Raw genomic sequence first — 72,089 nt, forward strand, 5'->3', positions numbered from 1 at the left:
TTTGACTGTGTTTAATCTATAGATACTGATTATCTGTAGTTTTTCTAATGTGTACCCTTTTTTCGACTTATATTTTACTATTGATAATTTTATTTAGGTTTTTTTATCATTTTATTTCGTATAAGGGTTGTTTAAAATTTCAATAAAAAATTGGTATTGGATAGTTTTTATGATCAGCATTTTTCAAATCAACATAGACAAACGGATATATACGAAATTCCCTGAACCATATAATTATTGAACAAATTACAGCATGGGCCGCACTATATCATTGTATTGAGCCTTATGTATCAGTTCTATCAAATTTTTAACTTGTCAAAATTATTACGGTAATTGCTTCAGGTAGCTGTATATTGCCTTTTATGACAAGAATAGCATACTTTAAAATATTAATGTGATAATAACATTTTCTGATTTATTTAATGTTTTAGGCTCTAATTAACTTTATTTATTATTAACAATTTCATTTATAACGAAAATAATTGTTTACTGTTTGAAAAATGCTATTTTTGAAAGATTTTAAAATAATCGCTATTTTTGAAATATTGTATTCTAAAGCTGTTATTTTAATGATTTTCCCAAATTTATTCAAAAAATAACTCGAGCTATCATTTTAATTTTTTTGACATAATATTGTTGTTCTCATTTTATTCCGCGTATTTCCCATGTGTTGAGTTTATACCTTGTTTATAGTTTCATTTGACTTATTTGTATAAAACTTTTGTAACATTTAATATTTTTTAGTTGTTTACAATTTTACTTAAAATAAAAACTGATATGAAAATTAAAAAATGAACTATTTATAGAATACTTAAAAATTGAGGTATTCAGAAATAATAACATCTACAAATGGGATAGATGTGGAATTTTACTCTTCAAAATAATTGATCGAGGCCTACACGTTTGCTGCGAATGGTATGTACAATAATATTGACTATGTTTTTAAGTTAGTTTGGATTAATGACATTTTTGTCCTGAATTATGGTGTCTTTAACAAGTGACTTCTGATATTTTAAAAACTCTTCTTTTTCTCCTTCACGTTAGACTGCAATTTTGTTTTAATACTTCTTTTCATGGATTCTGCTGATTTGTACAGAGAGAAAAAATGATATTTTTTCTCTCGAGACAAACATCGTTGTAATTTCAATCCCAAAAAAACCCCAAAATATGTGGAACAATTGATTGACTATGTGATAAACCAACGAGCTTAGTTTTTTGTGTTACATATGTTAATTGATCTAGGGTTAAGAAAAGATTTAACGCTTCGAGTGTTGGAATTGATCTAGGATTTAAGAAAAAGATTAAACGCTTCGGGAAACGGCGGAATTTTAAAAAAATTATTTACAAGTAAAAACAGTTTTTACTAACCTAGACAAAGAGCAAGTACATGTAATTAAAAACTAATATGAGTATAGAAGTTTACTAACCTTTCTTGAAGCTTGAACTTTGTAGAAGCTTTTGGAAAGTTTGCAATGCTTGTCTCTTCGCAGCTCGTCTCTCTTTCTTTCCTCGGCACCTCGAGCAACCACGATAGTTTCTATCACTAAATCACTCGAAATAAAAGGAATCAGTGAGTGGGCACTTTTAAACACCACGACTTAAGAACGAGTCTCGAAGTCGCAGAGCTAAACTCTAGGTCAAGTGAGGACCTAGGTGCCAAAGCAAAAAATCGAAAATAAACTAGAGAGAGAGAGAGAGGATTTCGGCCACAAGTTCTAGAGAGAGAGTCTCTCAAATCTCTTAAACTTGGATGAATGAAATGTGAGGAAATGAGGCTCCTATTTATAGGAGAGGTCTCACCTTCTATAAGGTAGTTTCCTCTTCTATAGAATATCACATATTCATGAGCTAATTTCCCTATTTCCTTTATTGAGTCACACGGCCAAACTAGGCTTCAATAAGCCTTGAATTTGTTTCCTATTTTGTTCCATGCCTTTGACTCTCTCTTGGCCGAAATTCCTAATGCATGCATATGCAAATTTGTTTCCTCTTTTTCTTTTGGCAAGTATCTAAATACATTTATGCACAAAATAAACTCTCCTATTTCTCTATAGGGTAGGCGCCCAACATGTCTCTAGAAGGAGCTTCTAGAAGCTTCTTCATTTATTCATGAGAACATGAAAAAGGCCCATTAAGAATTTTCAATAAAACTCTTATGAAATGAAATTAATTCACGAGGCCCAATGATCAAGTCATGGCCGAGTGACATTAAGTCATCAAATGAACTTGTCAAAAAATTTATTGACATTCATTTCATCCTTTGTCTCAAAAGACAAAAATACCCTTTTAACTATTTTCGTTCTTGTTTTGACTTAGCTTCCAGTTTAACTATTCCTATCGATGTGATTCGTGACAGTGACCTCATGGACCCAAATGAACAAAGCTTGAGCTAAACACTTGGACTCAAAAGTCACAAACCTTTTCCAAGTTTAGCTTAATGCCAACTGACTCCACTAAAGAGCTGACACTGAAAATCTCTCGGTTCAAATGAATTTATTTTCTACTCAAGAATTCACCTAATTATAATGAGCGGATCCACTGAATATTATCTATGCTACCCTTCATGAATGTCATCAGCTAGTCGGGATTTACTAAATTACCATTTTACCCTTCTAGCTGTTATTTCCTCAACTCCTTTGTCGCTTGTGAATAAGTTAGAAACAATGTATTGACGAGGAGCTAACAAGTCACATTGTTTCATCCAAAAGAGTCAGGACTCAATTTGGACACTGGCCAGTTCATTTATTCACACTCCAAGGAACAAAGCATGATGTGACATACATTGCATTTCAGCAATCTTGTACATGAATTCCATATCTATGAGAACTTCACAAAGTTACTCATGACATTCTCACAACTTAGTACTTCACCAATAGGCCCTGTTCGGAATCACATAGTGAGTCCGAACTCTGACTTTCTCAAATGAGAATACTAACCTGTGAAATGGCATGTCTCATTTCAAGATTAAGGTAAGCATGATGCAATTCATACATAGTGACTTCGAGACATAAGAGGTTAAATGGTTTGTTCTTATCTTGTCTCTAGAAGTGCACTGGTCAATTCAGTACCTTCGGAAGATACCTAGAAGAACTATAGAGTCTCCAACTCTCAATGCCCCATAACCAGACATCATAGATTCTCCTAACAATCATACCGAGGTCAATAGTCCTTTGACCCTTAGATTGCGAATATATCGTTTTAAGCAAACTACGAAGAGTTTGTTCATGCAAATTTACATTTGTCTCTTCGTAAGTTGTTAAGTTTGTTTATGGACTAAAAGACTAAGGTTTTATCATAAAGCTTCAAACAAAGAAAGAATGAATGAACGTTTCAACTTTATTATTAAATGAATAGGCAATTACAAGCAAGAGTCTTCATGAGACTTTATTACATCAAATGTACAAAATAAAGATTACAACTCTTCTTGTGGGCACCATTGACAACAAACTCCCACTTGACTCAAAGAAGATGTGTGTAGTCTTTCATGCCTAATCCCTCACGATGTTGGTCGAAGACCTTGTTCGCTAGGGCCTTGGTGAATGGATCTGCGAGGTTGTCCACCGTTGAGATCTTCTTCACTTCCACGTCTCCGCGTTGCACGATCTCTCGAATCAAATGGTATTTCCTCTCAATATGCTTAGAGCGCTTATGGCTTCTAGGTTCCTTTGAGTTAGCGACAGCCCCACTATTATCACAATAAAGGGTCATGGGCTCGTCGACGTTTGGAACAACTTCCAAATACTTAAGGAATTTTCTAAGCCATACAGCCTCTTTGGATGCTTCACAAGCAGCCACATATTCTGCTTCCATTGTGGAGTCAGCAATGCAAGATTGCTTAATACTTCTCCACACAACAGCTCCACCATTAAGGATGAACACAGATCCCGAAGTGGATTTCCTGGAATCCTGATCCGCTTGAAAATCGGAGTCGGTATATCCCGTCATAGTCAGGTCAGTACCTGAGTATGTAAGCATCAAGTTCCTAGTTCTTCGAAAATACTTAAGAACATGCTTAACAGCAATCCAGTGCTCGGGTCCAGGGTTGGATTGGAAACGGCTAACTACGCCAACGGCGAAACATATATCAGGTCTAGTGCAAAGCATAGCATACATGAGGCTTCCTACGGCAGAGGCGTAAGGAATTTTCCTCATGTCTTCAATCTCTTGTGCAGTCTTGGGAGACTGGTCCTTAGAGAGTGAAACTCCATGCCTAAAGGGTGTTTGGCCCTTCTTGGAGTCTTGCATCGAGAAGCGATCCATTACCTTATCAATATAAGATGCTTGAGAGAGCGACAGGGTCCGGTTTTTCCTATCTCGAAAGATTTGGATCCCCAGAATATACGCGGCTTCTCCTAGATCCTTCATATCGAATTGCTTTGCCAGCCAGACCTTAACCTCAGATAACTTACCCACGTCATTACCAATGAGTAGTATATCATCGACATATAGTACCAGAAACACAACTTTGCCTTCGTGTATTAACTTGTAAACACAAGGCTCATCTATTGACTGTTCAAAGCCAAAGCTCTTTACAGTTTCATCGAATCTAATATTCCATGACCTAGATGCTTGCTTTAATCCATAAATGGACTTAAGCAACTCACAAACCTTGGTATCTTGACCTTCTTCCACGAAACCGTCTGGTTGAGCCATGTAAATGCGCTCGTCAAGATTGCCATTCAGAAAGGCTGTCTTGACATCCATTTGCCAGATCTCATAGTCGAGAGCTGCAGCTATGGATAGGAGTATGCAGATGGATTTAAGCATCGCGACTGGCGAGAAGGTTTCTTCATAGTCAATCCCTTCTTGTTGGGTATAACCCTTCGCCACAAGTCGTGCTTTGAACGTCTCGACGTTCCCATCAGGACCCCTTTTCTTCTTGTATATCCACTTACACCCTACGGGTTTAATCCCTTCAGGAAGGTCTACAAGTTTCCAGACATTGTTGACATACATCGAGTGCATTTCAACTTTCATGGCGTCAAGCCAAAGGTTTGATTCAGAACAAGCCATCGCTAGGCTATAGGAAACAGGATCATCCATGTCAGAGACGGCTACAAGAGAGTCTCCATAAGACATGTACCTGTCAGGCTTTTAAGTAGCCCTCCCACTACGTCTAAGTACTACTTGACGAGATTCTGATGAGTTAGGTTGTGTTTCAGTTGGGGTAAGAACAGTTCTTACAGATGAGGTAGAAGCTTCCTCACCCAACTTTTCTTCAAGCACAATTTTGCTTCTAGGTTTTGCATCTTTCATAAAGTCCTCCTCAAGGAAACGAGCATTCGTGCTAACGAAAGTCTTATCGTCCTCGGGACTATAGAAAGTAAAACCTTTGGTTTCCTTTGGATATCCCACAAACAGGCACAATTCTGACCTACTAGCCAACTTGCTAGTCTTTTGCCTCAACACGTGTGCAGGGCAACCCCAAATTCGGATGTGGCCAAGATTCACTTTACGGCCAGTCCATCGTTCATAAGGAGTACCAAGAACCGTTTTGGACGGAACTTGGTTCAGAATATAGGCGGCTGTTTCAAGGGCATATCCCCAAAAGGAAAGAGGGAGTGATGAGTAACTCATCATTGATCTAACCATCTCCATAAGAGTTCGGTTTCTTCTCTCTGACACTCCGTTTTGTTGAGGTGTGCCAGGTGCGGTAGGCTGAGAAGCGATACCTTCTTCTTTAAGAAAGTCATCGAACTCTCCAGATGCATACTCACCACCTCGATCGATCGAAGGGTTTTGATCACTTTGCCAGTTTGCTTTTCCACTAAAGCCCTAAAGACCTTAAATACGTTAAAGGTCTCGGATTTGTGTTTCAGCAAATAGACAAACCCATATCTTGAGTAATCATCAGTGAAGGTAACGAAGTATTCGTATCCTCCACGTGCCTGTTGGTTGAGCGGACCACATACATCAGAATGTATTAGTTCTAGCAACTCAGTGGCTCTTCGACCTTTATCGGAGAAAGGTCGCTTAGTCATTTTTCCTTCTATGCAGGATTCACAAGTAGGTAGTGAACCTATTGCAGAGGCTTGGAGTGGACCATCCCTCACAAGTCTCTTAATCCTATCTAGACTGATATGACCAAGTCTTAAGTGCCAGAGGTATGTTGATTTTGTTAGATCGGAGGATTCAGAAAGTTTGATCCTCTTTGGCTCCCTAATTAGATCATTATCTATTTCGGTGTCTAAAAGAGAAGGTTTAGTGGGATAGATGTAGAAAAGAGCATTCTTCATACATGCATCAGTGACAAAAGAATTATCAGGAAACGAAATACGAATTCCATTCTTTATGAACTTTAAACAATAATCTTGCTCACGAAGACGAGCAACGGATATTAAGTTCTTCCCAAAGGTAGGAACAAAATAAACATTATTCAAGTTTAAAGTGCGGTCTTCAAAAGACAGCGTCACGGATCCCACAGCCTTCACGGACACCAGGCTCCCATCACCCCATTTGAAACAGAACTCACCTTCCTCTAAGCTTTTGGTTTTCTTGAAACCATTCAAGGAACAACAAATATGGTTAGTAGCAGCGGAGTGAAGAATCCACGTTGATACATTATCAGCTACTAAGCATGCTTCGGTAACTAGTACAATACTATGTTCCTTTGCTTTGAGATAGGCAGGACAGTTCTTTTTATCGGCTTTGTGAGGTCTCTTCTTAGTTCCAGAGGCGGAGGCCTTTTGCTCAGTAGCATGTGCCTCTCCTTGATTCCTCTTTCTCTTAGTGAGACCTACAGCAGTGTGAAGTTCCTTCATAAGCTTGGTAACAGTGTACTCTAGCTTGTTTATGGAGTAGTTCATCTTGGAGGTATCAAGAGATGCGGGGAGAGTTTCTAAGATCATATCTATGATATTCTTCCCATCAATCTCAGATCCTAGGATTTCCATTTTATTCAGAAAACTAATGATCAGTATCATGAAGTCTCCAACAGGAGTCCTAGCCTGCATATGACAGTGACAGTTCATAAACTGTCGGACTGCTTGTAGCCTTGTTTGACGCCTTTGCCCTCCAAACATCTCAAGGAGATTGTAGAGCATGTCAGCGGCAGTCTCGATGTCACGATGTTGCTCTTTCAGCATATTGTTCATAGATGCCAAGATATAGCACCTCACAATCTCATCGGATCGAAGCCAGGCCGCTAAGGCGTCATTGTCCTCTTGAGTTGAATCATCATTCGTCAGAGGAGGACACGGGGTGGTGAGTACCCATTTGTGCTTGTTAACGGTAGGTATTATGTCGAGGTTACGTTTCGAATCTACGTAGTTTTCATTTTCGAGTTTGATCGAGGAAAGAAAAATTGAGAGATGGTTGAGAGACATATTGCCTATATAAGTTGAAACAAGTTTATGATTAGTCTTTGGTTTAGGATTTAAGTTTTATTAAGACTTTTATAAAATCCAAAGGTGTTATAAACCAAACGATAATTTACTCCCTCAAGAGAAGGCCGCAAAAAATCTCCCTTTATAAGTAAATGACACATCATTAATGCTTAGCCAAGATGTCAATACATCAACTTTGACTAGCCACCTTGTAAATTGGTTTGATCACTCACATCCTTTCGCAGGGCCTCGAGGGAGGATTACTAGGGATTGAGTCTAAGTGTGCAACCAACCACTTAGTCCAAAAGGTCAACTTTGAAAAACAATCCCCCAAGGGGAGGCCTTGTCATCATCGTCTCACTCTCGGACGTAGCTCATTGAGCAATGATCAGAGCAAAGCGCCCTTGAGTACTCTCATTTAAGAGAGGGCCACGAGGGTGACTCTTAGTCCGGCAACACTTGCACTTTTCATTAGTGTTGGGGATCATGGGTTACAAACAACAAGTATAACCCTCCCACTTAGTTTTTGGAGTTGGTTCATCGACTCTTATAAGTTCGGAAACAGATTTCCTAGTTAGAGAGCGACAGAGCGGACAACTAGAAGAGAATCCTAGATCGACATGTTCAGAGCAGTATTAGTGCATAAAGGCACAAGGTACATACTCGATCTTTTCCTATTTTCTATTTCGGGAAAGTGCGTGAGGGAAGTGTGAACTTTAACTCACTCGAACACTTGAAAGTTTGAGATTACACATCTTTTTATTTTTCGGCTTGTCTACAAGGAGACCTCCCACTCAAATTTTTCAAGAGCATATAGATTTTGAACATATGTGATATAGATATAGTTTTGAAAACAGTTTGAAAACTTATTTGATTTGGATGACAAAATATTTTCAAGTTTGAAAGTGAAAACGGTTTTTCAAAATTCAAACTAGTTTTGTAAAAATTCAATTTCAATTAAACTTTCAAAAATCAAAACATTTTAATCTTACACATCATGTTTATAATCATATGAAAAACATTTTTGCTCAAGAAAATTTTCTCATTAGAGTTCTATAACTCATGGTAGTGGGGTTTGAAAACCCGGAATTCTAAAAAACTGGAGTTTCGGAACAGCCGCGCACCTCGGAGTAAAATCGCCATATCTGGCGGCTCCGATGTCCTTTTGAGCCGAAACCGGTGGCATTGGACAGAGGACAGACAGAGCTTTAATTTGATTCAAGAATAATTAAATTTAGATTTCTGAGCAGATAGTTATGCCACTTTTAATGCGGGTTTACTCCAGCTCGAAGAAAAAGAAATAATTAAAGCTTGGTCCTTTTTAGGTGTGAAAATGAAACGAGTGTAACGGAACGTTTTATGAAGTTGTTTAAATCTTTTATTTGTGTTTTATTAGCAAGGTAATAACATGATATAAAAGGAAAAACAACACGCATAAAACGATTCAAGTAAAAACAAGAAACTAGTAAAGCAAGAAAACTAGTCACAAAATTTTACTCGAAATTTCTCAAACCTTTAAAACATGTTTTTCAATATAAAAAAATTAAAAACTTTTAGAACTGATTCTAATGTGTTTTAAAAACATCCCAAACTCATAGAAAATCAACATGATTTTTAATTTAAAGGCATGAGCAATAAATTAAAAAAAAAAATCTAAGATAACAATTCTATCTTGTCACAAAATTAGCAAACTTTCGAAAACGATTTTCAAGCTCATAATTTTAAATACATGTACATGCTAATCTTTGACCATAGCTCTGATACCATTTGTTGGAATTGATCTAGGGTTTAAGAAAAAGATTAAACGCTTCGGGAAGCGGCGGAATTTTAAAAAAATTCTTTAAAAGTAAAAACAGTTTTTACTAACCTAGACAAAGAGCAAGTACATGTAATTAAAAACTAATATGAGTATAGAAGTTTACTAACCTTTCTTGAAGCTTGAACTTTGTAGAAGCTTTTGGAAAGTTTGCAATGCTTGTCTCTTCGCAGCTCGTCTCTCTTTCTTTCCTCGGCACCTCGAGCAACCACGATAGTTTCTATCACTAAATCACTCGAAATAAAAGGAATCAGTGAGTGGGCACTTTTAAACACCACGACTTAAGAACGAGTCTCGAAGTCGCAGAGCTAAACTCTAGGTCAAGTGAGGACCTAGGTGCCAAAGCAAAAAATCGAAAATAAACTAGAGAGAGAGAGAGAGGATTTCGGCCACAAGTTCTAGAGAGAGAGTCTCTCAAATCTCTTAAACTTGGATGAATGAAATGTGAGGAAATGAGGCTCCTATTTATAGGAGAGGTCTCACCTTCTATAAGGTAGTTTCCTCTTCTATAGAATATCACATATTCATGAGCTAATTTCCCTATTTCCTTTATTGAGTCACACGGCCAAACTAGGCTTCAATAAGCCTTGGATTTGTTTCCTATTTTGTTCCATGCCTTTGACTCTCTCTTGGCCGAAATTCCTAATGCATGCATATGCAAATTTGTTTCCTCTTTTTCTTTTGGCAAGTATCTAAATACATTTATGCACAAAATAAACTCTCCTATTTCTCTATAGGGTAGGCGCCCAACATGTCTCTAGAAGGAGCTTCTAGAAGCTTCTTCATTTATTCATGAGAACATGAAAAAGGCCCATTAAGAATTTTCAATAAAACTCTTATGAAATGAAATTAATTCACGAGGCCCAATGATCAAGTCATGGCCGAGTGACATTAAGTCATCAAATGAACTTGTCAAAAAATTTATTGACATTCATTTCATCCTTTGTCTCAAAAGACAAAAATACCCTTTTAACTATTTTCGTTCTTGTTTTGACTTAGCTTCCAGTTTAACTATTCCTATCGATGTGATTCGTGACAGTGACCTCATGGACCCAAATGAACAAAGCTTGAGCTAAACACTTGGACTCAAAAGTTCACAAACCTTTTCCAAGTTTAGCTTAATGCCAACTGACTCCACTAAAGAGCTGACACTGAAAATCTCTCGGTTCAAATGAATTTATTTTCTACTCAAGAATTCACCTAATTATAATGAGCGGATCCACTGAATATTATCTATGCTACCCTTCATGAATGTCATCAGCTAGTCGGGATTTACTAAATTACCATTTTACCCTTCTAGCTGTTATTTCCTCAACTCCTTTGTCGCTTGTGAATAAGTTAGAAACAATGTATTGACGAGGAGCTAACAAGTCACATTGTTTCATCCAAAAGAGTCAGGACTCAATTTGGACACTGGCCAGTTCATTTACTCACACTCCAAGGAACAAAGCATGATGTGACATACATTGCATTTCAGCAATCTTGTACATGAATTCCATATCTATGAGAACTTCACAAAGTTACTCATGACATTCTCACAACTTAGTACTTCACCAATAGGCCCAGTTCGGAATCACATAGTGAGTCCGAACTCTGACTTTCTCAAATGAGAATACTAAGCTGTGAAATGGCATGTCTCATTTCAGGATTAAGGTAAGCACGATGCAATTCATACATAGTGACTTCGAGACATAAGAGGTTAAATGGTTTGTTCTTACCTTGTCTCTAGAAGTGCACTGGTCAATTCAGTACCTTCGGAAGATACCTAGAAGAACTATAGAGTCTCCAACTCTCAATGCCTCATAACCAGACATCATAGATTCTTCTAACAATCATACTGAGGTCAATAGTCCTTTGACCCTTAGATTGCGCATATATCGTTTTAAGCAAACTACGAAGAGTTTGTTCATGTAAATCTACATTTGTCTCTTCGTAAGTTGTTTAGTTTGTTCATAAAGCTTCAAACAGACACGGAAGAATGAATGAATGTTTCAACTTTTTATTAATGAATAAGCAATTACAAGCAAGAGTCTTCATGAGACTTTATTACATCAAATGTACAATATAAAGATTACAACTCTTCTTGTGGGCACCATTGACAACACATTGTCCCATAACCAGACATCATAGATTCTCCTAACAATCGTACTGAGATCAATAGTCCTTTAATCCTTATATTGCGAATGTATTGTTTTAAGCAAACCATGAAGAGTTTGTTAATGAAAATCTACATTTGTCTCTTCATGTGTTGTTAGGTTTGTTTATGGACTAAAGACTAAGGTTTTATCATAAAGCTTCAGACAAGGAAGAATGAATGAACGTTTCAACTTTTATTAATAAATAAGCAATTACAAGGAAGAGTCTTCGTGAGACTTTATTACATCAAATGTACATAAGTAAAGACTACAACTCTTGTTGTGGGCACCATTGACAACATCATCACCTTTGTTGCCGTCCGGTCTGCCACGCCCTGAATCCTCGACTTCATCGCCATCGAAGCCATTGAGTTTCGCCTCCGGGTTTATCTTGAGATTGTCGGGAATTCTTTATGCAATCATTGAAAAATCGACAATCAAACCCAAGGAAAAAAAATAATGGATTTGAATACGAAAACTTCGTACAAGATTAAAAGAAGAGAGAAAGAGAGGGAGAGATAGAGAGAGAGAGAAGAAAGAGAGAGAGAGAGAGAGAGAATTAGAGAGGGGAAAAAAAAGCCAATAAGGGCGGGTCCAAAGCCGCTCGAGGTGTCGGAAAAAGAGTTGTCGAAGCACGAGGGGAGGGGCTAATAGCAGCCGAGCTGGCAAAGAATTAGGCTCTTCGCGACGGTGTCACGAAACACAAGACCGTCCTCAGGAAGAAGAAGAAAAAAAAAACATAATAAAGAATGGTTTATTTTAAAGAATTTTTCTAAACAAATATATGAATAATGGTGTTTAATAAAACAAAAGATATATTAATAATGATTAGAAATTAATAATTTCATGTATATGGTGTATATATATGTGTTTGTGGGTGTTGTGTGTGTATGTGTTTATATATATATATATATATATATATATATATATATATATATATATATATATATATATATAGCTAGATAAAAAAGAAGCAAAATAAGGACCCCAATGAATAAGAAGTCCTCAAATTTAACAAATCGGTGTTTAATAAAACAAAAGATATATTAATAATGATTAGAAATTAATAATTTCATGTATATGGTGTATATATATGTGTTTGTGGGTGTTGTGTGTGTATGTGTTTATATATATGTATATAACAAAAGATCTATTATTTGTGTATTTTGGGATTCTTAGAATCACACACCATGAATCTGTACGCATTACTATGGTGAGCGTACCTAATGAAGATACAATCAACTGTTTTGGGTCCTATCTTCATTTTCTTTGGAATGGGTGTCATTACTTTTGCTAGGCACCCCCACACTTGCAAGTATTTATAGGAAGGTCTCCTTCCTTTAAATAATTCAGATGGAGACTTATCCATCTTCTTACGAGGTATCTTATTCAATAGGTAATTAGCTGACAAGATGGCTTCCCCCCACATTTCTTGTGGTAACCCTGAAGTAAGCAACATTGCATTCATTATCTTTTTGAGAGTGCAGTTCTTTCGTTCGGCCACGCCATTTGATTGAGGAGAATAAGGAGGAGTTACCTCATGAACAATTCCATGTTGTGCATAGAAGGCACCAAATGGTTCAACATATTCACCTCCTCGGTCACTTCGTACCACTTTTATTTTCTTATTGAGTTGATTCTCAACTTCTAGTTTGTACATGGCAAACTTCTCAATTGCTTCATCTTTACTTTTAAGCAAGTATACATAACAATATTTTGTACTATCGTCAATGAAAGTCACAAAGTATTTGTTTCCACCTCTCGTTGGCATGAATTTTAAATCACATAAATCGGTATGGATTAATTCAAGTGATTCGTTTTGTCTTTCAACACTATGAAAGGATGTTCTCGTTAGTTTTGCTTCAACACATATTTCACATTTGCGTTTTGAGTCAATATTAAATTTGGGTATACAATCCAAATTAATTAATTTACGCAAACTATCAAAATTCACATGACCAAGTCTAGCATGCCATAAATTAGGTGACTCAAACATGTAAGTGGAAGTAGATGCATTCTCATTAACTTTGTCTTTGCCATGAATGGCGATTATATTCATTTTCCACATGTTGTTTTGAGCATAGCCCTTGCCAACATACATTCCATTCTTACTAACAACAATCCTTTGTCCCTCAAACACAAGCATAAAACCATGATTACAAGCAAAAAACCAGAGATTAAATTCTTCCTCAAGTCGGGCGCATAGATAACATTTGTCAGCTTCATCTCTTTCCCCGAAGTTAGCTTGAGGATCACATGTCCAACTCCCAAGATGTCGTAGGTGGAAGAGTTTCCCATGTATAATTTCTCCCCAGTTGGAGTCTCGTCGAGTGAACAAAACGCACTCTTCTCGTGACAAACGTAGCGGGTAGCACCAGAATCTAGGCACCAAGACTTAGGGTTACTTCCCACCATATTCACCTCGATGACCATGGCGACGAGGAACTTGTCGTCACCTTCGACTTTCACAACATTGATCTCCTTCTTGTTCTTCTTTGGCTTTCGACAATCCGCGGCGCGGTGACCTTCCTTGTCACAATTGAAGCACCTGCCAACAAATTTGTATTAGCTCTTCTTCTTGAAAGAAGTCCCCTTAGGTCCAAACTTGTTGGTGGCCTTTTTTCCCTTCGAGCTTTCACCATGCTCGACCACGTTGGCTCTCTCAGAAGTGATCTTGAATCTCTTGTCGGAGCCACGGTTGTCTTCCTCGATTCGGAGGCGAACCACTAGGTCTTCAAGACTCATCTCCTTTCGCTTGTGCTTGAGGTAGTTCTTGAAGTCTTTACATCCTGACGGTAGCTTTTCAATGACGGAGGTGACTTGGAACAACTCGCTAATGGTCATTCATTCGGCTTGAATCTCGTGAAAGATAAGCTGTAGCTCTTTACTTCAGAATAAAAGAGATGTTACAAGCCTGAAGGAAGAAGCTCAACGGACAAACGTTTTGTTTCCTGATGCAAAGTGGTATCCACGTGCATGCATGTGGCGCGCAGGCCCAAGCCCAATACGAAATGAAATTCGCAATAAAAAGATAAGAAACAAGCCCAAGCCCAAGCCCGAGACGGAGACATTCCCGAAATCCGAAACCCGAAACCCGGCCCGGCTCGACTCAGCGGCGGCGCGCGCGCGCGCGTGTGTGTGCGTGAGGGGTTAAGTTAACCCACTCACACTCTCCTCTCTCACACTTGTTTATCCACTAAAGGATAGAGAATAGTATTTATCCACAGCATGCATCCCAAAACAATGTGGGACTCTTGCAATTCCACTTCCACAACATAACATGAATGTGTTTCTTTTAAGCCTACTTTGAGCATCAATTTCTCATTCATTCTAGGTCCGATTTTGGTAAAAAAATATTCAATCTTATACCCCTCGTTACAAGGAATACGTAGCACTTTGAATTATTCAAATCCGATGAGTGGATCTCACTCAAATTGTTGCAACAAATTAGCTATTAACTTGGTATTAAATACCAACATTTTCCAACAATACTTACTTTCTTGAAGGAAAATCATCTCTGAAACGTTGTATGGTTTTTTATATTACGATAGGGTACTTAGCTAATAATATTATTTATGGCAAGACTTATTCTAATAATAGTTTTTTTTATAAATCAGTTACCACTACTAACAATAATTTTCTTTTCTTTATAGTCCCAAATAAAATAAAATCTTTCAGTTGGCGAGCCTATCTGAAGTACTACCCACATCTGTTGGATTATACGGAAAGAAAATTACGCAAACAACAAACTTGCAATTTATAATTGGCATCCTGGGAATTAGTGAGCTATGTCCTTATACATTGCAAATTTGCAAAAATAAAAAAAAAATAAAATAAAAAAAAAAAAAAAAATCTTCTTCCATTAAACTATGCTTCAAGGCATACTACAAACCAAGGTTTCACATGTCGGCAATTTTCTCCGACAATCGACGACGATGTCGTTTTCGGGAAGCAAATGGCGTATCTATAAGTCGATTTTCGTCTTGATGTCGTTGAAATTTCAACGAAAACTACTTGTAAAATGATTCAAGTAAAAATAAGAAACTAGTAAGACAAGAAAACTAGTCACAAAATTTTACTCGAAAAAATCTCAAACTTAAAAACACGTTTTTTAATATAAAAAATTAAAAACTTTTAGAACTGATTCTAATGTGTTTTAATATCATCCCAAACTCATAGAAAATCAACATGATTTTTAATTTAAAGGCAAGAGCAATAAATTAAAAAAAAAATCTAAGAAAACAATTCTAACTTGTCACAAAATTAGTAAACTTTCGAAAACGATTTTCAAGATCATATTTTTAAATACATGTACATGCATATCTTTGACCATAGCTCTGATACCATTTGTTCGAATTGATCTAGGGTTTAAGAAAAAGTTTAACGCTTCGGTAAGCGGCGGAATTTTAAAAATTTTCTTTTTCAAGTAAAACAGTTTTTACTAACCTAGACAAAGAGCAAGCACATGTAAATAAAAATTAATATGAGCATAGAAGTTTACTAACCTTTTTAGACGCTTGAACGTTGAGAAGCTTTTGGAAAAAGGTTGCAACGTTCGTCTCCCCTCGCAGCACGTCTCTCTTCCTTCCTCGGCAACTCGAGCAACCACGAAAGTTTCTATCACTAAATCACTCGAGAGAAAAGGAATTAGTGTGTGGGCACTTTTAAACACTACGGCTTAAGAACGAGTCTTGAAGTCGCAGAGCTAAACACTAGGTCAAATGAGGACCTAGGAGCCAAAACAATAAAAACAAAATTGAATAGAGAGAGAGAGGAGAGGGACGGCCAAGTTTAGAGATAAAAGCTCTCAATCTCTAAAACTTTGGATGAATGAAATGTGAAGAATGGGGCTCCTATTTATAGGAGAGGTCTCACCTTCAAATATTGCCCATTTCCCCTTTGATTCACTCGGCCAAGGCTGCCTTCCAGAAGGCTTGGATTTGTTTCCTTTTTTGTTCATTACCTTGCCTTGACTCTACTTGGCCGATTACCCTCTTTCCTCTTTGAGGAAATTTGTTTCCTCTTTTTCTTTTGGCAAGTATCTTGATACATTTATGCACAAAATATTCTCTCTTTCTTTGGGTATGTTGGGCGCCTATGGCCTTCTAGAAAGGGCTTCTAGAAGCTTTTCCATTTGTTCATGACAACATGAAAAAGGCCCATTATTGAGTCATCAAATGACCTTGTCAAAAAAATTATTGATATTCATTTCATCCTATGTCTCAAAAGACAAAAATACCCCTTTGACAATTTTCGAAAAACTTGTCTCGTTTTTGTTTTGACTTAGCTTCCAGTTTAACGATTCCTAGTCGATGTGATTTGTGACAGAGACCTCATGGATCCAAATGAACAAAGCTTGAGCTAAATACTTGGACTCAAAAGTTCACAAACCTTTTCCAAGTTTAGCTTAATGTCAACTGACTCCACTAAAGAATTGACACTGAAAATCTCTCGGTTCAAATGAATTTATTTTCTACTCAAGAATTCAAACAAATTATGATGAGCGGATCCACTGAATATTATCTATGTTTACCCTTCATGAATATCATCAGCTAGTCGGGATTTACAAAATTACCATTTTTCCCCTGTAGCTGTTATTTCCTCAACTCCTTTGTCGCTTATGAATAAGTTAGAAACAATGTATTGACGAAGAGTTAACAAGTCACATTGTTTCATCCAAAAGAGTCAAGACTCAATTTGGACACTGGCAAGTTCACTTATTCACACTCCAAGGAACAAAGCATGAGGTGATATACATTGCATTTCAGCAATCTTGTACATGAATTCCATATCTATGAGAACTTCACAAAGTTACTCATGACATTCTCACAACTTAGTATTTCACCAATAGGCCTTGTTCGGAATCACATAGTGATGCAGGGCAAACGGGGCTACAGTTTCAAGAATGTTGAGATCATCGAAACGGACAAAAGATTAGTGTTTTCTGAGTTGAATCGACCTAGTAAACAAGACCCACGTATTGGGGTCTCGGGATTTAAGCCGAATTCTAATGTTTAGGCTTTCAAAATGACGTTTTGTTTTCTTCTCGATTAATTTAATTATAGCTTTTATTATTGTATTAAGTAGATTTAATTTATGCATTAATATTCAGTTTTGGATTATGAAAAGTCTCTTGATGCATTTATAAATCATGAGCACCTATTTTGTAATGGATATATTTTTTGATGAAATGAAAATTTGAAACTTGAGTGTTTCTCCCAAATCCGAGCGTCGTGAGCAAGCTCCGAGTTGATGCCCGAAAACCGGTGTTCGTGCTCGAACCAACAGTGATTGGATGCCCTGAGTCTAGCATTCACGAGCGAATCTATAGACGAAGGAAGGTTCTTCGTTCGGTTATTCGTGAGCGAATCAACGATCAAGTTCGACTATCCGGTTACGTTACCTTTTATTTTGGTTTTTTTAAAATCAATCTCCTATCTCTGAACCCTCCGCTGCATCAGTTGGTATCAGAGCCGAAGATGACCGTGAATCATGCAACTTTTTTCTGGGTTCGTTGAAGACTACCCCATGTCATACGTGTTCAATGACGACGTTGAAGATGAAGAACATTTTTTTGAGCCATTGGGTGATCCAATATACGACGAGGAACTCCATGACGAGGAATTCAACGACGAATCGATTTTCCAAAAATATAACATCAAAGAGCCAATATTTGACGATCCGATCTTCGAAGAGCTAATCTTTGACAAAGACGAGGAAGACACGAAGATATCTCTTTCTCCAATTATCAATCAATCCGATGGAGGTGATACAATTTTTGTTGACGTGTCTTATTTATTTGAGGTTGAATTGAGTATTTTGGAGTTCATCAAGATTGTCATTCTTCATTCGCACCACTTAAGAATGCATCGAATTCAAGGACGAATTCTGTCAAACACGGGGAGAATGATGCAGGGCAAACTGGGCTACAGTTTCAAGAATGTTGAGATCACCGAAACGGACAAAAGAGTAGTGTTTTCTGAGTGGAATCGACCTAGTAAACAAGACCCACATAGTGGGGTCTCGGGATTTAAGCCGAATTCTAACGTTTAGGCTTTCAAAATGACGTTTTGTTTTCTTCTCGATTAATTTAATTATAGTTTTTATTATTGTATTAAGTAGATTTAATTTATGCATTAATATTCAGTTTTGGATTATGAAAAGTCTCTTGATGCATTTATAAATCATGAGCACCTATTTTGTAATGGATAGATTTTTTGATGAAATGAAAATTTGAAACTTGAGTGTTTCTCCCAAATCCGAGCGTCGTGAGCGAGCTCCGAGTTGATGCCCGAAAACCGGTGTTCGTGCGCGAACCAACGGTGATTGGATGCCCCGAGTCTAGCATTCACGAGCGAATCAATAGGCGAAGGAAGGTTCTTCGATCGGTTATTCGTGAGCGAATCAACGATCAAGTTCGACTATCCGGTTACGTTACCTTTTATTTTGGTTTTTTTAAAATCAATCTCCTATCTCTGAACCCTCCGATGCATCACACAGTGAGTCCGAACTCTGACTTTCTCAAATGAGAATACGTAAGCTGTGAAATGACATGTCTCATTTCAGGATTAAGGTAAGCGCGATGCAATCCATACATAGTGACTTCGAGACATAAGAGGTTAAATGGTTTGTTCTTATTTTGTCTCTAGAAGTGCATTGGTCAATTCAGTAACTTCGGAAGATACCTAGAAGAACTATAGAGTCTCTAACTCTCAATGCCCCATAACCACACATCATAGATTCTCCTAACAATCATACTGAGGTCAATAGTCCTTTGACCCTTAGATTGCGAATATATCGTTTTAAGCAAACTACGAAGAGTTTGTTTATGGACTAAAGACTAATGTTTTATCATAAAGCTTCAAACAGACAAGGAGGAATGAATGAACGTTTCAACTTTTTATTAATCAATAAGCAATTACAAGCAAGAGTCTTCATGAGACTTGATTACATCAAATTTACAATATAAAGATTACAACTCTTCTTGTGGACACCATTGACAACAAACTCCCACTTGACTCAAAGAAGATGTGTGTAGTCCTTCATGCCTAATCCCTCTGGATGTTGGTCGAAGACCTTGTTCGCTAGGGCCTTTGTGAATGGATCTGCTAGGTTGTCCACCGTTGAGATCTTCTTCACTTCCACGTCTCCGCGCTGCACGATCTCTCGAATCAAATGGTATTTCCTCTCAATATGCTTAGAGCGCTTATGGCTTCGAGGTTCCTTTGAGTTAGCGACAGCCCCACTATTATCACAATAAAGGGTCATGGGCTCGTCGACGTTTGGAACAATTTCCAAATACTTAAGGAATTTTCTAAGCCATACAGCCTCTTTGGATGCTTCATAAGCAGCCACATATTCTGTTTCCATTGTGGAGTCAGCAATGCAAGATTGCTTAATACTTCTCCACACAACAGCTCCACCATTAAGGATGAACACAGATCCTGAAGTAGATTTCCTGGAATCCTTATCCGCTTGAAAATCGGAGTCGGTATATCACGTCATAGTCAGGTCAGTACCTGAATATGTAAGCATCAAGTTCCTAGTTCTTCGAAGATACTTGAGAACATGCTTAACAGCAATCCAGTGCTCGGGTCCACGGTTGGATTGGAAACGGCTAACTACGCCAACGGCGAAACAGATGTCAGGTCTAGTGCAAAGCATAGCATACATGAGGCTTCCTACGGTAGAGGCGTAAGGAATCTTCCTCATTTCTTCAATCTCTTGTACGGTCTTGGGAGACTGGTCCTTAGAGAGTGAAACTCCATGCCTAAAGGGTATTTGGCCCTTCTTGGAGTCTTGCATCGAAAAGCGATCCATCACCTTATCAATATAAGATGCTTGAGAGAGCGACAGTGTCCGGTTTTTCCTATCTCGAAAGATTTGGATCCCCAGATTATACGCGGCTTCTCCTAGATCCTTCACATCGAATTGCTTTGCAAGCCAGACCTTAACCTCAGATAATTTACCCAAGTCATTACCTATGAGTAATATATCATCGACATACAGTACCAAAAACACAACTTTGCCTTCGTGTATTAACTTGTAAACACAAGGCTCATCTATTGACTGTTCAAAGCCGAAGCTTTTCACAGTTTCATCGAATCTAATATTCCATGACCTAGATGCTTGCTTTAGTCCATAAATGGATATGAGCAACTCACAAACCTTGGTCTCTTGACCTTCTTCCACGAAACCGTCTGGCTGAGCCATGTAAATGCGCTCGTCAAGATTGCCATTCAGGAAGGCTGTCTTGACATCCATTTGCCAGATCTCATAGTCGAGAGCCGCATCTATGGATAGGAGTATGTGGATGGATTTAAGCATCGCGACTGGCAAGAAGGTTTGTTCATAGTCAATCCCTTCTTGTTGGGTATGACCCTTCGCCACAAGTTGTGCTTTGAACGTCTCGACGTTCCCATCCGGACCCCTTTTCTTCTTGTATATCCACTTACACCATACGGGTTTAATCCCTTCAAGAAGATCTACAAGTTTCCAGACTTTGTTGACATACATCGAGTGCATCTCAACTTTCATGGCGTCAAGCCAAAGGTTTGATTTAGAACAAGCCATCGCTTGGCTATAGGAAACAGGATCATCCATGTCAGAGACGGCTACGAGAGAGTCTCCATAAGACATGTACCTGTTAGGCTTTTGAGAAGCCCTCCCACTACGTCGAAGTACTACTTGACGAGGTTCTGATGAGTTAGGTTGTGTTTCAGTTGTGGTAAGAACAGTTCTTACAGATAAGGTAGAAGCTTCCTCACCCAACTTTTCTTCAAGCACAATTTTGCTTCTAGGTTTTACATCTTTCATAAAGTCCTCCTCAAGGAAACGAGCATTCGTGCTAACGAAAGTATTATCGTCCTCGGGACTATAGAAAGTAAAACCTTTGGTTTCCTTTGGATATCCCACAAACAAGCACAATTCTGACCTACTAGCCAACTTGCTAGTCTTTTGCCTTAGCACATGTGCAGGGCAACCCCAAATTCGGATGTGACCCAGATTTACTTTACGACCAGTCCATCGTTCATAAGAAGTACCAGGAACCATTTTGGACGGAACTTGGTTCAGAATATAAGCGGCGGTTTGGAGGGCATATCCCCAAAAGGAAAGAGGGAGTGATGAGTAACTCATCATTGATCTAACCATCTCCATAAGAGTTCGGTTTCTTCTCTCTGACACTCCGTTTTGTTGAGGTGTGCCAGGTGCGGTAAGCTGAGAAGCGATACCTTCTTCTTTTAGAAAAGTCATCGAACTCTCCAGACATATACTCACCACCTCGATCAGATCGAAGGGTTTTGATCACTTTGCCAATTTGCTTTTCCACTAAAGCCCTAAAGACCTTAAATACGTTAAAAGTCTCGGATTTGTGTTTGAGCAAATAGACAAAACCATATCGCGAGTAATCATCAGTGAAGGTAACGAAGTATTCGTATCCTCCACGTGCATGTTGGCTGAGCGGACCACATACATCAGAATGTACTAGTTCCAGCAGCTCAGTGGCTCTTCGACCCTTATCAGAGAAAGGTCGCTTAGTCATTTTTCCTTCTATGCAGGATTCTCAAGTAGGTAGTGAGCCTATTGCAGAGGCTTGGAGTGGACCGTCCCTCACAAGTCTCTTAATCCTATCTAGACTGATTTGACCTAGTCTTAAGTGCCATAGGTATGTTGATTTTGTTAGATCGGAGGATTCAGAAAGTTTGATCCTCTTTGGCTCCCTAATTAGATCATTATCTATTTCGGTGTCTAAAATAAAAGGTTGAGTGGGATAAATATAAAAAAGATCATTCTTCATACATGCATCAGTGACAAAAGAATTTGAAAAAGAAATACGAATTCCATTCTTCACAAACTTTAAATAATAATCTTGCTCTAAGAGTTGAGCAACAGATATTAGGTTTTTCCAAAAGAAAGGAACATAATAAACATTATTCAAATTTAAAGTGCGATCTTCAAAAGATAGCATCACGGATCCCACAACCTTCGCAGACACCACGCTCCCATCACCCCACTTGAAGCAGAAGTCGTCATCCTCTAAGCGTTTGCTTTTCCTAAAACCAGTTAAGGAGCAGCAAATATGGTTAGGTGCAGCGGAGTCAATAATCCACGATGATACATTATCAGCTACTAAAAAAGCTTCGGTTATAAGTACAATACCTTTTTCCTTGGTCTTGAGGTAGGCAGGACAATTCCTTCGCCAGTGACCAGGCTCATTGCAGTGGTGGCACTTGTCGTTAGACTTGTCCACCTTTGGAGCCTTTGGCGCCTTCTTCTTCCTTTGAACCTTAGGTTGGTTCTTCTTCTCGGCCTTGCGAGGTCTCTTCTTAGATCCAGAGGTGGAGGCAGTAGCATGTACCTCTCCTAGAGCCCTCTTTTTCTTAGTGAGTCCCTCAGCGGTGTGAAGCTCCTTCATAAGCTCGGTAACAGTGTACTCTAGCTTGTTCATGGAGTAGTTCAGCTTGAAGGTATCGAAAGATTCGGGGAGAGTTTCCAAGATCATGTCTATTTTAGTCTCCCCATCAATTTCGGATCCAAGAATCTCCATTTCGTTTAGATAACTAATGATCAGCATCATATGGTCTCTAACGGGAGTTCCAGCCTTCATACGACAGTTCATAAACTGTCGGACCGCTTGTTGCCTAGCTTGACGTCCTTGCCCTCCAAACATCTCGTGGAGATTGTAGAGCATGTCGGCGGCAGTCTCGATATCACGATGTTGTTGTTGCAACACATTGTTCATAGATGCTAAATTATAGCACCTCGCAATCTCATCGGATCGGAGCCAGGCCGCCAAGGCGTCTTTTTCCTCTTGGGTCGAATCTTCATTCGCTTGAGGACAGGGGGTGGTGAGAACCCATTTGTGCTTGTCGAGAGTAAGGACTATGTGGAGGTTACATTTCCAGTCGACATAATTGTCGCCTTCGAGTTTGTTTGAGGAAAGAATGGTTGAGAGAGGGTTGAGAGACATTTTGCCTATAAAAGTTGAAACAAGTTTATGATTAGTCTTTGGTTTACGGTTTAAGTTTCATTAAGACTTGATAAAGTCCAAAGGTGTTATAAACCAAACGATAATTTACTCCCGCGAGGGAAGGCCGCAAAAAATCTCCATTTATAAGTAAATGACACATCATTAATGCTTAGTCAAGATGTCAATACACCAATTTTGACCAGCCACCTTTTAAATTGGTTTGATCACTCACATCCTTTCGCAAAGCCTCGAGGGAGGATTACTAGGGATTGAGTCTAAGTGTGTAACCAACCACTTAGTCCAAAAGATTGACTTTAAAAAACAATCCGCCGAGGGGAGGTCTTGTCTCATTGTCTCACTTTCGGACTTAGCTCATTGAGCAATGATTAGTGCAAAGCGCCCTTGAGTACTCTCATTTAAGAGAGGGCCACGAGGGTGACTCTTAGTCTAGCGACAATTGCACTTTTCATTAGTGTTGGGGATCGTGGGTCACAAACAACAAATATAACCCTCCCACTTAGTTTTTGGAGTTGGTACATCGACTCTTATAAGTTCGGAAACGGTTTTATTAGTTATAGAGCGATAGAGCGGACAACTAGAAAAGAATCCTAGATATTCATGTTCAGAGCAGTGTTAGTGCATAAAGGCACAAGGGACATACTTGGATCTTTTCCTATTTTCTATTTCGGGAAAGTGCATGAGGGAAGTGTGAACTTCAACTCACTTGAACACTTGAAAGTTTGAGATTACACATCTTTTTATTTTTCGGCTTGTCTACAAGGAGACCTCCCACTCAAATTTTCAAGAGCATATAGATTTTGAACATATGTTATATAGATATAGTTTTGAAAACATTTTGAAAACTTATTTGATTTGGATGACAAAATATTTTCAAGTTTGAAAACGAACACGGTTTTTCAAAATTTCAAACTAGTTTTGTAAAATTCAATTTCAATTAAATTGTCAAAAATAAAAAAAAATTTAATCTTTCACATTATGTTTATAATCTTATAAAAAAAACATTTTTGTTCAAGAAATTTTTCTCATTAGAGTTCTATAACTCATGGTAGTTGGGCTGAAAATCCGGATTTCTAAAAAACTGGACTTTCGGAACAGCCGCGCACCTTGGAGTAAAATCGCCATAACTGGCGACTCCGATGTCCTTTTGACCTAAAACCATTGGCATTGGAAAGAGGACAGACAGAGCTTTAATTTGATTCAAGAATCATTAAATTTAGATTCCTGAGATGAGAGTTCTGCCACTTTTACTGCGGGTTTTAGTCCAGCTCGAAGGAAAAGAAATAATTAAAGTTCGGTCTTTTTAGGTGCGAAAAAGAATCGAGTGTAACGGAACGTTTTAGGAGGTTGTTAAATCTTTTATTTGTGTTTTATTAGCAAGGTAATAACATGGTATAAAAGAAATAACAATAAGCATAAAACGATTCAAGTAAAAATAAGAAACTAGTAAGACAAGAAAACTAGTCACAAAATTTTACTCGAAAAAATCTCAAACTTAAAAACATGTTTTTTAATATAAAAAATTAAAAACTTTTAGAACTGATTCTAATGTGTTTTAATATCATCTAAAACTCATAGAAAATCAACATGATTTTTAATTTAAAGGCAAATGCAATAAATTAAAAAAAATCTAAGAAAACAATTCTAACTTTTCACAAAATTAGTAAACTTTCGAAAACGATTTTCAAGCTCATATTTTTAAATACATGTACATGCATATCTTTGACCATAGCTCTGATACCATTTGTTGGAATTGATCTAGGGTTTAAGAAAAAGTTTAACGCTTCGGTAAGCGGCGGAATTTTAAAAATTTTCTATTTCAAGTAAAACAGTTTTTACTAACCTAGACAAAGAGCAAGCACATGTAAATAAAAACTAATATGAGCATAGAAGTTTACTAACCTTTTTAGACGCTTGAACGTTGAGAAGCTTTTGGAAAAAGGTTGCAACGTTCGTCTCCCTCGCAGCACGTCTCTCTTCGTTTCCTCGGCAAGTCGAGCAACCAAGAAAGTTTCTATCACTAAATCACTCGAGAGAAAAGGAATTAGTGTGTGGGCACATTTAAACACTACGGCTTAAGAACGAGTCTTGAAGTCGCAGAGCTAAACACTAGGTCAAATGAGGACCTAGGTGCCAAAACAATAAAAACGAAATTGAATAGAGAGAGAGAGAGAGGAGAGGGGCGGCCAAGTCTTGAGAGAGAAGCTCTCAATCTCTAAAACTTTGGATGAATGAAATGTGAAGAATAGGGCTCCTATTTATAGGAGAGGTATCACCTTCAATAAGGTAGTTTCCTCTTCTATAGAATATCACATATTCATGAGCAAATATTGCCCATTTCCCCTTTGATTCACTCGGCCAAGGCTGCCTTCTAGAAGGCTTGGATTTGTTTCATTTTTTTTTCATTGCCTTGCCTTGACTCTACTTGGCCGATTACCCTCTTTCCTCTTTTAGGAAATTTTTTTCCTCTTTTTCTTTTGGCAAGTATCTTGATACATTTATGCACAAAATATTCTCTCTTTCTTTGGGTATGTTGGGCGCCTATGGCCTTCTAGAAAGGGCTTCTAGAAGCTTTTCCATTTGTTCATGACAACATGAAAAAGTCCCATTAAGAATTTTCAATAAAATTCTTATGAAATGAAATTAATCCACAAGGCCCAATGATCAAGTCATGGCCGAGTGATATTGAGTCATCAAATGACCTTGTCAAAAAATTTATTGACATTCATTTCATCCTATGTCTCAAAAGACAAAAATACCATGTTGACAATTTTCAAAAAACTTGTCTCGTTTTTGTTTTGACTTAGCTTCCAGTTTAACTATTCCTACTCGATGTGATTTGTGACAGTGACCTCATGGATCCAAATGAACAAAGGTTGAGCTAAATACTTGGACTCAAAAGTTCACAAACCTTTTCTAAGTTTAGCTTAATGTCAACTGACTCCACTAAAGAGTTGACACTGAAAATCTCTCGGTTCAAATGAATTTATTTTCTACTCAAGAATTCAAACAAATTATGATGAGCGGATCCACTGAATATTATTTATGTTTACCCTTCATGAATATCATCAGCTAGTCGGGATTTACAAAATTACCATTTTACCCTTCTAGCTGTTATTTCCTCAACTCCTTTGTCGCTTGTGAATAAGTTAGAAACAATGTATTGACGAGGAGCTAACAAGTCACATTGTTTCATCCAAAAGAGTCAAGATTCAATTTGGACACTGGCTAGTTCATTTATTCACACTCCAAGGAACAAAGCATGAGGTGATATACATTGCATTTCAGCAATCTTGTACGTGAATTCCATATCTATGAGAACTTCACAAAGTTACTCATGACATTCTCACAACTTAGTATTTCACCAATAGGCCTTGTTCGGAATCACATAGTGAGTCCGAACTCTGACTTTCTCAAATGAGAATACGTAAGCTGTGAAATGGCATGTCTCATTTCAGGATTAAGGTAAGCACGATGCAATTCATACGTAGTGACTTCGAGACATAAGAGGTTAAATGGTTTTTTTTTATTTTGTCTCTAGAAGTGCACTGGTCAATTCAGTACCTTCGGAAGATACCTAGAAGAACTATAGAGTCTCCAAGTCTCAATGCCCCATAACCAGACATCATAGATTCTCCTAACAATTATACTGAGGTCAATAGTCCTTTGACCATTCGATTGCGAATATATCGTTTTAAGCAAACTACGAAGAGTTTGTTCATGCAAATCTACATTGGTCTCTTTGTATGTTGTTTAGTTTGTTTATGGACTAAAGACTAATGTTTTATCATAAAGCTTCAAACAGAAGGATGAATGAATGAACGTTTCAACTGTTTATTAATGAATAAGCAATTACAAGCAAGAGTGTTCATGAGACTTTATTACATCAAATGTACAATATAAAGATTACAAGTCTTCTTGTGGGAACCATTGACAACAGAAGACGACCCTGTTTCGGCAAGTTTCGACGACTTTCGCCTCTGTCGACGACTTTCGGACAAGCTCTGACTGATATCCACAAAATATCGGCAGCGATTGGAGATTTTCGGCGAACTTCTAGCCGATTTATCTTTTTGAAACCCAAATTATGTAGTACCTGATTTTTGGTCTATAATTTGATTTTTGTTAATATAATGTCGTTCATTAAAGTTGTTTGTATTGCGATGATCTATGATATATAATTTTTTTTAGACTTCCGGCGAACTACCGAGATTTCCAGTGAGCCACCACATTTTATGGCGAACCACCACTTTTTCCGGCGATATTTTTTCTGTTTTTTTGTTGTTCAAGTAAGTTTATGATTAAAAAATATATAGAATTCTTGGAATTGTTATTGTGTCAGTTTTTCAAGTTCGTTTTTCCGACGAAGGTGTTCGTAATCTAAATAAAATTGATTGAAAGGAAATTGATTGAAATTAATGATTGAAATGAAATTGAATGAAATTGAAATGAATGGTAGAAATCTAGGGATTGTGATCGTGTGAGTTTTTCAATTATGTTTTTCCGACGAAGGTGTTTGTAAACGAACTGGATGATTGAAATGAAATTTATTGAAATATTGAAATTAAAATATTGGAACTGAAAGTAATTGAAATGAAATTGTTTGATATTGATTGAAATTTTGAATTCAATATGCATGTATATCGAAATATGAGCGACGAAGAAGTTCATAAGCATTGTACACCAGCTGCAACAAATCCGAATAAAAATGCGGATGAAGTTTCACTTAAGTGGGAACGATCCGAATAAAAATGTCAAGAAATGTACGAGTTATCCTACAAAAGTACGGGACGAGATGAGACATCACTACAAAGTTTTCTGATGCACATGACTATCAGATGCGACTAGTCGCACCTAAAAGTCGCATCTAAATGACTTTCGGGTGCGACTAGTTGCACCAGAAGTCCAAAAAATTTTGGTTAAATTGTTTTTTCTTTGAGTATCAGGTTCAACTTTTCGCACCAGATAGTTAAAAAACTTCCAGGTGCAACTTTGCACCTGGTTGTTTAAAATTTTAAGTGTGCCAATTCTCCCCCTCATTTTTTCATTCAGTTATGATGTGGCATTCTGATTTAATTTTTTTTAGATATCATCTGATGCGACTATTTGCACCCGATAAGTTATCGGGTGCGACTAATCGCATCGGAAAGATCCTTCAGGTGCGACAAAGTCGCACCTGTAATTTAGGTTTTTCTATGAACTCAAATCTTCTGCATTCCGTCTTCTTCATTAGTTCCGCCGAATTTCTTAAAAAAACGATAGACCGCAAAACGATAGTCCAAACTTGAGAGAAACACTCTAATTTCGTTAACGAGTTTGTAACTATTTTGTCTCATGTATTTAGTTTATTATTTGTCTTTTCGGGAGTAAAATTATCTTCCATCTACGAAAAGGTCAATATGACTCGTCATGAATTGACCACTCTTGCTCTTTCCATCTTTCCTAGACATTATGAATGATAAGAGATTCTAAATTTGTTTGGTTGAAAGATTTTCCTCCTCGAACAACATTATCAATGATAAGAGATTCTAAATTTATTTCAATGCAGCAGAAGTGATGAAAGTCTCTCTTTTTAATTCATTAGTCATGTCATGCCAAATCATATGATTTGCATGCACTGAGCATTTATTTGATTTATTATCGAGGAGATTTATTGGTAATAATCAGACAGGGGTGAGCAAGGGCTTGTCGGCGAAAAAGGCCTCCAGATTGGAAACCAACAACTCAGCGGTGGCGCGAAAGGACTCGGGCGTAAAAACGGCGGTATGCGGCGACAGAACAACGTTGTTCAGCCCAAAGAGCTCCTTCGGGACATTGGGCTCGTCCTCGAACACGTCCAGACCGGCGCCGCCGAGCTCGCCGGCGACCAGACGCCTGACGAGCTCCTTCTCGTCCACCAGGCCGCCGCGGCCGATGTTCACGATCACCCCACGCTTCCCCAGCGCCGCCAACAGCTCTCCGTCCGCCACGTGGCGCGTCTCCTCCGTCAGGCTGCAGCACAGAAGCAGCGCGTCGGAGTTCGCGGCCAGCTCTCTGGCGCTGGAGAAGAACCGGTACGACGGAAAACAGGGCTTAGGTTTCCTCGAATTGTAGGAGATCTCGCACCCGAACGCCTCGAGTCTCCTCGCCACGGCTGATCCGATGTTGCCCAATCCCACGATCCCGACTCGCTTGCCTCGCAACTGAAATCTCACTTTTGAGTTTGGAATCCCAATTTGAAGTGCTAACTAAGGAGAATATAATTCCATTTTACCTGGAAACCGAGTGCTTCAAAATTTCCTTTGGATCTCCACAGGCCTGCTCTGACGTACCTGTCCGACGCCGAGACTCTTCTTGCCACGTCGATCAGTAACCCAACCGCGTGGTCAGCCACGTCCGGGGCGAACGAATCTCCAGCGTTGACCACTGCCACGCCTCTCCGGCGACACTCCGCGAGGTCAACGCGTTCGACTCCGGTTGCGGAGGTTGCGAAGATCCGTAGCGCCGGGAAGCGCCGGAACAGATCTGCGTCGACGGTGGTGGCGTTGTTTCCGAGCAAGGCTGTGGCGGATCTGGCGTCTGGATCGGTGGAGGTGAGGAGACGGAATTTGTCAGAGATGATGGTCGGGAAGAGTTTCAAGGTGAGCGAGTCGTTTAGCACGAGGACTTTTGGCCGGAGATCTTCGCCGTCGGAGCTCGGTTTCGCCGCCATATCCATCGCTCACTGCCTGTGAGAAACAGAGCAACGGAGACTTCCAAGATTTATTTTATTTTATTCGAAGCGGTTGAAAGCCCATATTATTTTGGTGTAATTATTGTTGATGTCGAAATGGTCTGCTTTCATTTCACCATTGGGCTGATATCCATTTGTTTTTAGAGTGGCCCTACACCCACAAATTTCTCTTGTTTTAGTGCTCTTGGCTCCCGACTCCGTAATTTTTTTTATATGCTGGGAAGTTGCAACGTAACTTTAACATACATTTTTTTTGGCTGCCTGAGGAAAACCATTTGTGTGGAATGTCTGGAAATTGGGTACTATATAGTATATACAAGTACAATTACGAATAAAAGTTGGCGCATGTGGCATGAAGAATGCATTATACCATCCTTTATTTGTAGCAAAGCACAAAAAGAAAAAGAAAACGAGAGGCCACGGTATGGTTAATGGCGTTTCATATAGTATTTATTTTGTAGAGGTGTGAGATGCCATTTCCTAGGAAAAAAAAAAAAAAAAAACGAGAGGCCACGGTATGGTTAATGGCACAAAGTTTCTGGAATTCCATACGCAACTAGTTTTTTTTCCATTTTTTTTATTAATTTTACTCGAGAACTTACGCAAAAGTCATGTCTATTTTATGAAAATTTCAAGTCGCTTTATAGCGTCTATTTGAAAATTTCAAAATCAAGTAAACAGTATGTTTGCCTCATTTATTTCAAGTCGTGTCTATATCTTTTTTTTTTAAAAAAATTAATGCGACAAATCGCATCTATCCTAAGTTTTAAAATAGCCAGTCTTATTTTTATGAGTTATTAAGGTATATGACCACCCGGATATAAGGAATTGATTTTTAGCCCACATTATGTTAATTTATTGTTAATAGCCAATTGGATTTATTAACAGTATTGAAAAATACTCATTTTCCCTTTAAAATTCCCGCCCATTTGTTGGACACGATTAATTAGAAAATCAGAATCATATATTCGGCCTTAACTAATCGCATAAATCAATGAATGTCATTTAAACCGAATACCAATTTTCACACACAACATGCAAGCATTTAATAATTGAAGGAAAAAAAAAAACAACCCAAAAAACTCTCGACCGAACCCAAAACCTATTAAAAAAACAACCCAAAAAATTCACCGACTCCCCCACCACCACCGCGGCTCGTCACGAATCGGAAGTCGCGGCGTCGCGTCACAGCGTCAGGATGAAACTTGGCGGCGAGGCGGTCGAGGAGGGCGTTGAGGTCTCCGACGGTGAGATCACCGTGGGAGGAGCGCGCGAGCTTCACCCGGGTGGACCGTTCGACCCATTGGGGAAGGTGTCGGCATCGGGAAGAAGGAAAGCCCGACACTTGCTCGCACGCCGCCATCGATCGATTGATCCACACTTTTTTTTCCTTTTCAAGGCGGCAAATGTTTTTTTTTTTACTGTGTTTATTGTAAATGAGTATTGTAAATGTACAAGGAAGAAATTTAAAATACATAAATATATTAATATGTTAACATGGCCGGGATTGCAAAAGGCCTGTGAGAAGGCTCCGACGTCCAAGAAAGATGGGTCGGTGATTTGCGTGATGAGGAAGATGAGTTTCAATGGTTATTTGGTTGTACAGAATAGGATGATTCGTTTTTGTTCGGATGGTGTATATGTGTGTAAATACAAACAGTATATTCGTGTAAATACAAAACATATTTACAGTATATTCATTGTAAATACAAAGCATATTTACAGTATATTCATTGTAAATAATCTGAAAAAAGTTCTGGAAATATTTTGGACGTTCTAAAATTATGAATATATGAAAGATAAAATAATATCAATAAATGAAGATTATATTTACAGATTTTATCCATAATGAATTGCCACGAAAATAGAAACTAATTAGATAAAGTCAACGCTGAAACTTCCAATTTGAAATTTCAGTTAATACTTACCAATTTGGTTTAAAATATTTGATTCAAATTTAAAAAAAAAAAAACTGCCTACATTACAGTTACAAATCCGAATATTTCAAGGGCAAAGCTGTAAAAAAATCCGTCATTAATATGCTACCACGTAAGCAACTTGGCTATTTATAGATTATTTACGAAACATTGGCCAAATTTAAATTGCTATAGATTATGTGGCTTGCGTAGCCAATTTTTTGTATTTTTATTTTATCACTATCATCTCATAACACGTTTATCTCTCTCTACAATCTTGGCCGAGCTCCATGATTCCCGGTGCATCTCCACTATGCTCCACCCTTCTCGTCTGTGTTATACCTCCTTTTTTTGTCTCCTCGCTCTCTCTCTCTCTCTCTCTCTCTCTCTCTCTCTCTCTCTCTCTCAGTCATCTACTCTCTAACACCTCCTTCTCTCTCATCGTGCGTTTTTTGTCCTCGGTGAAATCAAGCAAGCGAGCCATAAAAAAATTATCGTACATGATTTTATTTAGCAAAATGTCAATCCATAGTGTGATTGAATTTTGAGAATATTTTTTTGAGTTCGGAGTTCAAATATTTCGTAGCTAAGTCTATTCAACTTGTACGTCAGCAAGTGGGATATGAAAAAGGAAACTGTCCATATAAGACTTGCGTCAACGTGAAGTATTAGACAATCAACGATGTTAAAACTGATTTGTGTACATCAGGGCATTTTCATATAGAGGAAATTTGTTTCCTCTTTTTCTTTTGCCAAGTATCTTCATACATTAATGCACAAAATAAACTATCTTTCACACTATGGGTTGCACGAATTTTGTCTCCCTTTCCCTTGGGTTGGACGGCCAAAAAGGCTTCTAGAAAGGCTTTCTAGATTTTTCTTTACTTGTTCATGACAACATAAGAAAAGCCCATTAAGAATTTTCAAGTAAATTATATGAAATGAAATTAATCCACAAGGCCCAATGAACTCATCATGGCTGAGTATCAATATGACATCATATGACATTGTCAAAAAATTTATTGACATTCATTTAATTCTATGTCCAAAAAGACAAAAATAACCTTTTGACAATTTTCGTAAAACTTGTCTCGTTCTTGTTTTGACTTAGCTTCTAGTTTAATTATTCCTACTCGATATGATTTGTGACAGTGACCTCATGGATCCAAATGAACGAAACTTGAGCTAAATACTTGGACTCAAGAGTTCACAAACCTTTTCCAAGTTTAGCTTAATGTCAACTGACTCCACTAAAGAGTTGACACTGAAAATCTCTCGGTTCAAATGAATTTATTCTCTACTCAAGAATTCAACCTAATTGTAATGAGTGGATCCACTGAATACTATCTATGTTTACCCTTCATGAATATCATCAACTAGTCGGGATTTACAAAATTATCATTTTACCCTTCTAGCTGTTATTTCCTCAACTCATTTGTCGCTTGTGAATAAGTTAGAAACAATGTATTGACGAGGAGCTAACAAGTCACATTGTTTCATCCAAAAGAGTCAAGACTCAATTTGGACACTGGCCAGTTCATTTATTCACATTCCAAGGAACAAAAGCATGAAGTGATATACATTGCATTTCAGCAATCTTGTACATGAATTCCATATCTATGAGAACTTCACGACATCTTCACAACTTAGTACTTCACCAATAGGTCCTGTTCAGAATCACATAGTGAGTCCGAACTCTGACTTTCTCAAATGAGAATACGTAAGCTGTGAAATGGCATGTCTCATTTCAGGATTAAGGTAAGCACGATGCAATTCATACGTAGTGACTTCGAGACATAAGAGGTTAAATGGTTTATTCTTATTTTGTCTCTAGAAGTGCACTAGTCAATTCAGTACCTTCAGAAGATACCTAGAAAAACTATAGAGTCTCCTACTCTCAATGCCCCATAACTAGACATCATAGATTCTCCTAAAAATCATACCGAGGTCAATAGTCCTTTGACCCTTAGATTGCGAATATATCGTTTTGAGTAAATTACTAAGAGTTTATTCAAGCAAATCTACATTTGTCTCTTCGTAAGTTGTTAAGTTTGTTTATGGACTAAAGACTAAGGTTTTATCATAAAGCTTCAAACAAACAAGGAAGAATGAATGAACGTTTCAACTTTTATTAATAAATAAGAAATTACAAGCAAGAGTCTTCGTGAGATTATATTACATTGAATGTACATAAATAGACACTACTACTCTTCTTGTGGGCACTATTGACAACACCCAAGTGCACAGAGTACTTTTCGTCTTTATCCTTAATTTATGGTGTTGGTGATGCCTATCAAAAGGTGACAAGTACAATGCAGGACGTATAGTGCACATTGATAAGACCACCAGAGCAACGAGTTCGTATACCCGCCAAAGAGTGGTTTACAGAAGAGCCGTTTATACTCGCGACTCAAGCGAAGCAAGTGTTTTACATCCAAGATCACATTAAGGGTCGCGAATGGGAAATCGTTCAGGAATGCAATCATCGAGGGATATGGGACATTCCTGAAGTTGACCCGACCACTTCAGCATCGATTCTGTTGACAATAGAATTGTCAAATATCGACCGTCTTAATCATCGACACGAAACTGCTACGGCCGAGCTTGTTACTGTTGTTGAAGATGATGAAGAAGTGGATGAAGAAGATGAGGCATACGCCGTTTTTGAGGGAGACGATGTTGATGTCGATACTAATATTACATCGAGTGACGACGATGAATGACTAACACCATGTAATAATAACCACAGTCGTCGAATACTACTTAAATAGTAAATACTAACTACAATTCATTTTGCAGGATGTCTACTTCAGGTTAGGACCCATCTGAAGGAGAGCGTGATCCCCCGCGGATGCCAAGGAAGAAGCGGGGACCAACGACTGGCCTCGTTTCTGCGAGAGCTGGTGTTGGGACCCCTGGAGTGAACATAGTTCGCTACGATCAGACACGGCAGGCGTTTTACCAAGACGTCAGGGAGCAAAATCCGTTGATCGGGACGTTTCAAAACCGATTAGGAAACCTGATCAAGAGTACCATTCCAGTCGACCTCCCAGACTGGAATCATGTGCCTACGCAGAGTGTGGCAGCTCTTATGAACTCGATTCATAACGAGTACCGCTTCGTTTACGCTCATCCCGACACTGGCGAGCTTGTGTCAGTAGATCCCATTCGGAACGAGATTATATGGCTATCATTCGCGACGCGAAGATGATGCATCGTGGCCAGAATTCGAGGTTGTCGCAGCTCTTTTTCAAGACGTTTTTTGTCGGGGATGATTCCCCCATATAACCATATAAATGCGGAAAAGTAATTAATTATGCTAATCATGAGCTAATTAATTCATTGATTATATGACAAGATCTAGATTTACGTTAATTAATTTTATGCGAGAGCATATAAGTCAAGCAACCGATATAAGAGTAAACGAGTACTTACATTGATTTTCGATTCAGCTACAGAACGCTCTTAATCCAATCGCGTACTCCTTGCGTCGTCTTGATGAAGGACTCGAGGATGACACCTTAGTCTTCTGAAACGTAATCTCCGAAACGTAAGCCCCACGGAATATAAATGAAGTGAAACGTCCCTTCGGATCACTCTTATTTATAACCATTTATTTTAAAACCGAATTCCGAGAATATCTAATGATTGCGAATCAAATCAAATATTCTGAGACGAAATATCCGACTCTTCGACTTCGACTGACGTAGTGCGACTGAGATCGTGCCACGCGTCACAAGAAGTCTCAGGCGTGCGCGCCACGCGCCAAAAGAAAGAGCGTTCGAAACAACCTTTCGGTTTCGGCCGACGAAGCGCGGTTAGATCGCGCCACGTGTCGAAATAACCCCGAAAAATACGCACCGCGCGTGCCGAAAACCAAAAATTCGAATCTTTTCCCCCAGTTTATTTCGGGATTTCGGAAAATACGCTCAAGTATTCTAAAAAATATTTGAAACATTTTTCAAAATACTCGGGGGCTAATTGTGGGGGTCAAAAATCAACTTCCTAAAAAAATAAAATAACAAAAAACATTTAAGTTGGGCTTAGGGCCAACCAAAGCTCAACAACAGACCAATACGGCTCTCAGGAACTCGTCTGGATCCAGCTCGACTCATGGAGCTCGGCCCAGGCCCAATAAGGAACCCAGATCGCCGCAACAAGAGCCACCCATGATGACTCAGCACGAAGAAGCGGTCTTGGTCAGATAGAAGACCTCGCCGCGAAGACCGGATCTGGGATAGCTTTGACTGGCGACGCGACAGAGCCGAACTGACGAACACGTGTCCGCTTCTACTGGCCAACCTCGACTATAAATAGAAGTCGATATGTCAAATTTCACACACGCAAGCCATTGATTACTTTCGATTATTTTTTACTTTGTTTCTTTAAGTTCGTCCACGTCAAGTTCGACACTTCGCCTCCCTCTGGTCTGTAATTTCTTCTGTTATTAATAAAATCTTCGAGCGTTCCCATTCATTTCTGTTCATTCTTTTCAAGATTTCTTTTGCTTCTTATACGACGTCTCCTGAAATCCCCATTATAATAAATCAAATATAAATACTATATTGTAATTTGAGACTGTTGAAATCGACATCAACAGTCTTGATGTCAACTTTCATGGATGAGCTCGTCGAGAAACTTCGATCTTCAAACGTCCCTTGTTTGCCAATTTTGGTCATGCCTGCCAACATAGTGAAGTTGGTATCACTGCTCTTAGCGCCAAGCCGCAGACCAGCATTGCCTCACAATAGAATCCCATGCAGACGAGGATACTTTTACCACAAAGATCATCTTTGATGATTTCTGAACCGCTATCAGTTCGAAGGGATTTCGCTTGGATTTCGAAGATGGGTTGCTTCGAGAATATTTAATTTTTGTATAAGATATCAATTGAGAATTTAAGGGCCTGTTTGTTTCTTCATTTGAAAACTATTTTTGACTTTTCTAACTTGAACAGTTTTTTTTAAAACTGAATTGATTGTTTGTTTGATGATTCTCAGAATACAACTCAAAAAGTTTTCAAACTGTTTTATGTTTTAATGAAGAAAATTAGAAAACAGTTTTTATGTGTTTTCTAATTTTTTCAATCAACTTTTTTAACTTTTTTGTTTTTTGTTTTTTTTTTAATATATCCTCTTGACATTTTCTTCTCTCCTATTAACATCATTTCATTTTCCTAACTTTGATTATCGGAACTCCATTTTACAAACTATTAATTGGTCGTGATCCTCTCGTCGAGCACATGAGTTTTAACTAATTTTAGTCAACATTAGGTATCAAAATTTGATATTTGTTGTTTTGACTACAAAGACAAACGGTGTTTTCCGATGAACTTGTGATCAATCATTATTACTGAAGGTACGACCATTATATTTGCAGCAAAGACTTTCAATTAGTATATATCTCGACGCCTAATTCTTATGTGAATTATTACACTACAATTATAAAAAACTGAATAAAAAAATTGAAATCCTTACCAAACAGTTATTTGAAAACAACTGCAAAAAAATTTTAGACTACAACTATATGAAAACAAAAACAAAAAACAAAAACAGTTTGAGTGAACTACCAAACAGGCCTAAGTTTCTTAATAAATTGATTTATCTAGCTAAGTGGAAAATTTAAAAACATGTATTTCAGGTTCGAATGGTATCTTCTTGTATTTAATTTTTTAAGAATTAGCAGAATCTTATTAACCTGACCCTAATCAAGTGCACAAAAAAAGAGATGTGCACAATAAATTTAGTGACAACTATGTTCACAATCACACCGACAATTGTGGCTTGCATTGAAATGAGTGATAAATGTGGACCTCAGCAAATATCTGAAAAAATAAATGTTGGTTAAATTGATGGTCCCACTTACGCCTTTACACATCCTTAATTTATTTGTGACAGTTAACATTATCCTTTCATTTCTACCTGACCGATTATGACCATGCATTTTATATCTGGTACGGTCTTCTTAGTGAACACGAGAAAATTGTGAATCCCAGTGCATAGAATGGTGGGCTCTACCACAATTTCTCTCCACTGAAATCGTTGCCAAAAATAATTTCTGTTAAAATTAAGGGCATAAAGTTTAATTAACGTTTGGTTAGTAATAAAATGTAATTCACACGAGTTTCATACGTTAAGTTAGAAATAATTTTGGTTTATATTTAGACGTAAGATAAAAAAAACGTGGATATAATTGATATGATCTGAATAAATATAAGTGACAATTTCTGAACATAATGCATAAATGATTTAGTTCTCGATAAAGAACTGTGATTCAGTGGGCATAATGAATATTTCAGTGAATAGGCATGTTGATGGCCTCGCGCCTGATGGAGTCAAAGAGCGCAGTAGACAAGTAACGTTCTCCACAACTTGGAAATATAACCTACAAACAAAGTAATTGCATCAAATATGAATTATGCGAAATTACCATTGTGTCCACCCAACGTCAAAGGCATTAATTACTGCTATGAGTTTTCCGACGTTTTCTGGCCTCTTTGCCAGCTTAATTACAGCTGCAGCAGCGGCGCCAGATGAAATGCCAACCTGCATAATTAATTTATTAGAAATTTTCATATTTATTAAATTTTCCATTTGGTAGTCACTATTTCCACGCCTTACTCACCAATAAACCTTCTTTTAGAGCGAGTTGTCGAGCCATATTCATTGCTTCTTCACTAGACACCTGAAATGTAATATTCCATTAACTAAGATAATGCAGTCAACAAAATTTGAGGATACTTGTTAACGTTAAGTGGGTTAAAGTTCATTAGAGGATACATGTTAAGAAAAACGACACAAGTTTCAATGACGTTCACTGGTATCATATTTTCTATTATCCACTGTTAATAAACATATATCACGTATACGAAGGTTTTTCACTGCTGTCATATTATTATCTCGTCGCGACCTTTAGGCTACCAAGTTTATTAACAATGACGTTCGAGACATTGGTAATAATTAGACTTGTATCAAAAAATTTCGTAAATAGTCCCTTTGCATTATGATGGACACGGGTTTTGATAGAAATTTGAGTTCGAGACTAGACTAGCCAGGCATTTTTTGTGACAAATATGGTTGACAATGATTTAAAAAAAAAAAAAAAAACTTACAGGGATCACTTCATCAAGCAAACCGACTTCCATGATATCTGTTATAAAACCAGCTCCTAGTCCTTCGATCAAATGTTTTCCTATGACATTTTCAAATGACATGTATTCATTAAACAATTAATTTGTCTACGTTACTTATCACATATATGTCAAAATCGAAATAATATACTAGAGGTCCCATTTGTCTCAGCACACTAAGGGTATGGTTAAAAATGTAACAAAAATGAAAACGAGAGTGACAATAAAAATTAATTCAGCTATCACATGAGAGGCATGTGGAAGCATACTATAACACAAAAGAATGCTGACTCGGGGAGAGTTAAGACATCTTCAATACACGACTTCAAAACTTCAAATATAGAATTTTTATTTTTGTTTAAGGGCACTGCGAAATAGCCAAAATGAAACTATAAATTTATTTTTAGCCTATGTTTCACAATTTTTAGGGAAATAACCAACAGACTTATGTGGCAATAATTAATGTATGATTTACCCTTATTTATTAACAAATTCGTCACTTTCTCTCTCCTACTTTTTCTTACATTTTTTTTTTTACATAAAAACTTCAAAAAACCATATCTATCTCATATGAACTCGAAATTGAGTGATTCCAAATCCTACGGATTCGTGACGCCAAGATCTTCAAAAATAGATCCATTGTGTTTGATGAAAAATCATGTTTAATACCATAGATGTAGAAAAATCATGTTACTATCTTAAATATGGAAATAACTAGAAATTTTTGAAATTATCAAAAAAATAAATGGAAACGTAACTATGATGCATTAAACATAATTTTTCATCAAACACAATGGGTCTATTTTTGAAGATCTCGACGCCACGAATTTGTAGGATCTGAAATCACTCAATTTCGAGTTCGTATGAGAAAGATACGAATTTTTGAAGTTTTGATGCAAAAAAAAAATTATTTGAAAAAAAATAGGAGAGAGAAAGTGACGAATTGTTAATAAATAAGGGCAAATCAGACCTTAATTATTGCCACGTAAGCCATTTGACTATATCCCTAAAAATTGTCAAACATATGCTAGATCCAAAATCACATGTTTAAAGTGGCCTAGATACTTACAAATCTCTTTCTTTAATGGTAAAACCTTCAAAACTCTGTATTTGGTGTGATGTAACACTGTTCATTTTGTATAAAGATTACACCAAATCTTTACGCATTATTATAATTTATTAATTAATTCACAATCCTGAATTAAAAATACATATTTTAATTGATCCAAGTTTAATCAATATGTTTTTAACTGTTTGGAGTTTTGTTTATAATCCAAATTAATTTTTTCAATACCACTTAATTAAGCCAATAATTAAAAAAAGTTTAGATATCCAACAAAATTTTACCGATAATTAATAATAATTCATAGATATCAAACCTAATTAAGCCAATAATTAAAAGATACTAGTACAAAAACTATTTCTACAAATGTCTTAACATTACAAGAAAATACTAAATACAAAGACAAAAATGACAAAAAAATGTATTGATAGATCATTTGTGTAATGAGTATATGGAATAGAAATTAATTCAATTAGTAATTCGTAATTTTCGTATTTTTTTAATGTGTATTATTTATTCCCTAATAAATGTTGTAGTTTCTAAGTAATAAAATTACAAATCATTAATAAAATTAAGACACTTAATCTAAAAGTATCTAGATTAAATTGGATAATCAAAAAGCATAATTAGAATATTATATGTAGATATAGTAATAGTATTGGAGAAAAAAAAAATATTTGATGTAAAAGTTGAAACAAATTTAGTGTATAGATTGAAGATGCTCTAAGAACTCACCGGATGATCCACCATTCAAGATTGCACTTTCAGCTGGCTCTACAGCACAAACCTGGATACATAATATATATAATCCATAACCGAAGTCAATATATTGATTATCAATAAATTCATGTATTTAAAAAAAAAAAAAAAAAACCTTAATCTCCGGGTTCTGCTCCTTGAGAAACTTGGCGCAACCTGTGACTGTACCCCCGGTCCCAATTCCGGAAACAAGGATATCGACATTTCCTGCGGTATCTCTCCATATTTCTGGTCCGGTGGTTTCATAGTGGATCTGCAAAGATGACTAGGTTGATATTATGTGTGACGCGAAAAGCGTGTTGTGTTTTGCTCAGCTCACTCGTAGTACCTTTGGGTTGGCAGGGTTTTGAAATTGATGAAGCATATAGCTTCCGGGCGTGTCATTCAAGAGTTCCAAGGCCTTGTCAAGAGCCCCTTGAAAGCCCTTAGCACTGTCAATTAGGTACACCTCGGCCCCAAGAGCTCGGAGAACAATCCTTCTCTCCATACTCTGGGAACATGGCATTGTTAGTTTCACCTTGTACCCCTTCATTGCCGCTATGAACGCCAATCCGATGCCAGTGTTGCCACTCGTGGGCTCCACAAGGACGCTCTTTAATCCAAACCAAAACATACACACTCTCACATGAAGTAATTTTATTGCCACATTCAATCAAAAGATAAACATCATCATCCAATTGCCGCTAATATTAAAAACTAGCCGAGATCTAACCGTGCCTGGCGTGATTAGACCCTTTTCCTCTGCATCTTGAATCATACTGTGTGCTACTCTGTTTTTTTTTTTTTTTTTAAAGAAAAAAGAAAATAAGAAGGCTTAATTAATCTACCGATTACCAAATACAAAATAAGAAGACTGAATAAAACATGTATGCCTGTCTTTGACGCTAGAGCAAGGCTCCATTGATTCGAGCTTGGCGGCAATTCGAGCTACACAACCCTCCACCACGTTGTTGAGATATACCATTGGTGTATTGCCAATCAGCTAAAGCACGCCAAAACAAAATAACAAATATATATCTCTCTCTTCCAACAATACCAAGTTTTTCTAAAATTAGTGAGATTGAGGATACATTTATTACCTCAGTTGCATCTTTTTTTATTCTGTACTTCTCTTCCATTTTATGCTATTCCAGGAAATGACGGAATCGGCGCGTCTCTTCTGAACAGGAAAATAGAGTGTCTAAAAATCAAATTGGACTTCTTAATGTACCCAACTATATGATATTCAAGGACTGATTTATAGAAGATAAAGCAAAAACTTCCTGAAGATTTTATATAGATTAAACGAGTTTATATACCCGCGCGTTGCTGCGGGAGTTTTCTTTTGCAATTTGATAAATTAATAAAGTAATGGCAATGAAACATTATATATTTTTTTTATCCATATAAAACACATAATAATATATTTTATGCTACATATATTATGTGTAGAAATACACGCATCAAGAGTTCCACTTTGAGTACTTAATATATTTTTTTTTTTTTTTACTTTTTACTTTATAACAATTGAGATCAAATTATAAATTGTTTGATAAACTAATGTTCACGATTTAAATTTAGAAAATATATAAACTTATTTACATTTCTTTTAGCATTTTAACTAACATAAGAAAATCTTTATTAGACACATATTATATATATAAGTTGAAACTATTATAGTATTTATACTTATGTACTCGATCGTGGACACATTATGTATGCACATTAACTCCATTATGCATCAAATCATATATGTCGATCTCATTTATCGTGATATCCTTAAATTATTGTACAAATACTATCCACTTACATTTTTTATAAAAGGAAAAATTGTAGCCATTTATAAAATTGTGCATAATTTTTTTTTATTATTTTTTTTTTATCAAGGAACAGTAACATTCATTAAGATGAAAGAAAAGTACTTGTAAATATGAACATTAATGCATAACAATACTTGACGCACAAATAATTGACAAATAATTTAACCACCACAAATATTACAAATTAGTTCATTCATATACATAATATGCCTATGTGCATGTCTCATGCATGACTATATATATATATATATATATATATATATATATTCATATTATGACTCAATATATGTTACTGGATGAACAAATGCCATATGTAAAAAAAAAAAGATGAACAAATGCCATGTATTTAAGAAAACCTTCTCTACTCTACGTCATGTAATTAAGTAATACATAAATTAATTATTGACAAACAAAGACATGTATGTATAATCTGACTCATGCTCATGAGTAATGAGTCACACCACATGCTTCCAGTTTATATATAGTGTCTTATATAGTTGTTAGTGGGACCCACTCATAGTGTGGCAATTTTTAATTGGGAAAATGTTTGTATATATTGCTGCATAGAAACGTGGAGGTAGAAAAGAGAGAGAGAGATGTTGTCGCACGAAAATGAACAACGATTAAATACCTCGGGCGGTTCGATCCAAGGCCGGACCAAGTGATCGCGCCCGGGCCAAAAATGGGAGCCCGTAGACCGAGCTGCACCCTCCAGACCCTGAGGTGTGTTTTGGGGGGTGTGACCGTGCCAAAGGTTGGCTGCCTACGTACCCTTTAGTCGGGATCAGGTCAGAACGTAGTTCAATTTGTGTATGGGGGCTATCTTGGGCTCGGAGGCTTTGGGAACCCGAGACTTTAGAGAGTAGGACTCGGCTCGTAGCTTCTGGTGAAGACTTTAGAGGGGTCGCTTGCCTCGTAGCTCGGAGTTCTAGCTCAATGGCCCAGAAGCAGGAGAGCAGTGTGTACTGCAGAAGCTCGGGTCGCAGAAAAGGAGCGCGCTCCCTCTCGTGGAGGGGGGTCCCTATATTTCTGAGCCGAGGGAGGAGGAGCGCGCGCTCTTGGAATGTCACAAGAGCACGTGAGAAGAGAAAATTCTCGAGTGAGAGAAGTGTTGTGCGAGAATTGGGATGCCTTGTCCTTCCCCCTAGGGGGGTATTTATAGTATTTGAGGGGAGGCCTTGGGCCGGCCCCTTGAGGCCCACCGGGTGGCCGGGAGCGAGGCGCGCGAGGCCTCACGCCCAAGAGGGCGCAGGGCGCGCGGGACATATCGCCTAGATGGGCGTGCCAAGCGCGGGACTTGGTCGGGCGCGGCGTGCCCGACCGAGGTGGCAAAGACGCTCGGCCGAGGTGGCAAAGACGCTCGGCCAAGGTGGCCGAGCTGACGAAGACGCTCGGCCGAGGTGGCCGAGCTGGCGAAGACGCTCGGCCGAGGTGGCCGAGTTGGCGACGACGCTCGGCCGAGGTGGCCGAGCTGGCGAAGGCGCTCAACCGAGGTGGCCGAGGTGGCAGGGACACCCGGCTGAGCAGCAGGGGCGCTCGGCCGGGGTGCGCGGGAGTGTGTGCGCGGGCCGGGAGGCCGGGGCGCAGGGTGCGCGCGCGGGCCTCAGGGCCGGGGGCGCAGGTGCGCGCGCGCCGGCCGTGCCGGGCAGTGGGTGCGTTGGGGCGCTCGGGCCTGGTGGGCCGGGGCCCGTTGGGCTTCCGGCCGGCCTTGAATCGTTTTTGAATTTCCGGTGTCCCGAAAACGACCGGTAACATTAGCCCCCCAAGTTTATGGCTTACGGGACGTAAGTCGTGAACTTTAGAAAAGAAAAGGGCGTTGAGGTAATTTCACCTTCGATCACGCGTGACCGCACGCACGCATATCTTTTGTGGCCGGACCCCTGGGGGCCGGACCGGGCCGATTGGGCAGCAAGACCCGCGCGCGGCCTGGCGCTGGGGACTGGCGCGCGCGCGAGGCCGGCCCGCGGGCCGGGCCTTGTGTCGCGCGCGCAGGGGGAAGGAGCAGGGATTGCTCCTTCCTCTCTATAAATAGGAGAGTTCCCGCTCTCTCTTGTTCACACTGGCTATTGAACCGGGCATCTAGCTGTCTCCGGAGGTCGGCAACCTCGGTGCGAAAAACCTCCGCCGATCGGGACGCCACCTCGCAAGCTCGCCGTTCTTCGGTCAACTCCCCCGTCATCTTGGCCACCGACATCTGTGCTCCATCGCGCTGATCTCGGGCGATCTGGAGTTCCACATTTGCCTCGCGAAGCTGGTCTCGAAGTGTCTCGGGTTCCGCCCCCGGGTGCGAACCTCGCTCGACCTGAGCAAGCTCTTCCTGGCCTACAAATTTATTAATTTTCTTAATAAATTGATTTATCTAGCTAAGTGGAAAATTTAAAAACATGTATTTCAGGTTTCAATGATATCTTCATGTATTTAATTTTTTAAGAATTAACAGAATCTTATTAAAAGTCCCTGATCCTAGTCAAGTGCACAAAAAAAGATGTGCAGAATAAATTTAATGACAACTATGTTCACAGTCACACCGACAATTGTGGCTTGCATGGAAATGCGTGATAAATGTGGACTATAGCAAATATCTGAAAAAATAAATGTTGGTTAAATTGATGGTCCCACTTACGCCTTTACACATCTTTAATTTATTTGTGACAGTCAACATTATCCTTTCATTTCTCCTGACCGCTTATGACCATGCATTTTATATCGGGTACGGTCTTCTTAGTGAACACGAGAAAATTGTGAATCCCAGTGCATAGAATGGTAGGCTCTACCACAATTTCTCTCATTTCTGTTAAAATTAAGGGATTAAAGTTTAATTAACGTTTGGTTAATAATAAAATTTAATTCACGAGTTTCATATGTTTAGTTAGAAATAATTTTGTTTTATATATTCAGACTTGGTTAGAAATAATTTTGGTTTATATTTAGACGTAAGATAAAAAAACGTGGATATAATTGATATGATCTGAATAAATATAAGTGACAATTTCTGAACATAATGCATAAATGATTTAGTTCTCGATAAAGAACTGTGATTCAGTGGGCATAATGAATATTTCAGTGAATAGGCATGTTGATGGCCTCGCGCCTGATGGAGTCAAAGAGCGCAGTAGACAAGTAACGTTCTCCACAACTTGGAAATATAACCTACAAACAAAGTAATTGTATCAAATATGAATTATGCGAAATTACCATTGTGTCCACCCAACGTCAAAGGTATTAATTACTGCTATGAGTTTTCCGACGTTTTCTGGCCTCTTTGCCACCTTAATTGCAGCTGCAGCAGCGGCGCCAGATGAAATGCCAACCTGCATAATTTATTTATTAGAAATTTTCATATTTATTAAATTTGCCATTTGGTAGTCACTATTTCCACGCCTTACTTACCAATAAACCTTCTTTTAGAGCGAGTTGTCGAGCCATATTCATTGCTTCTTCACTAGACACCTGAAATGTAATATTCCATTAACGAAGATAATGCAGTCAACAAAATTTGAGGATACTTGTTAACGTTAAGTGGGTTAAAGTTCATTAGAAGAAAAACGACACAAGTTTCAATGACGTTCACTGGTATCATATTTTCTATTATCCACTGTTAATAAACATATATCACGTGTACGAAGGTTTTTCACTGCTGTCATATTATTATCTCGTCGAGACCTTTAGGCTACCAAGTTTATTAACAATGACGTTCAAGACATTGGTAATAATTAGACTTGTATAAAAAAATTTCGTAAATAGTCCCTTTGCATTATATATGATGGACACGGGTTTTGATAGAAATTTGAGTTCAAGACTAGACTAGCCAGGCATTTTTTGTGACAAATATGGTTGACAATGATTTAAAAAAAAAAAAAAAAAACTTACAGGGATCACTTCATCAAGCAAGCCGACTTCCATGATATCTGTTATAAAACCAGCTCCTAGTCCTTCGATCAAATGTTTTCCTATGACATTTATTCATTAAAACAATTAATTTGTCTACGTTACTTATCACATATATGTCAAAATCGAAATAATATACTAGAGGTCCCATTTGTCTCAGCACACTAAGGGTATGGTTAAAAATGTAACAAAAATGAAAACGAGAGTGACAATAAAAATTAATTCAGCTATCACATGAGAGGCATGTGGAAGCATACTATAACACAAAAGAATGCTGACTCGGGGAGAGTTAAGACATCTTCAATACACGACTTCAAAACTTCAAATATAGAATTTTTATTTTTCTTTAATGGTAAAACCTTCAAAACTCTATAAAACTCTGTATTTGGTGTGATGTAACACTGTTCATTTTGTATAAAGATTACACCAAATCTTTAAGCATTATTATAATTTAATTAATTCACAATCCCTAATTAAAAATACATATTTTAATTAATCCAAGTTTAATCAATATGTTTTTAACTGTTTCGAGTTTTGTTTATAATCCAACTTAATTTTTCAATACCACTTAATTAAGCCAATAATTAAAAAAAGTTTAGATATCCAACAAAAATTTAGTGATAATTAATAATAATTCATAGATATCAAACCTAATTAACCCAGAATGTCACGTCAATCCTGAATGAAATAATGAGAGGGAGAATTGGCCCGCTTAAACTTTTGAAACTATCAGGTGCGACTTTGTCGCACTGGATAGTTTTTATGACTTTCGGGTGCGACTTGTCGCACCTGATACTCAAAAGCAAAGAACAATTTTAGCGAAATTTTTAACACTTCGGGTTGACAATCTGGTGCGACTAGTCATTTAGATGCGATTTTTAGGTGCGACTAGTCGCACCTGATAGTCATGCGCATCAGAAAACCAAATTTGTAGTAGTGTACACTTTACACGCCGAAATAGTTCTTTCAAGAAGAGTGTGAGTTCTTCATGTGGGGTTTTGGTTGTCATCGGTGAAGACGAATCATGCCTTTTATTCTTCTTGTTGTTGTTGTTGTTGTTATTGGTGGTGGTGTATTGCCAATCAGCTAAAGCGCGCCAAAACAAAATAACAAATATATATCTCTCTTCCAACAAAACCAAGTTTTTCTAAAATTACTGAGATTGAGAATACATTTATTACCTCAGTTGCATCTTTTTTTATTCTGTACTTCTCTTCCATTCTATGCTATCCCAAATCGGCGTGTCTCTTCTGAACAGGAAAATAGAGTCTGTCTGAAAATCAAATTGGACTTCTTAATGCACCCAACTATATGATATTCAAGGACTGATTTATAGAAGATAAAGCAAACACTTCCTGAATATTTTATATAGATTAAATGTCCTAGAATCTGGCGTGGGAAAAAAACTAGGGTAATTTTGGAAACTATGACTAATAGTGCAAGTTATTAGGTTAATATGTGTTTTGTATCTAAAATCCTAATGTATGTAAGGAATGACTTAATTACCCTTGACACGCAATTTTCAAATTTCAAGTATTAAAACTCAATTTTACACATTCTTCTTCTTCTTCTTCTTCTTCTTCTTCTTCTTCTTCTTCTTCTTCTTCTTCTTCTATCTCTCTCTCTCAAAATCGACACTATTTTCTCACATTTTGGTCACACGCCATCGTCACCATCTCCCCATCCCACTTTAGACGTCATCGCCATAAAGAAGTCAACGCCGTCATATCACCCTTTTTAAAGTTTGTGAGATTTTTGTCTGTTTTTTCATTTGAAAACTGTTTTTGACTTTTCTAACACTACTACAAAACTAGGATTCTACAACGCTTAAAAACAGTTGTAGAATGATTCTACAACGCTTACCAAGCATTGTACAAAAACCCTATAACACGGAAATCATAAGAGAAAAAACCTCTAGAATGATTTATAATAAAAATAGTTTAAAAAATCAAAATATTACCTTTTTATCAATCGATCGAGTTAAATCGATTGGAATTTTATTTCTTAACGGGTCGAAGAACATAGAACTATCTCTCCAATGGTCGAGGACAACGAGCATCCAATGCGCACCTTTATTGTACGGAATCAAAGCTAGTTCACCAAATTTGCATTTTCGTACCATGTTTCCAACGTCCTTGACTCGTTTTGACAAATAAGCGTCCTCGTCGTTGTTTGTGATGTACGAACTTAAGCTTGGATTTATAAAACAATAGTCTCGACTCTTCTTCGCCTTTTCTAGCCTCGAGCGTAGATAGCTATGACAAACAAGTATTTGGTTGATCAAAACACTAAATATTGAATATTTATATTAAAAACGCATATAAAGAAAACACTTACTCCATATAAACCGTTATGCTCCCCATGCCAATTTCTAAGTATTGCAAAAAATCGGAAACATCTTCAAATGACACCGGAATCGGGATAGCCGCGAGACTTAGACTAACATTGACCATAATCACATCCCCTTCCGGTAACATTACTTTGTTGGCATGTTGAGCGAGCAATCGAAACTTTGGATTAATCACCTTGTACGGAATCTTCTTAGCATCATCGATGCTAGGTTCACTCTCAAATCCGAGCTTTGAGAGTTGTTTGACAACCGGACCGCGAGTCTCTATTCCCGTCTCCATTTCTAACAATCTCTTCGGCCACGAGACAAATCCTCCTATGGCATCTTCAATGGTTTGAGCTTCTTCGGTGGGAATTGGCAATTTTGCTTTTTTAATCTAAACCCCCAAAACGGTCACACGTACATTTCCTTCCTCCAAAGGTAAAGAGTGAACTACGCTCCCATTTACGTATGCTCGCCCATTTGCAACATGAATTGTGTCTCCTTTCACAACATCATCTATGAAAAGAAGACACTCGACGCTTTCATCCGAAGTCGGTGTCACCGGGGTGGTTGGATTCAATGAACAACTAGCACGAACACTATTGGGTTTTTCCACAACAATAGGATCGATCTTCGAACGATCATCAACAATGATAAGATCGATATTCGGACGATCGCAAACATCGTCGTGTTCTAAGCGAATCAAGAATATTATCAATAACTTAATACCAAAATATTTAGCTTTATTAATAAATAGATAAAAAAAAATAAACATACCTAAAGAGACCGCTTCATTGACGTGTTCTTCAACATTTGCCATCTCTTCATCATCAACAACCTTCGCGTTGAGATTCTCTTCAACATGCTCGACATTAGGCGACTCGGCATTAGCATCTCCGACATTAATGCTACCATTTCTACCGAAGGCCTTCATCACCAAAGATTTTAACTCGCTCATTTCCCGACGCATCTTAATTACTTCTTCGTTGGGTGTTGGAGGAACAAAGTACTTAAAACGCAACGTGTGTTTGGATTGACCGCAAACTCGCGACGTTCCCAAAGCTTCTTGCAAAATGCTCTTTCCCGATTCCGGCACCCACTACTACAAATTTGGTTTTCTGATGCGCATGACTATCAGGTGCGACTAGTCGCACCTAAAAGTCGCATCTAAATGAATTTCGGGTGCGACTAGTCGCACCAGATTGTCAATCCGAAGTGTTAAAAACTTCGCTAAAATTGTTTTCTGCTTTTGAGTATCGGGTGCGACTAGTCGCACCCGAAAGTCATAAAAACTATCCGGTGCGACAAAGTCGCACCAGATAGTTTCAAAATTTTAAGCGGGCCAATTCTCCCCCTCATTATTTCATTCAGGATTGACGTGGCATCCTGGGTTATTTTTTTTAAGATATTATCAGGTGCGACTAGTCGCACTGGATAAATTATCGGGTGCGACTAGTCGCACCTGATAGAGCATTCGGGTGCGACAAATGTCGCACCTGAAAGTTAGGTTTTTCTATAAAACAAAATCGTCTGCACTTCGTCTTCCTCGTTTCAACAGCCGATTTTTTTAAAAAAACCACTCCCTCTCTCGAAAAAAAACCCTCTCTCTCTCTGCCACCTCCGCCGCGCTCCGCCGCCGCCAGCAGCTCCTCCACCAAGCCGCGCGCGCCACCAGCCACGCTCCGCCGCCGCCAGCAGCTCCTCCACCAAGCCGCGCGCGCCACCAGCCACGCTCCGCCGCTAGTGGGACCTCCGCCGCCGCCGCGCTCCGCCGCCGCCAGCAGCTCCTCGGCCACCAAACCGGTATTTCTCTCTCTCCCGCTCACTGATTTCGCTCCCTCTCTGCCTCGCTCTCTCTCTTAGTGTTTCTCTCCCTCTCTCACAGCCTCGATCGTCGTCCCCTGCCTCCGGACCTCGCCCTGCGCTCAGCCCCGGCCCCGCTGCCGAGTTCCTGTCCTCCGAGTCCCAGCCAATAGCCGGAACCTGCCCTGTTCGACCGAGCCCAGTTCCTCTCCGACGCAGGGCCGTTAGTCGCATCGACGGGGTGACCTTCCTTCTCCGAGAGTCCCTGCCAGGTTAGTATTTTTTTTTTTTTTTTTTCCTGTTTAGGTATTATTAGTTTATATATTGTATGTAAATATATATTGTATAGATTTTACTGTATATTGTATATGTGTAATTAGTATATTGTATATTGTATGTTTAGTTTATATTTGTTAGGTATTAATTTGTATATGGTGTTAAGCAATTTTAATTAGATTAAGTTTATATGTGTAGCTTAATTAGTATTAATTTGATAATTTACATGTTTAGTAATTTTGTTAAGTTTAATAATTCCATTAGTTTAGGTTAAAAGTTTAAATTGATTGTAACTTAATTAGTATTAATATGATATCTTCAATTGTTTAATAATGTGATTAGTTTAGTTAAAATTAAGTTTTCATTGTTTTTTGACATGTTTTGATATAGTTTGTGATATAGTATAGGTTAGTGTCTAGTTTAAATTTGTTTTGTTTTAATTAGTTTTGATTTATTGTAATTTATCAATTAGGAATTGTAATTAGTCTAATAATTACATGAATAGGTTATTTAGTTTAAAATTATTTAATGAAATTAAAATTGTAATTGTAACATGCTACTTTGAAATTGATTAGTAATTGTAATTGATAATGTCACATGTTTAATAATTTGATTAGTTTAGGTTAAAACTAAGTTTTATTTGTGTTTTGTGACATGTTTTGATGTTTTGTGACATGTTTAGTATAAAATGAAGTTTAGGTTAAAATGAAGTTAATGAATTTGTGATTAGTTTCATTTGATTTAACATGAAATGAAATTGTAAGTTTAAATAAGAAAAATAGTTTGTGAAGTGTTTTGATAGTTTGTGATATTTTGTTTATTTGGCTTTTTCATTTATAAAATGTTGTGACCGAATCACGGAGGTTCGGTGTAGGGCTGAGCTAATTTGTAGGATAGTTCTGGATGGTTTGTATATGTTTTTAAATAATTTTGCAGGTTTTTGGTTTGTCAGTATAATAGGGAAAACTCTGCCGAAATTTCGGTAGAGTTTCGAATCAATTAGTTTAAAAACTCCGAACTTATTCAATCCGAGCTCAAAATAACATACAATTCATAATCTCTCTTTTATTTTGTTCTCCGTCGTCCTTTATCAATAACTCTTCAAAACTTTCATTTCTCGCTCTCATTCAGCGAAATGTCCAATCCAAGTAGAGATTGGATCACGGAGAATAATCGGGTGACATTGCAGTACAAAACCGGTGTTAACGAGTTTATTCGCGCTGCAAGAAGATTCCCTAATGAAAATGGCAAATATCAGTGTCCTTGCAAACCTTGCAACAACGTGAGATGGCACGACATCGGGGTTGTCAGGAATCATTTGCTGAACAAGAGGTTTACCCCAGGCTACACAAAATGGTATCATCACTGCGAGCTCGAGCGTGTCGTCCTTCCTCATGAAGAAGATTCCATCGGAGGAACAGATCAGAGAGGAATAGGAGGATTGCACGGTGCTGTGGAGGATATCAGGGATCACGAGGATTTCGACGATGCTACGGAGCCGACCCAGAGCGAGGTGCGTGCAGAGGAGCAAGTGGAAGACCTCTTCGCCGAGTTGGAAGCAGAATTGTACCCTGGATGCAAAGAGTTTTCTTCTTTGTCGTTCTTGGTTTCATTGATGCACCTCAAAGTCACGAACCATTGGACGAACAAGTCGTTCACAGAACTCTTGCAGCTCTTGAAGAAGTCTCATCCACCTGGTAATCGAATTCCGGAGAAGCATTACGAGGCAAAGGCGAAGCTGAAGCGTTTTGGAATGGGATACGAGATGATCGATGCGTGTATTAACGACTCTGTCCTATTTCGAAAAGATCTCGCGGAAGTCGACGTGTGCCCAGTATGCAACGAGAGCAGATGGAAGCCAACTGGGAAAATGATACCGCAAAAGATTTTGCGATATTTTCCCCTGAAAGATCGATTGAAGCGGTTGTACGCGTCTCGACACACGTCGCTTCTGATGTAGTGGCACGAAAGAGATCGCGTCAGGGAAGTTGGTGTTCTACGACATCCTGCGGATGGTACGACGTGGAAAAACCTGGACGAGAGATACCCAGGCTTTGCTGCAGAGTCTCGAAACGTGCGGCTTGGACTAGCTGCGGATGGATTCAATCCGTTCGGAGAAATGAGTCTATCGTACAGCATGTGGCCTGTGGTACTAACTGCGTACAATTTGCCGCCTTGGTTGTGCATGAAGAAAGAGTACTTGATGCTGACGCTTTTGATCCCGGGGCCTCACTCACCAGGAAAGGACATGGACGTGTTCTTGCAGCCAGTTGTCGAAGAGCTGAAAGAACTGTGGGAGACCGGATTCCGTGTTCGAGATGGTGCCAACGATGAAGTGTTTCGATTGCGTACCGCGCTACTCTGGACGATTAACGATTTTTCGGCTCGATCCTATTTATCGGGATAGAGTGGCCAAGGGTATCTCGCTTGCCCGACGTGCAATCTTGACACGCCGTCTTTGAAAGTCAGAAATAGGATCGTCTACTACGACCATCGTCGATTCTTGCGTACGCGTCACCGATTGAGAAAAAGCACCGATCACTACATGGATCGCCACGAGAAACGCAGTAAACCCGAGAAGTTGACTCCGCAAGACATACTCGCTCAATTGGCTAGTGTGTCTTGTACGACAACTGGCAAACATGCTGGCTCCGTGGGCAGAAAACGAAAGCGAGCCGAGTGCGAACTAAATTGGGCCAAGAAAAGCATCTTTTACGAGTTGCCGTACTGGTCAAATTTGGAGTTGAAGCATAACATGGACTTCATGCACATAGAGAAGAACGTGTGCGAGAATCTTCTTGGAACCATGCTCAGCTTAGAAAAGAAGAACTACGACACGGATAAGGAGAGGTTTGATTTGATGGACTTGGGCATCAAGACCGCTCTCCACTTGAAAAAACAAGGGGATTCGTGGTACAAACCGCGAGCATCGTACACCTTAACCCTTGATCAGAGGCAGCGATTTACCGAGTTCCTCCAATCTGTCAAATTCCCAGATGGGGTCGCTGGGAATTTGAAGAAAAATGTGACTGCTGATGGAAAGCTCACAGGTTTGAAGTCACACGATTGCCACGTGATCTTGCAGAGGTTGTTGGCTGTTGGTATTCGTCCTTTTGTGCCAAAAGAAATGCATCAGACGATCTTCGAGCTTTGCAACTTTTTCAAGCTGATAAGTTCGAGAACCTTGAGATTAGAAGATCTTGAAAATGCGCAAGAGTCTATCATCGAGATCTTGTGTAAGCTTGAGATGATATTTCCACCAGCTTTTTTCACGATCATGGTTCACGTGGCGATTCATCTACCAGAGGAAGTGTTGTATGGCGGCCCGGTGCATATGCGGTGGATGTACCCATTTGAGAGATACCTTGGGACGTTAAAACATTTTGTAAAAAATAGAGCTAGACCAGAAGGCTCTATTGCGGAAGCTTATGTTGTAGAAGAAGCTCTAACGTTCGTTGCAAGGTATCTTGAGGATAAAAAAAGTGTCGATGAAGTTCAAGTGCGAGAGCTCTCTGTTTTTCGATCCGAGATGTGTGTGCCTTATGGGATGATGAAGCCGATAGTATTAGACGATGAACAGAAAGAGAACGCGGAGTGGTACATCTATACCAACTGTCCTAAAGTGGATCCATATTTGACGTAAGTTATCGTTGAGAATGTGTTCCAATTCATTCTTTTATATATTGCTATTGAAGTAATGTTTTTAATAATAGTGAGCATTTGGATCTCTTGAGCGAATCTGGAATTCGCGATATTGAAGCGGAGCATAGAAAGAGGTTCAAAATTTGGTTTGAGAAGAAGGTAATAACACAATATATATCAATGTAATTTTTTTGATAAACGCACAAGTGCTAATCAATGCTTTCTTTCGTAATCAGATTTTTGATATGAAAGCTAGTGGTTCTGACGTGTCTGACGAGCTCTATTCGCTTTCTATCGGTTCCCTTCAAGTCACCTATCAATATCCGAGTTGCTTTGTAAATGGCGTGAAGTTCATCACTCGTCGTCGCGATAATCAACGAGTCATTCAAAATAGCGGTGTATGTGTGCTTGTGGATGATTTCACTTACTATGGTCGAATGGAAGACGTCATCGTCGTGAACTATATGCATAACTATAGTGTTGTATTGTTCAAATGCATTTGGTACGGTGACAAGTATCATGCAAACCGACTAGTGCACACCGATAAGACTACTGGAGAAACGAGTGCTTATACTGCGAAACAGTGGTTTAAAGAGGAGCCGTACGTACTCGCGACTCAAGTCAAACAAGTTTTTTACATCGAAGATCTTGTTAAAGGCGGCGACTGGGAAATCGTCCAGGAATGCAATCATCGAGGGATTTGGGACATTCCTGAAGTTGACCCCTCCAACTCAGCCTCGATCCCATTGACTATAGAGTTGTCAAACATCGAGCGTTTGAATCATCGACACGAAACCGATGAAGCTGAGTTAGTGACTGTCGTTGACGATGATGAAGAAGACGATGAGGAAAATGAGAGACGGGTCGTTTTTGAGGGAGAAGATGTTGATGTCGATATAGAAGATGATATTAACATTATAGGCATAGATGACGATGAATAAGTAATATCTTTTTTGTATGTTTATTTACTATAGTATGTAACCACGGTTTTCCTCCGCCATATGTGAGGTTTGTTAATAATAAAATCCGTGGTGTCATCCACGTTTTTTTTAAACAGAAAAATAATATTTATTTACTAATATTGTTCACATCTTACAGGATGTCAGATGCAGGTGGAGATGAGTCTCCGCTACACCGTTCAGGAGCAGGTGGAGATGAGTCTCCGCTAGAGACACCGGGTTCCCAAGGTCCTAAGAAAACAAGGGGACCAACAACCGGCTCTACTTCGGCAAAAGCAGTGCTTGGGGTATCCGATGCGAAAGTTGTTAGGTATGACCCAATCAACCAAACCTTCTACCAGGATGTAAGGAAAACAATAAAAAAAGGTAGGAGTATTCAACAACCGCGTCGGCGCTTTGGTGAAAGTCCATATCCCGGTCATACTTCGTGATTGGAACAAAGTGACGCCCCAGATGTTGGGCAATATTCTGAGCGCACTTCATTCCGAGTACACTTTCGTGTACAAGGATGATGAGACCGAGGAGCTGCTTTCGGCGGATTGCTTTCGTCATCAGATTGACCAGACTATCATTCGCGATGCAAAGCGAATGAGGCGCAACCAAAAGTCTAGATTATCAGGGACTTTCTTAGGCAAATGTTGTGGGCAAATAAATGTCGCCAAGAAAGAAATCCCAAAAGGATATCAAAAAGACGATTGGGAGAAGGTGATAGAGGAGTTCGCAACTGACGATTGGAAGATAATGTATAATTCAAAAAAATTATGTTATCTTCTATGAAATCGAATTATAACGCAATTTAATATGTGCAGAAAAAATCTACTCGCAACAGGGACAATTCAAAGAACAAGAAAACGAAGTCCACACAAGGGTCGATTTCTTTCTTGGCTCATCGACATTTGAACGTAAGTTTATTCTAATTTTGTAATATTTTTTTTGCAATAAATACATTACTCATATTTTCATAAGAACTGCAGAGTAGGGAAGATGGGACTTTGGCCTCGGCGTTAAACACGTGGGAGAAAAAACATCAAGATGATCAAGGCAATTGGACGACAGATTGGGCGCAACAAGCATTTGTAAATTACTTGTGTTAATTACTTAATAATCAAGTTTCGATAATCTTAATAATTTTTTTAACATATGTTTGAAGGCGCGAATTATGACTCAAGTCGAGGATATTCAGCGACAAGCAGCGGAGTCAGGCCAAACGTTTGACATAGACCAGGCGGAGCAGTACGCGATGGATACTGTTCTCGGGCAACGTCGAGATTGGTATGTCGGGATAGGTCCCTCGATCCCGAGATCCTCGTATCTCTTGGCTCAGGCTCAGGACGACAACTCGTCATCAGGTTCTTCATCGAGACGCGTTCCAGATCCAGTGGTTAGCGAGCTACAAGCAGCGTTGGCTGCACAACAGGCCGCAATGGAAGAGATGAGGCGTGAGCAACAAGCTCAGATGGAGGCGTTTCAACGACAGTTCTTTGCCTACACACAGCAGCATCCGTCTCCCATGCAGACATCCCCCGCGATGATGCACCCTGGGACAACGCCGCCATCAGCTTCAATGTTGAATGTTCAGCCGCCGCCATCCGCTTCAATGCCGAATGCTCAGACGCCGCCACCAGCTTCAATGCCGAATGCTCAGACGCCAAATTCGGTAGAATTTCAGCGACATCGTTCGAACGGCAGCGCACGAGGAAGATCTGGCGGAAGAGGAGGCCGTGCATTCAAGAATTGGAAGACTTCGAGTGAAAAAGGGAAACAAAAGGAATAGATTGTAATTTTTTTTAATTTATTGAACGTAAATTATCAAATTTTATGAATTTAATATTAGAATTTCTATTAAATTATTTATATAATTATTCTAATTAATATTATATAATAATTATTATTAAAATTATTTAATTAATTTAACAAAAAAAAGTATTTAATTAATTTTTATAGGCTGATTCTATTAGAATCAGCATTTTTTAAAAAAAAAACTACAGACAATCAGATGCGACTAGTCGCATCTGATACTTTCGCGGGAAAGGTATCAGATGCGACTCGTCGCATCTGATTGTACTGTAACCCGCCAAAATATTAGGCGGGGAATTAGTATCAGGTGCGACTAGTCGCATCTGATACCTTTCCCGCGAAAGTATCAGATGCGACTAGTCGCACCTGATACTATATATCGCGCTTTAATATTTGATTTTGGAGTATATTTAGGTGAGATTTTTGGTGCGAGAAGTCGCACCTAAAATGTCGCACCTGATAGTGATGACTTTCAGGTGCGACTTGTCGCACCTAAAATCATCAGGTGCGGACTTTCAGATGCGACTTTGTCGCATCTAAAGTCGCACCTGATGACACTTTCAGGTGCGACTATGGTGCTTTCAGGTGCGACAAAAGTCGCACCTGATACTATATTTTGTAGTAGTGACCCTTGTCCCTTGCGTTGCTTGTTGTGATAACGTTTTCTATACATAAAATTATTTGAAAATAAAATTACAAGATTAATTGTTATAACAAAGGTAAAGAACTCACGATTTTTTCTCCCATTAATTTGTCTTTCTCATCCTTGTAGTTATCTACGTCTTTCATTCGCGAGTCAATCCAAAGTTCTTCTTTCGTAGGTCATTCCCCCGATTCGTCATGTTAGTAAGAAGTAATTATATAATGAATTAAAAAATAATTGCAACATTTGGAATAACTAAAAGAATAAATGAATCTAACCTTTTCTTGATCAAGCTTTCGATATCCATTTCGACCCGTTCGAGATTTGTACACACTTTTTCCGATATTTGATTTCCCATGTTCCGATGTTTGTTTGAACATTTCGGTTCGTCTATACTCAAAAAATGCTATCCAATCTTCTTCGGTGATACTTGTATAGAATTTCAAAATACAAGCCGGTCTCTTTAAGTTTTATTGTGTGTTGTGTTTTTTTTAACATATTTGTTATTATTGTTAGATATGTCGAGTAGGTAATATCCATCGGGATATGAAAAAAAAAAATTAGAAAGTTTTGTTAAATCACAAAAAAGAGCAATTGAAAAATTTGTTTTATGCAATAAAAAAATATCAAGGAAATTCAAGCAAGGAATAAAATGAAGAAATAAATGAAGAAATATTAGCCGATAGCAATGACCCAATTGTAGATAATACCCATGAAATTGAGAATACACTAGATGATAATGAAAATCAAGAAACCAATGATGACTTGAGTCGTATTTATGATCCGGGAAGATGGAAAAATTTAGATAACACGTCAAAAAAATTAGTAATAGCGAAAGATCCAAAATGAGAAAGTGATAATTTTCCTAAAGATGAAAATTCTAGACGCTTTGCAATCACTACAAGAAATACCACATTTAGCGACGAAACTATTAGCGACGACTTAATCGTCGCTAATCACCCTTTTAGCGACGATATTATCGTCGCTAATTTTTTGGTGCAAAAAATATTAAAGTTTGGCGGTAAAGATAATTAGCGACGAATTTATCGTCGTTAATTCTTTTTTGTCGTCGCTAAGTTCGCGGGAAAATAATTAGCGACGATAAATTCGTCGCTAATGATTTCTGAATTCATTTAGCGACGATAATATCGTCGCTAATAATGTAGAATTAATTTCGGTTTTTAAAGAGGGAAAAATCCCTCCAATTTAATTTAGACGAAAACATTTAGCGACGATTTTCTCGTCGCTAAATATTTTTTTGTCGTCGCTATACAATTAGCGACGAGGAAATCGTCGCTAAATGTTTTCGAATTTTGACGAATTTTAAAGAGGGAAAAATCCCTCTCATTAAATTACAACGAAATGATTTAGCGACGATATTATCGTCGCTAAAACTCTATGATTCGTCGCTAAATGCCTGGTTATTTAATTGTGCATTTAGCAACGAAATTTAAAAATTTAGCGACGATTAAATCGTCGCTAAATGTCTTTAAATACCAGATCGCAAATCAGTTTCCCCAATTCATTTTTCCTGACCTAAATCGACTTTTTCTCTCAGTTTCGCCTCTCCCGCCGTTCGTCCGCCGTGTGCCCTCCTCCGCCGTGTGCCGCCGACGCTGTCGACGCCGAAGTCGTCCTCTCCGGTAAGTCTCTCTCTCTCCTCAGTTCTCTCTCTCCTCACAGCTCTCTCCTTACCTCTCTCTCTCCCATTGCAGCTCCTCCGCCGCGCTCCGCCACTACTCCGCCGCTCAGCCGCCGACGTCGTAGCCGCTTCCCCACCGACGCCGTCCTTGGCCGCTTCCCCTTCTCTCTGGCCGCGCGCTCTCCCTCTGGCCGTGGATCGGTAAGTTTTTTTTTTAAAAAAAAACTTTATATATATATATATATATATTAGTTAGTTATAGAATTAATATATTAGTTATATATATTAGTTATAAATTTATTTTAATTAGTTATATTTATATAATTTATATTTTTAGAATTATATATTTGTTATAAATTTTATAAATTATAAATGAATTGATTAGTTATAAATGAATTACATATTTGTTATAAATTTTATAAATATTGAAATTAGTTTTGTTTACACAAATATTTAAATTAGTTATAAATTTTAATATTAGTTATAAATATTTATATTTGGTAAAATTATGTAAAAACATGTAAAAACAATTAGTTAGTTTATGTAAATTAAATGGAATTGTATTTAATTGTTGTTAGAAATGATTAAAAATGTGATGGATTATGAATTTTAATAATCGAACCACTGATGTTGGATTTATTGTTAGTTTTAGGATGTTTCTATGCAGGTTTTAAAGTTAAAGGCTTGATGCCGGGTTGTTAAGTTTATAGGGGAAGTTCTGCCGAAATTTCGGTAGGATCGTGAAATTATAAAATAAAATCCGAAAACTACTAAATTTTGAAATGTTCAATCTATAGGTAAAATGAGTTATCCAAATAGGAATTGGATAATCGAGGACCAACGTTTAAGCGTTGAGTTTGCGGCTGACATGACAGAGTTCATGGCAATGGCCCGACATCACGTAAATGTCGAAGGGCGAGTTAAGTGTCCATGCAAGAGGTGTAACAACGTGTTGAAGCAAAAAATTCTTGATATAGAGAATCATCTCTTTATCAGAGGATTTAAGAGGAATTACACGAGGTGGAACTTTCACGGGGAGGAAGAAGATGACGTAATGCAGTATCAGACGGATTACAGAGGAGGGGGCGGGATGTTTGATGCTGTACACGATATCTTAGATCACAACGACGTAGATGGTGACAATGACAATATTGACCCGAATGCAGAATACCAGAGTGGACAGTTCGATGACCTTTTCAGCGACCTGAACACAGAATTATGGCCGGGTTGTACGGAGTATTCGTCACTCTCCTTTGTTGTCACGTTGATGCATTTGAAAGTGATGAACAAGTGGACGAATAAGTCGTTTGATCAGCTACTGAAAGTACTGAAAAAGTCTCATCCGATCGGCAACACGATTCCATAGTCACACTATGAAGCAAAGGCGAAATTGCGTCGATTTGGTATGGGTTACGAGTCGATTCACGTCTGCAAACACGATTGCGCGTTGTTTTGGAAGGACAACGCCAATCTAGACGAGTGTCCAGTTTGTAATGAGAGCCGGTGGCTGAAGAAAGACGGTGGAAAAAAAGTAGCGCATAAAGTGTTGCGCTACTTTCCACTGAAAGATCGACTTAAGCGACTGTACGCGAGTCGGCACACAGCTCTAGAGATGCAGTGGCACGAGAATGAACGCATTAAAAAGGATGGTGTACTGCGACATCCTAGAGACGGAGCAACGTGGAATGAGATTGACCGAAAATATTCCATGTTTGCGGCAGAACCGAGGAACGTCCGGCTTGGACTTGCCGCCGATGGTTTCAACCTATTTGGTGATATGAGTTTATCGTACAGTATGTGGCCGGTAGTCTTGACTGCGTACAATTTACCACCGTGGTTGTGCATGAAAACATCGTACTTGATGTTAACATTGCTTATACCAGGTCGTAGTGCGCCGGGAAAAGACATGGACGTTTTCTTACAACCGCTGATTGATGAGCTGAAGGAATTGTGGGAAACCGGTGTTGTGTTGAGAGATGGTTCGACCGGTGAGCTATTCAGGTTGTTTTCCGTACTTCTATGGACGGTGAATGATTTTCCAGCGAGAAGCAGTTTGTCGGGATGGAGTGGTCAAGGGTACCTTGCTTGTCCGACGTGTAACAACGACACACCATCTTTCAAGGCTCGAAACAAGATTGTTTACTGCGATCATCGTCGATTCTTGCCGTTGTTACACCCGATGAGGAAGAGCAAACTGTATAAGGTACGAAATGAGAAACGACCATCACCAGTTAGAAAATCAGCGAGCGACATACTTCGACAATTGCGATTAGTGGGAGATGCAACCCCGGGAAAGCACCCTGACTTCGGCGGGAAGAAACGAAAGCGCGATGCGAGTGAGCTGAATTGAACAAAGAAAAGTATTTTCTTCGAGTTGCCGTATTGGTCGAGTCTTACGCTGAAGCATAACCTTGATGTAATGCATATAGAAAAGAATGTATGCGATAATCTTCTGGGTACCTTGCTGAACATCGAGGGGAAGACGAAAGACACAGAAAAGGCGCGGTTGACTTTGGCAGACTGGAACATAAGGCACGAGCTTCATTTGTACGAAGAAGGAGATAGATGGATGAAACCGCCGTCGTCATACACTCTGACACCTTCAGAACGGAAGCGGTTTACTGAGTTCTTGAGATCTGTCAGATTTTCCGATGGTTTTGCGGGGAATTTGAAGAAGAATGTTACCACGGATGGGTGGTTGACGGGTTTGAAGTCTCACGATTGTCACGTGATTATGCAGTGCTTATTGGCTTCTGCTATTCGTCCTTTTCTGGATCGAACCATTCGACATGCCATAATAGAGCTCTGCAACTTCTTCAGACTTATTTGCTCTAGAACGCTGGTAATTTCAGACATTGAGAAGGTGCATGAGGATGTGAAGCTTATATTTTGTAAGCTGGAACGAATTTTCCCGTCTGATTTCTTCACAATCATGGTTCATTTGGTAATGCATCTACCGGAGGAGGCAATTAACGGAGGTCCAGTTCATATGCGGTGGATGTATCCATTTGAGAGATACCTCGGAACGCTCAAGAACTTTGTGCGTAATCGAGCTAGACCAGAGGGTTCAATTGCCGAAGCCTATGTTGTAGACGAAGCATTGACATTCTGCTCAAGGTATCTAGAAGGCGTTGAGAATCGTTTCAACATGCCCCAACGAAGAGACGTCGCATCTAACTTCGAAGGTGTCGAACGGAAGTTATCGATGTTTCAGTCATCAAGTTGTCGGCCTTACGGGAAGATGCTCACGATACGCTTAGATGAGAATATACGATTGCTCGCTGAGTGGTACATTTTACGAAATCGTCCCGAAATTGATGATTTCATGAGGTAAATGAGTGAAATAAATGAACTTGAATTATTTATACGAAGTGATGTATTAAATGAACATGAATTTTATTTCAGTGAACACATAGATCTCATGGAATTAGAAGGTCGGCCAGATGTTGAAGAAGCGCATCGACTTGAGTTCCTAAAATGGTTTTAGGAAAAGGTATTTGACAGCATAACTCAAAGAATATGATTAAACTCGCTTCGACACTAACCGAATCGTTAATTGTTGTATGTAGGTATTTCGCATGAGCCAAGACGGATTATCCGTATCCTCCGAATTATATGCATTGGCATTGGGACTACATTTCGCACCACAGACGTATCCGTGTTGTGTAGTGAACAGAGTTAAATTTATCTCCCGTCAACGTGATAGCAGAAGAACGACTCAGAATAGCGGGGTATGTGTACCAAGTGAAGGAGGTCACGACTTTTACGGTCAAGTAGAAAACGTCATTGTCTTGACGTATCAGAACAATTGTCGTGTCGTCTTATTTCAATGTCGTTTGTTCGGTAACCAAGATCCGAGGAAAAGGACACGCAACGACAATAACTTGACAAGCGTGTATGTGGCAAAAGAATGGTACAAAGACGAGCCATTTATTTTGGCAACTCAGGCGAAACAAGTTTTCTACTTGGATGATAACTTGAATGGTCCTGATTGGCGAATCGTCAAAGAGTGTAATCATCGAAATGTGTGGGATCTTCCTGATATTGACCTCATTCTTGGTCAATCTTCGTCTTCAGTTCAGTTGTCAGTAGAACCGTCAGATTTAGATTCACTGTCGACGCGTCATCAGTCTGCGATACCAGAGCCCGTGAGCAATGACGCAGTGAACTTGTTGGAAAATATTGAAGAAGAAGAGTTTATCGATGACGAAGAAACTAAGGACGAAGATTTGATAGAAGAAGATGATTGATAGTATATAACGTTTTCATTTACTTACTAAATTAACTGATTTAAATCATTACGAATGCATAACTAAATAAATTTTGTTTTGAATATCAGATGGCTGCGGCTACAGGAGCTGGAGGCAGCGGAGGCGGGGATGACTTCTTAGCCCGTCTCCCGAATTATTGCCAGTCGGCGCCCGTACGTGATGGCGTCGAAGAAGAAGACGAGGATATCGAACCGGCCGTGCGTGGGCCGACGGTCGGGCTTCGATCTGAGCGTGCACGGCATCCCGGGGTGAAGGAAGTCGTTATTTATAACGAGGAGCTTCAGTCATTCTTGCAGCCAGAGCGCGAGATGGATCCGGATCTCGTGACGTTCGCGAACACGCTCGGGTTGGTCGTCCGAGACAAGATCTCGCCTACGGTCCCAAGGTGGACGAATGCGAACGTGGGGCCGGCGAAGGAGGCCGAGATCCGAGCAGCGATTCGAGACAAGTACGACATTCGAGTCGATGGCGATGCAACCGGGAAGAAGAAGGCGATTGTCGATGCGGCAATCATTCGAGACGCGAAGACTCGTCTTCGCGATTGGAGGCATACCTTGCGGTAATGGTTCGACATCGACTGCAAGAGCATCGTACAGGTGGCGCGGTCGCTGAAACCGAGGACCGTTAAGCTCGACACCGAATGGGAGACGCTGATACAACGATATACGAGCGATGAGTTTAAGGTAATCAAATCATTTACGTTAAATATGTATTTACCCTTTTATTAAACGATTTGTTATTTACGTGTACGTTTACTTATATTACAGGCCATACAAGCGAAGAACAAGGCGAATCGCGCGAAGAAGAAGACGAAGACTTGACAGGGGACGATTGGGTTCTCGACTCACCGCATGAAGAACGTAAGTTTTATGTTTATATGATACACCAAATCGTTAAAATTATCTAACACTTGAAGTTTTGTTTACATGCATGCAGAAGAGCGCCGAGACAGGTGCTTTCGAGAGCTTGTTTGCAAACTACAAGCGCCAACATCAGTCCGACAAGTCCGAATGGCTGGCTCCTGAAGCCTCCGCACGTTATGTAAGTTTACATTTATTTTTCTTATTTTTCGATTAATATATACTAACTAGTTAATTATATCAGGATCGACTGGTCGATAGGTTCAACACGTTGCGAGCGGAGGCTGAGCAACAAGGAGCGGACGTTGATATTTCCGTCCAAGAGCAGCAGGCGATCCGCGATATTATGGGTTCGCGGACTGATCACTTGACCGGCGTCGGACGTTTGGTGCCACAGGGAGCACGGATGGAGGCTGAAGTCGCCGAAGTCTACGGTAGTTCAGAGGTTGGGATGTCGCATCCAGGATATATCTCCCAGGAGGTGTTCACGTCGACCATCGCCTCGTTCGCCGAGGCAATACAGAGTCAGGTGCCCGGCCTCAACCTGAGCTCGTTTATGCCTCAATTTCCGCAGAGTTCGCAACACGCTCCGTCATCCCACAGCCAGCAGACTCCGACGGCCGGCGTCCACACTCCGACGCCCGGCGTCCACACTCCGACGGGCGGCCAGCAGAGGACTCCCGACGACAGCCAGCAGACGACGCCCGGCGGACCAAGTCAGTCTACTGATCAGCACGTTGTTCCGCCGCAGCCTGCAGAGTTTCAGCGCCAGCAGAAGAGCGTTTCACGTCGAGGAGGGGGAAAACGAGCGCCGGGACAACAAAGCAAACGTCGCGACTAGTGTTTTATTAGATATTTTGTGTATAGTAGATTATTATTTACATATTTCTCGATAACCGAAAACGTACGTAACCGGATTTTATATATTTGTTGATTTGGATAATATAATTTAGTTTTTATTTGATTTTTCATTTTAGAATTTCATAAACAAAAAACCGTAAAAAATTAATAATTAACGACGAAAAAAAAATAATAATAATAATTAGCGACGACAAAGTCGTCGCTAATTATTATTACACAGAAGGTATTAGCGACGACTTTGTGATCGCTAATTCACGCGGAAAATTTTCCCGCGCTCATTAGCGACGAAAAAGTCGTCGCTAATTACCTGTTTCAAAATGAAAAAAAACTTCTCGTCACGACATTATCGTCGCTAATATCGTCGGTAAATATTTAGCGACGAATAAATCGTCGCTAAATATATTTAGGCACGGACATTTAGTGACGATTATTATCGTCGCTAAAATGGTCGCTAAATACATTTAGCGACGATTCTCGGGTTATTACCGACGAAAAAAATCGTCGGTAAATGTTGTAATTGTTGTAGTGAATTTCTCATTATGTAAGAAATCTATCTAATGGAGAGAAACATGATAGGAGATGGTTGGTTTATTCTAAAGATTTCGACAAAGGATATTGTTTTTGTTGTAAACTATTTGGTGTTAAACAATGTATGAGTCAACTAGGAAATGAAGGAACTAGAGATTGGAAGCATCTTAGTAACAAGTTGAAGGGTCACGAGACAAGCAATGAACATTTGATTAATATGAGTGCTTGGTTTGATTTTGAAGTAGGGTTATCTAAGAAGAAAACAATTGACAAAATGTCCAAGAAAAATTTGATAAAGAGAAGGAACATTGAAAAAATGTTTTAGTAAGAATCATAGCCATTGTGAAAAGTCTAGCAAAAAATAATTTGACATTTCGTGGAAGTAATGAGAAAATATTTCAAGAGAACAATGAGAATTTTTTGAGCTTAATTAAAATGATTAGTGAATTTGACCCAATTATGAAAGAGCATATTCGTCGTATTCAAACTGGTGAAATATTCACAATCATTACTTAGGGCATAATATTCAAAATGAATTGATTCAAATATTAGCAAAAGAGGTGGAAAATACAATTTTGAAAAAAATAAAAATAGCTAAATACTACTCTATTATTTTTTATTGTACTCCGGATCTAAGCCATCAAGAACAAATGACTATGATCTTAAGGTGGTTGATATTTCTAGAAATCCTATTATGATTCAAGAATATTTTTTAGGATTTGTAAATGTAGACCTAATGGATCTAACATGAAAGGAAAAAATCAAGGTGTGCAAAAAAGATTATTAGATGTAAATCCTAGAGCATTATATACTCCATGTGGTTGTCATAGTCATAATCTAGTAATTTGTGATGTTGCAAACTCTTGTGTTAGGGCCGTATCTTTTTTTGGAGTTCTTCAACGAATTTATTCATTATTTTCTTCTTCTCCCAAACGATGGAAAATTTTGAAAAATAATATATCTAATCTTACAGTCAAGTCACTATCACAAACTCGTTGGGAAAGTCGTATTGAAAGTGTTAAGGCAATTAAATTTCAAGCTCCTAAAATTCGAGATGCTTTATTTGAGTTAGAAGAAACAAGTGAAGATCCGAAAATAAAGAGTGAAACTAAATGTCTAGCAATATATGAATTGGAGGATTTTAAATTTTTGCTAGGTATGATATTTTGTTTGTTGTCAATTCGGTTAGCAAAAACTTTCAAAGTGAAGATATTCATATCGACGATGCTATAGATCAACTTAAAGGCCTTGTTTCTTTTTTTTTTTAAAAATTATCGTGAAAATGAATTTGTATCTGCTATGATTTCCGCAAAAGAATTGCAAATGAGATGAAGATAGATCCTACATTTCGTGTAAGAGGAGTTATTCGTAGAAAAAAACATTTTGAAGAAAATGATGTTGATGATAACATAAGATCTCCCGATGAGTTATTTATGATTGAGTATTTTCTTTTTATGGTTGATCAGGTAATAACTTCTCTTAGAACTAGATTTGAACAATTTAAAGTATTTGAAAATCTATTTGGTGTTTGTTCAACTTTAAAAAACTTAAGCTATTAGATGAAGATACTTTGAAAAAATGTTATTTGAATCTTGAATGTTTTATAAGGTATGATGGAAATTCTGATTTAGATGGTTTGAATTTGTTTTCTGAATTAAAGGTTTTAAGGGATTTTTTCAAAAAGATGATAGCAATTCAATGGAAATACTTAATTATATTAAGCACATTGATTCTTTTCCTAATGCTTATGTTGCTTATAGAATAATGTTGACTATTCCTATTTCCGTTGCTTACGCAGATAGAAGTTTTTCTAAGTTGAAGTTGATAAAGTCTTATTTGAGGTCATCTATGTGCCAAGAAAGACTTAGTTGACTTGCGATTTTGCCAGTTGAAAAAGAGTTGTTAGAAAACAACACGAACTTGAGTATTAGGATTTAATTTCTGAATTTGCATGTAAAAAAGCAAGAAAAGTAAATTTTGTGTAATTTTCTTGCTTTCTAATTTGTCGTATGACTCTTTTTTTGAATTCATTCAATTGTCTTATAATTTCATATTTAATGTTTTCTTTAATGATAAATTAAAAATTTTAATATAATTATAAAAGGCCCTCTATTTTTTTCTCGCCCAAGGCTCCCGATTTCTTTGAGCCGGCTCTGGTTGCAACCGAAAATAAGACGTGCATGGAAACTTTCCAGGATTCTTGCACCATTATGAACGAATATTTAGTATTTAAGGCCGGCTATTATTTGCATTCTTTAATTTGGTTATTTGTTTCCATTTTTGGATTTCATCTTTTACTTCTCTCTCCTTGCTCGATCTCTATATCTATTGGAGGTAATGGGGTTCTATTTTTTAGCTTCCTTTGATTAATAAAAAAAAAAGTCAACATCGCTGTTGCAAAAACTTTGCGTTTTCATCATTACGGTAACCTCTGGCTACATCACATTTACAGTCAATTAGTATACCATAATATATATTGTAGAAATGATAAAGAAAGATAGAGATAATCGGAAATGAGAGAGAGTGTTCCAAGACTCTTTGAATATTCCTTATATTTGATATGAACTTGTATCACCTATTTATACATATGGTGGATACAAGAGAGAGTGTAATAAATACATGTAATAATTCTATCTAGGAAATAGAAAGTAATAAATGTTACACAGAAAATAAGGCATAGAAAATAGATGACAAATAAATGTAACACATTTTCCCATGTGATATGAGTTCCAAGGAGTGAGGACTTCCGAGGCATGCTTGTCAGGAGGAAGGCACGCTTGTCAGGAGGAAGGACGAGGTGACGAGATGAAGCTTAGGCGAGCTGACGAAGTGACACGGGAGGGCGAACTGACGAGCTGACGAAGTGACACGGGAGGGCGAACTGACGAGCTTGATTTCAACATATATGTCTCCACTAAGCACGAACTATTATAATTATGGAGTCTCGTACCCAGGGAGCGGCACAACGGGGACGGGGAACCGAAAAGCGCGTCGAAGAAGAAGCCTTCGAAAGGGCACCGAGGAAGAAGAGTCTCCGGGGACGGACATGGGAGCGTTTGAAGAAGATGGCATAATCTCTCTGGATCTCAATTATTTCAATAACAAGATATTGTACAAATATAGGAAAGTTCACCTAAACTGTTACCAAAGCTGACGACTCATGGCACATATTTTTATAATAATATTGATAAGGGTTCAATGGCGTGGCGAATCAATATATCCCTTTACTATGTTCTACTACGAAGGAAAACGCATAAGTTAGCAACTCTCTCATAAACCGTAATGGCCTATGAGATTAATTATTTTCGAAGACAACTTTATCATAAACTATAATGGCCTATGAGATTAATAAGTTACGTGACAACTTTTTCATATATCCTATTATATATCATACACTTGAAAGAAAACACGGCATAACCTAATCAAGATAGATTATTTCATATCTTTGCTTGAAAATAAATGAAAAAGTGATAACTCGACTTACGTGAAAATACATAGAGAAAGCCACAGAAAGGAGACAGAATATAAATTCTGTATTAGCAAGCTACTAGAATTGAGTCTCATTGTTGGTACACACAAAGGCGTAAAAAAGCTTTTCAAACATTTCCATGTGTTGGGGCTGCAAAGCGATGGCTACTGATAACCCCCCATTGTAACGATCGCTCGGGAAAATATAAGCCTTCTCGTACGTGACGCTCCCAGGTCCAGTGTAAATCGGTGGGCCCCACCCGAAATCAGCGTCACTGAGCCCTATCTTAGCCCAACTAGTGACCTGGAAATTGGGAGCGTGGAAAAGATGAGGCCCAGTTTTGGCAGCCGAAAGATTATCCGGCAAAAGCGCGAGATAGTCCATGGTGGATCTCAAGTACTGGTCGTCCATCCGAACCAACGCCTCGTGAATCTTTGCCGCGGCATAACCTAACGGCTCTGATTCCAGATCTCCGGCCCGAGCCACTGCGACGGCTCGAAAAACGGCGTTACCAAAGAAGCCACGTGGCAGCTGTGGCTTCCACCTGTTTCCGAACCTGGCATCCACCGGAAACATAAGGTTGGTCTCTTCCGCGCTGCCGATCCCGCGGGCTTTGCACACGCATTTCCAAATATGCCCCGCCAATATCTCGAACGTGGACGGACGTCGTCGGATTTCATTACATCTAGTTGCTCCTTGGTGAGTCTGAAGACGGAAATCTTGACGGCCTTGGACTTGGTTGTGTTATTAGAGATTTGCGGTTCGGCACCGTACTGTGAGTATTCACGGTGATCGAACTTGGGCTGAGGAGGGTTGCGAGGGCAGAGTAGTGAAGTACGGTCTAGAAATGGCGGAGTTGAAATTTCGAGACCGCGGGCGATCTCCGACCACGACTTAATCAGATTAAAAGCCGACGATCCATCCATACAGTGGTGCTCTCCGAGAACGCCCACCGAAACGCCACCGCACTTGAAGTATGTCACCTGAAAGAACGCCAAAAAGAATTTTAGTTGACCATATGATAACAACAATAATCGTTAATTATTGACCCCTTTTCAATAGGTTTACTTATTTCTAGTAGCCTTTAAGCTCGCTAATATCACAAATTGCAACGGAATAAAGAGACTAAAACTCAAAGATTTGATAGCGATCACTAAATACCTGCACTGCCATGAGAGGAAAAGATGAAATGTGTTTTGTGTTATCAATGTGAGGTATGAGCATGGACATGTCGGGGGACGGAGCCAAGTCTCCGAGGGCTTCGAGGGCGGAGTCAGCCTCGGCCTCGATGAATGGGACGCCCTCGTCGTTGCAGTCAAGCTCTAAGATTCCATCGGGTAGAAGTGGACCAGAGTCTTGCTTAGCGACTCTCTCAGCACCGCCGCGAATTCGGGGCCGCTTTTAGTTGTCGGTTTGTAGATGTAAACGGAGGAGTTGTAGCGAGGGAATATCAGAACTCTGTCCAGAAACGTGAAAGCCATTGACTGTCGACATGTCTCTTCCGCCGGCTTCACTCTCCACTCCCTTATCGTCTTCATCTCCATCGCTATCTTGGTTTCGTATTTATTCACTCCAAATATACCTTCTTTGCGTGCTCTATTTATTCATGCCAATTTTGATCGCGTGATCATAAATTTGCACCTAACTAAATTATGTTTTCGTTATTTTAGGTAACTTCTGCCATGTTCCAAATATAGCTTGTTTACGTTTAAAAAAAAAAAAACATTATATACAGTTCATTGTTTACGTACTCTACTTATTATTTATGCCAATTTTATGTGTGTCACTTATGTGCACCAAACCAAATAAATGTTTTGCTACTTTACGAGACTTAAGTGCTCTTTCCGCCAACTCACACGTCATGTCACTTTATTTTCCACTAACTTAGAGCTGGACCATTAATATCTAAGATGAATTTGAGATATTGATTATGTATATCCTAAAAAATATACCAAATTACAAAATTAAACTCATTACTGTTTTTGTTACAAAAATGAACTTCTATATATGTAATTCTTATCACTCGTTTCCGCATCATGATTTAAGAACACACCTACTTCGATATCGGGTCAGACCCTATGACCGTACACGACTCAAATGGTGGTAGAATTTATGAACTTTTCACCTTGTCAGAAGTCAATTTATGTACTCTTTCACTAATAGGAGCGTTTATTCAAAAGCGATAATCACTACTTTCGAACTAGGATTATTGTGAGTTTTCGGTTTTTTATGGTGGTTTTTTGTGCTTATGATGATTCAAAGGTTCAACGGAGTGTAAGAACTCATAGAGTCTCTTTGAAGTCATTTTCAGTCAAAACGAAGCATTCAGGAGTCGAAACGAGTCAAGACGGAGACTTGCGCATGAAGAAAAGAAATATAAGAGCTCTACGCTTCGTGCAGAATGCATGCCAAGCTCCAGATGACTCTGCGCAAAACGCAATCACGCCCCGGACCTCAATGCGCGTTGCACAAAAG

General features: G+C 38.7%; 2 protein-coding genes and 1 pseudogene across 6 annotated transcripts; all 3 read right to left on the minus strand.

Annotated features, from left to right (window-relative positions):
* Positions 1 to 28,774: 28,774 nt before the first annotated feature.
* Positions 28,775 to 30,119, minus strand: LOC149401819 (glyoxylate/hydroxypyruvate reductase HPR3-like). The gene is made up of 2 exons (XM_089613211.1): positions 29,519 to 30,119; positions 28,775 to 29,447 (listed from the first exon to the last, which is right to left on the minus strand). Exons 1-2 carry the CDS (start codon positions 29,960 to 29,962, stop codon positions 28,929 to 28,931), a joined length of 963 nt encoding a protein of 320 aa, XP_089469337.1. The 5' UTR covers positions 29,963 to 30,119; the 3' UTR covers positions 28,775 to 28,928.
* A 7,953-nt stretch (positions 30,120 to 38,072) lies between these two features.
* On the minus strand, positions 38,073 to 47,901 carry LOC149401820 (cysteine synthase-like). Of its 4 annotated transcripts, none has more exons than XM_089610962.1 (10): positions 41,924 to 42,106; positions 41,717 to 41,826; positions 41,557 to 41,614; positions 41,173 to 41,436; positions 40,960 to 41,097; positions 40,821 to 40,872; positions 39,005 to 39,084; positions 38,518 to 38,577; positions 38,358 to 38,438; positions 38,073 to 38,277 (listed from the first exon to the last, which is right to left on the minus strand). In XM_089610962.1, exons 1-10 carry the CDS (start codon positions 41,960 to 41,962, stop codon positions 38,188 to 38,190), a joined length of 972 nt encoding a protein of 323 aa, XP_089467088.1. In that variant the 5' UTR covers positions 41,963 to 42,106; the 3' UTR covers positions 38,073 to 38,187. The 4 variants fall into 4 exon arrangements, with proteins under 4 accessions (XP_089467088.1, XP_089467085.1, XP_089467086.1 ...); XM_089610959.1 differs by lacking the exon at positions 38,073 to 38,277 and adding an exon at positions 42,143 to 42,185 and having other exon boundaries at positions 38,306 to 38,438; positions 41,924 to 42,003; XM_089610960.1 differs by lacking the exons at positions 38,073 to 38,277; positions 41,924 to 42,106 and adding an exon at positions 47,713 to 47,901 and having other exon boundaries at positions 38,306 to 38,438.
* A 21,605-nt stretch (positions 47,902 to 69,506) lies between these two features.
* Positions 69,507 to 71,158, minus strand: LOC149401821 (shikimate O-hydroxycinnamoyltransferase-like; annotated as a pseudogene). Its single transcript, XR_016296333.1, has 3 exons — positions 71,072 to 71,158; positions 70,776 to 71,012; positions 69,507 to 70,597 (listed from the first exon to the last, which is right to left on the minus strand). The product of XR_016296333.1 is annotated as a shikimate O-hydroxycinnamoyltransferase-like (transcript).
* Positions 71,159 to 72,089: the final 931 nt, after the last annotated feature.

The sequence above is a fragment of the Urtica dioica genome, chromosome 4 (assembly GCF_054948205.1).
Source record: "Urtica dioica subsp. dioica isolate 48M chromosome 4, U.dioica_male_clone48M_v1_H2, whole genome shotgun sequence".
Taxonomy (NCBI): Eukaryota; Viridiplantae; Streptophyta; class Magnoliopsida; order Rosales; family Urticaceae; genus Urtica; species Urtica dioica.

Coding starts and splice junctions, on each gene's coding strand:
- LOC149401819 (XM_089613211.1), bottom strand. CDS start 29,962: ATGGATATGGCGGCGAAACCGAGCTCCGACGGCGAAGATCTCCGGCCA. Junction 29,448..29,518: donor TTGAAGCACTCGGTTTCCAG/GTAAAATGGAAT, acceptor GTGAGATTTCAG/TTGCGAGGCAAGCGAGTCGG.
- LOC149401820 (XM_089610962.1), bottom strand. CDS start 41,962: ATGGAAGAGAAGTACAGAATAAAAAAAGATGCAACTGAG. Junction 38,439..38,517: donor CTCTAAAAGAAGGTTTATTG/GTGAGTAAGGCG, acceptor TTAATTATGCAG/GTTGGCATTTCATCTGGCGC. Junction 38,278..38,357: donor ACGTCGGAAAACTCATAGCA/GTAATTAATGCC, acceptor CTTTGTTTGTAG/GTTATATTTCCAAGTTGTGG.